Raw genomic sequence first — 72,089 nt, forward strand, 5'->3', positions numbered from 1 at the left:
AAGGTAATTTCTAAATGTTAAGTTCAATTTTTTTCCCCTTTGCATTTAATTTGAGTTAAGTGTGGCTTGTGCATGTATTTTGATTTGAGTGTGGCTTCTTAAGTTTTTCTTTATTCATTATTATTGTTGCTGTTTTAGCTTTGTTGGGTTTGGTTTTGAACTGGGTTTTGATGTATAACTAGGGCACAAATTCATGTAAAATACAGTTGGCATGACAGTGGTGTTCATTATTAGGAAAAATTGCTTTTTAATTCATATAGTTTGAAAGTGTATCAAATCAAACTCTATAATTTCAACAAAAAGTTAAAAAAAAAAAAAATCTAATCTTTACCTAGTTAAGTGGAACTATATTGTATTTGGGCTTTAATATGGATTGTGGGTCTAATTTGTTCTCTTATAGTAGGAGCTTTAAAATATAATTTTTCCAAATACTTATAATAAATTGACTAGAGACTCAATAAAGCTATAGACACATCTTATGGCAGGAAATGTGAATTGTGTCTCAATTACTTTTCTTGATTTCTCTAACCAAAGAAATAGCTAGCTTGAATTTTATAATTTCAAAAATAATATTCATCTTGAAAGCTAGCTAGAGACTTCACTTTCATGATCTGACTTTGTAGATGTTATTGATAATGAGATTACATTTCAGATAGTATGTACTCCACACTCCATCCAAGTTTCTTATTATGAATCTTGAAAATTGGTAGCATTCTCTCAATAAAAAGAGTTAAGGTTCGCATTTTCCTTCTTCACTTGTTGTAAGAGAAAAAAAAAACTAATTATTTAGTTATAAAATTGATGATTTTTTTAATTTTTTTTTATATAACTAATTTGAAGAATAAGAGAAATAGAAAAGATTCATTATCCATAATCTCAAAATTGTTAACTCTTGGACTGTATTCATAAAAATAAATTAAAAAAAAAAAACCCAAAAGAAAAGAAAGCAAAGCTCTTGGACTGTTATGGTCACCAATTCAATATTCATTTGACACATAACTATGCACACACCATCATTTGATGGTATAGGTCTCACAATTGTTTAATCCATTTAATTAAGCTCAATATTAATTTGATTATTATTAGTTGCCTCCAAAACTGTGCTTGTGAGTGAGATGTCCATTACACTACAGTCTCTAATGGCACCTTTACCTATTTCTGTGTTTGTCTCCTCCTTTTTTCTTGAAAAAACACCTCACTAGCCACTAACTTACTATGAACCATTTTCACTTCTTGCTTTATGAAATAAAATTTCTTTTAGAATATGATGTCAAGTATGGAGGTACTTAAAGATTAGGGGAAAAAGTAAAAGGAAAGAACTTTACACTTTGTTTAAAGAAGAGACATTCACTATTGAGGTGTTCAATGATATTATGAAGATTGATGGGTGACAGGCTTGTTTAGGGGTAATTTGGTTAATGTCATTTAAGGCCAAAGAGGTACTGATCCTAATTGGGTACCTTTTAATTTTAGAGCTATGTTTTAGTGTTTTACAATGGTATTTTTTGTGGTGCTTGATTGATTCTTTGATTTGCATTTTGCTATGTTCATTTGTTGGTTTACTTAGTTTGATTTAGACATTGATTCTCACGTTGGTTGGTTAGGTTGCTTATACATTCTGCAACTATGTGTCCTTTTTATTTATGCCTTGCAACCATGAACTTTAGGATCAAGTTAGGCATATATGCTCAGGTTAGCTATTTTATATTTTCCTTGATATGATTAAATGGAATGAAAATCAGTGTATATATAGATGCATGATGTATAATTCAGTTGAGCAATTATATCTTTCCAATTTTCTATCAAATCTCTCTCTCACTTTGTTTCTCTTTCACTCTCTCTCTTTCTCTCTATTTGTTTCTATGAGTTTGTTCTAGAACATTCAATTACCTGCTTGTGTTTACTTGCAGAAGTCAAGCTTTTCTTCACTATTAGACATAGACCTACGTGTCTAAGAATCATGCAAGAGCCTTGTGGGGGTATGGGGAGGCTGGAGATAACTTGCCAAAATTAGTTACCTTCACAGTTATTAAATTGCATCATTACAATATGGTCTTAATTGTAGGAGCTTAAGCAATATTAGATTTCGTAACAATGTCTTATCCTAGTTGTTGATAGATTACTGCCAACACTAATCATGCAAAATTCATTAAAAAGTATATTGAATTAACAAATTTTCTTTTTCTTTTGCGATGTAACAGGTTAGTAAACGTTGTAGGAAAGGAGAAGTGATAGGGAAGGGGGGATCAATGGCATGAATAGTATTTTTTATTTATTTATTTTTTGTGGATTGAATAACTACTTTATAAATTAGAAGAGAATATTTGAGAAAACATACCAACTTTAACCAACTTTCATTAAACTCCATGAAGTGAAGTAATTGTTCATCCAGCTGAGCATAATGGACAATTTGTCCCAGAGTAGTGCCTACACATCAAGGCAATACATTTAATTGAAAAAATAAGAAGTACAACAAAAAATATTAGGAGAAACTGAACAGAGAAAGGAAGAGATTACTGTAATTACAAATATAATTGTTTGATTTAAAGGAGAGTTGAGCAAAGAAGATTAATTTTGAGAAAACTTACCACCCATATCATTTTAACCATATAGATGTGAACTTTTCTTCTATAATCCACTCAGTCTTTGGACTATTCAGTGTTGATGCCCTTAACACATCTTTCCTTGGGACAATTATGAATGGATTGGCACTGTAATAGATGTGAACTTTTATCTTATAGTATGTTGTAATATGTTTTCTTAAAAAGAAAAGAAACAAAAACTAGAATCTTGGAAAGGGTTATGCAACTCTATTTGGTAAATGAGAGTGATTGAATGGGACATAAGGGAGTTACAGAAAAGGAATTTCAGAGCTATTATCTACAACCTTGCTCTGGCTATTACATTTTACTGTTATGTAGTTGTTGCATTATTTGTTTCGGCCGAGAGCATATCAATAATTTTTAGTTTCAGTTTGCTTTCTGCTGTATGTTGTTGTGTACTGTTTTCTTAGGTGCTTTAGCAACCTGTTTGATGTGGCTTTTGTGGTTTGTTCTTGGTTAATGAAGTTATTGCTTGGTCATTAAAAAAAAAAAAATCAAAATCAAAATGAAGTTATTGCTTCACTTTTTTATTTTTTTAATGATGTGTTTTAAAATAAAAGAACACAAAACAAATGGGTTACCAAATCCTTATTGCATTTAATCACTTACAAGAAGCATGTAATGATTTTTCGGTCAATTTTGGATTATTCTAATTGTTATACATTGACACTATACCAATTATTGTCAAATGCTCAGGTCCTCATTTCTTGATAAGCAATCAATTATCTTCAACATATTAACTTGCTATTGCTTGATGATATCTCTAGTTCTCTTATGCTTTCATTTCGCTTAACATGCTTTCACAAGATGTGGTGTTTTTGTGAAGTTGTCTATTTCATGTATATTTTATCACATTATGCACATTTCTGTATGCATCAAAAGAGTTTCGTTAACCCTGGGGTAGCACAGTTGGTTGGGGACCACAGGGTCATTAGTTTGAGTCCCTCCTTTTCCCCTTTCCCCCTTCCTTTGGGACCAAAACTTAATAAAAAAAATAATTCAAAAGCTTTACGTTCCCACCATTTTTTTTTTTAAATATCTTTATCTTTTCAAAAGTTTTTTGTGTCTAAAGCAGCACTTATGATACTTTTATAGTTAGTATGTAATAAGGTTAACTTATATTCATTTTGAAATAAGCTCTATGTTTTTTGCAAGTCCTGCCTGTATTGGAAATTATTAATTTTTATAATTGCAAGTCCTAGCTATATTGTTAATGTCCGCTTGTGGTCAACACACGCCACTGTTTAGAAAAGTCATGTTCACAATTCCGCATATGCTGCTCAACGGCTCACCACTGTTTCACACATTGTCGAGTTATATCATCTTTATTCACGTGAATACTTACCCTTACTTATATTCACATCCACGTGAATACTTGTCCTTGCAAAACTCCTATATAAAGTCCCATTTACATCTACCATTGTAAAATATCTACACATACTAATCTGAAGTCACATTTTCCAATGTCAATGCGCAATTAGATGCTACCTCGTTTTCCATATAACTATAGGAGGGAAAGAGATTCCGATAAGAGGGAATACCATGCTAAATTGTGGCGGGAGTGGGAGTTCCGCATGAATAAGTCCAACGCTCTGCACAATGATCTCATGCGACTCGGAGCGCCTCTCGTTGATTGTATCTTGCTCACACTACCACAGCAAAACATGCACCAATATGAGCGTGCAGTGGCCAAAAAAGAAAAGAAAAAAGAGAACAATATTATGCTACTCCGTAGATGCAGGTATCACATGCTACAACTTGCGGAAGAGTTAGTCGTTGCAACCAATAGGCAACTCACTCCGACGGATCTCATGCGACTTGGAGCGCCTCTCGTTGATTGTATCTCGCTCACACTACCATAGCAAAACATGCACCAATATGAGCGTGCAGTGGCAAAAAAGAAAAGAAAAAAGAGAACAATCTTATGCTACTCTGTAGGTGTAGGTATCACATGCTACAACTTGCGGAAGAGTTGGTCGTTGCAACCAATAGGCAACTTACTCCGACAGAACGTAACAATGTCCTTAACTACGAGGACTCCCTGTCAAAATGAATGCCTATGTGGTGTGTGTATTATGTCTAGGTTTAATTTAATAATGTTAGTATTGTTAGTGTTCGATATGCAGTGCATGCATATTGTTGGCATCGTGTAAGAATATTTAAATTTTCTATATTGTGCGTGTAATAAATTGGTTCGATAGTGTAAGAATATTTAAGTTTTCTGTGTTATGTATGTAATAAATTGGTTCAATATGCAGTGCATGCATATTGTTGGCATTGTGTAAGAATATTTAAGTTTTCTGTGTTATGTGTATAATAAATTGGTTCAATATGCCATAGGTGCATATTGAAAAACATCAAGTGTGGGAATATTTAACTTTTATATGTTATGTCGGAATAATCAAGATTACGAATAACGTGCATGCTTTTTACAATCAATAATAAGGTTTACATAGTACATATGCAACAACAGTGACACACATACATCTAAAACATAGTTAAGATAGTTTTCTAACAAAGTCCAATTACACCATGACACGATTACTCTTCATTTGACATCTCCACTTTTGACTGATAAATGGGAGAAGCAAGAAGTGATTGCATGTATTGTGCTTGCTCGTACAACTTACACTCCATTAACTCTCAAATCTTGACTTGGGTTCGATATCGATTAAGACGTATTTTCATTCGATTATTTTCTTCTCTTATGCGGTTCAATGTTCTACGAAGTTCGTCGATCGTGTCTCTTAGCATCTGCAATGTGAGTCGTTGAGGCATTGACAACTTATAACTGACCAACTCATCATAAAACATTTCCTGTTCACGAAGTAACCAAGCCCACTCCTGTCTCATGGTATTGTGAACCCTTGGATTATTTCACAGATTTGAATCGATTGGATAGCTGAACTCTTCCAATACCCAGAAACAACCCATCGCAGTGAACACATCGCAATGCCTATAGATGAAAGGGTTGCTAGAACCAGATATTGATGCTGAATATAATAACATCAAATGATCAAGTTAACAGTGTGCATTAATTGTTGGTAAATAATGTACTGCTGCATAATATGGTACAGGACAAAGACATTCATAAATTTGTGTACTATTACATGTTAAAAATGAAATACTAACACTTACATTTGACCATAAACATTAGACGTTGTTAATGTCTACACGTTGTGTGCAATATAAAATGTTGTTGATGTCTGACCAATGATGATTATGTACGTTCAACTTTTGCAAATTTAAATATTAACTGTTCATTAGTTTTAGCAAATCTAAAGATTTTCAATTTTTTTTTTCAATAAAATTTACACCACCAAAGACCCAATATAGCCTAATGTACACACATAACACTCATCACCCAAATTAGATTTATTGTACATTTCTTGTAGCAAATTTAAAGATTGTCATTTTTAGTAATTAAAGTTTATGTCACCAAACAACTAATATAACCCTAATGTACTCACATAACACTCATTCAAGAAAGTACCAAAGCACACGTAATACAACCTATCAAATGAAAATTCTTTTCTAACAGAAACATACATTATGGATGATAAACTTTTGTAATATCTAAAACTACTCTTTACCTACACTATAAAATTCTCTATGTACTTCAAAGAAGAAAATGAGTTTCTCACCTGAGATGATAGAGAGATAACACCAACTTCCCGGAGGAAATTTTGAAAATGAGGAGAAGTTGATTTGAAAATGAGGAGATTTTTTTTTTTTCCTGTGTATTGATGAGGTAAATAGCAGCATAACTCAATTATTCCAGAGTCGAGTATGGGTTACTAAACTCGATTTTGCCTTCTTCGGGTTAAGCACACGATAAGAACACTTCACGTGTAAACAGGTAATTTGAATTCCCTTAGTAACTCGATTTCTAAAGGATCGTGTTTCTCTAGTAACTAGGTTTCCCCATTATCGAGTCAAGAGCAGTAACGCTGGAATATTTTATTGCGGAAAAGCCATGGTGGCGATCTAGTGTGGCAACAACCTACCCAAAACTTGGCTTCATAATAGTCGAGTTCCTTAAGTAACTCAGCTTTACGATGATCGAGTATCGAAACAGGATCGAGTTTCTCTAGTAACTCGGTTTCCCCATTGCCGAGTCAAGAATAGTAACGCTGGAATATTTTATTGCGGAAAAGCCTTTGTGGCGATCTAGCGTGGCAATAACCTGCCCAAAACTCGACTTCATAATAGTCAAGTTCCTTAAGTAACTCAGCTTTTCAGTGATCGAGTATCAAAACAGGATCGAGTTTCTTTAGAAACTTGGTTTCCCCTTTGCCGAGTCAAGAACAGTAACGCTAGAATATTTTATTGCGGAAAAGCCATTGTGGCAATCCAGCGTGGCAATAACCTGCCCAAAACTCGGCTTCATAATAGTCGAGTTCCTTAAGTAACTCAGCTTCATAATAGTCGAGTTCCTTAAGTAACTCAGCTTTACGATGATCGAGTATCAAAACAGGGACACGCTCCTAAATAGTTTTGAAACAGGGACATATTGCTTGATTTTTTGCTTAATAGGGGCAAAACCCCATTTTCTCCAAAAGCTGAAGCTAAAGCTTCTTTTGATTGTTTATCCTTGGAGGACACCATTCCTGATTGGTCGATCTACGCTTATATCAGCAACATCCGTTGTCTTTCTGTTAGTTTTAGTTCTGCTAAGTTTAGTTGTGTTCGAAGATTGGGTAATGCAGTATCGCATGAAACTACCAAATTTGCTCTAATCTCCTTTTAGTCTTTTTATTTTGGGCAAGACTTAAGTACAGTATTTAGGTACTGTTCCTTAGGTTCCCTTCTCAAGATTCTGCCATGTGAATTTTTCCTCATGGGATGAAAGTATATTTTTTAGTTAAGTAGCCACATGGCTCAATCTTAAGTGAGGAACCTAAGGAACAACATCTAAGGTATTGTACTTAAGTTTTGTCATTTTGTTTTAATAATGGTAATCTACCTCTTGTTATCGATATCGAGTATGTTTGTAAGGTAGATTACCTTTCTTTTTCTCCTTGTTTGATTTAATGTTATGCAGATTATCAAAAAAAAAGTTATACGTTATGTAATTTTTTTTTTTTTTTTTTTTAATGTTACATCATTCAATAGCATCATGTTGTTGGATTAATATAAGGGATAGAGCCACACTAGGGCCCAAGGGTGCCCTAGGCTCTCTAAGTTGTAATTTTTATTGATAAATATATTAAGACATAATTTGAACGAGTCCAAAAAAAAAAAAAAAAAAAAAACTCAGCCCCCTTTTACAAAATAATTTTACAGATTAGTCCACAAATCATTAGCCCCAAGCTCCAAATCTTCACTCCGTCTTTGATTAATAGTTAGTACATATTAAATTTCGTATTAAATTAAATGTTATTTCATATTTGATCTATAAACTTAACATTTAGGTAAAGTTTTAGAATATAAAAAACATGAAATTTGATCATTTTGAAATTTTGTAAGTAAGAAGAGTAAAAAAAAAAAAAATGTAATCTATATCTATTTGTCAAAATTCACTTGTAATATTATAAAACTGGTTAATGTATCTATAAAAAAATATATCAAATATAATTTCAAAAAGGGGCCCAATTTCCATAAAAAAAAAGGGGCCCAATTAACTTTTCGAAGTTAAGTAAAACACTAAAACCTCAGAAGAAGAAGAGGAAAAATTGAATTGAACTTTTGAATCCTAGTTTGTCATCGACAGGCCTTGTGGGCCACAAATCTTGTACTCTTGGTCCAAGATGCCCAATAGTTTAAATTAATGTCTTAATTGTCTTCCTCAAAAAGAGATCTAGAGAAGGAAAAAAAGCAATCTCTGACTACTATTTCCTCTCATCCAACGGCTCTCCTTTTCTCAACCACCCAAGCAAAGCAAAGCGACTCACTTACGTGCCTTCTCTCAAACTCAAATCTCAAGTCTTATCCATCGTGTGCTTTACACGTGAACCCACGTGTTTTGCTTCCTCCACACGTGCAAACCGTGAAGTTGTTTGTAGCAGCTAGCCAGTTTAGTTTTGGGCTTCACATTACATTCCATGCACACACACACACACACACACACACACACACACACACACACACACACTGACTTTTACTATTTGTTTTCAATGTAAACTCTTCTCACATAGTTTTGTTGATCTTCTCTTTGGAAATCAGTAAATTATGGGACAAAGGGTCTCTTTCACTCTCACTCTTCAACTTGCTCTATTTATTCTTCTCTGTAAGTTGTCTCATTGCTTATTTCCATGTTTCTTTACTGTTTTACACTTTTACTACTACTGCAGCTTAGTGATTTCTGTCAAATTCTTTGTTGGGCTATTTGCTGCATTGTGAATTTTGATGTTGGTACTTCTTTTTGGTCATTGCTTCTCGGTTTATTTTAATAATTTATTTCTTATTGCCCTTATAGCTACTAATCTTTAATTTATATTTTGCCTGTGATTTCTGTCAAAGTCTCATTTGGGTCATCTTGACATTGTTATGTCTAGGAGGGGAAATACTGGGTTTTCTGGTACATACATTGTGTATTAGCACATTGGACTGTGTGTGTGTGTCTTGTTTAAGCCAGAGTTGGTTTGGCTTTTCAATTTTAAGGAGAACCAAAGTGATATACTCCTATTTTGGTCAATTTGGAAAGAGGTCTGGTTTGCAACTTTATTAAAGTTCAAACAATGGAGAAAATATTGTTAGGGTAAGTTCCACTTTTTTGAACAAAAGAAAGCTTTTACAGGACAGAAACTTGGTAGTTTTCTTTCCAGCACTCTTGGCAATAAGAAACACAGCCTTAAAGCTTCATTTTTTTGGAATCATAGAAAATATTTAAGTATATGCACATTGCGCAATTCTGGCTAATGAAGTATTCTTAATGTTAATTGAGTTATTGGAACTACCAACCTGAATGTTGTAACAAAATTTATAGCCCCTAGCTTGGTTGCGTTGACTTGAATTATAGGCCAAAACATGATCTTGTGTCTAAAAGCATATTATCAATGTAGAGAAAGGAGTGGGTTTCAGTTAACTTAAATGGTAAAGTCTTTTGTCATTGAATAAGAAATTTATGTTCAAATCCTTCCTACACCATAAAGAAACCCATTAATATCTTGGCTTGATCGTACAAAACAATTATTATGGAATAGATGCCATAGATTTCAAATTGTATTATATCTATATAATGAAAAATGTAGAGACGAAGACTTAGGGGTTCTGAAGCAAAACACTTTTTCCAAATAGTGCAGCACCAATGAGATGTCTACCATTATAGTCTGACAGCAAAGACTTTTTATTTTGAAGAAGTTGTTGGCATTCATGAATAAGATTTAAGCTGCTAAAGTTGGCAGCAGCGTTTATTCTTCAGAGTTCAGAGCTCTTGTTTTTGTACTGCTAAGTGGCCTGAAAGAAAAGATTTGTAGGTTTCTACTGTTTGGGTCCCTAAGCAGAAATAGAGGAAATCAAGAAAGAGAAGATGACTTAACATATTGATATGTATAGATTCTTTCCTGCTCCTATTGTCAAAGGCCTATATACTACCAGAAGTCTGAACCACATAACAGTTTGTACAAATGGATCATGAGCATCTTTGAGATTTCATGCTCCATTTCAAAATTGGGCTCATTATGATGGCCTTAATATCTTGACCCAAAGATCAGATATTTTTTTTGTCTGATAAACAAAACAAGAGAGTGCATGGCAAACTATTATATGTTTAAAATATACTATTTGACAAATATGTCACATCATGTGAATAATTGAAACTTAATTATGCATTCTCCTCTTCCATATTAATACATTAAATGTCTTCTCACAGATGCACACATAGATTTGGAGTTTGAAGCATATGTGCAGAAATTATAATCTCTGTACTTTATGCCACCATGCTCTATTCTCTCTATGCCTTTCCCTCTCTGTGTATGTGAGTCACTTGCTGAGTAGTACATATACCTCTATGCAGGCCTGTGTGAGTCCTATTGTGCCCCCCTTATTGGTACAAAAGATTCTGATCTTATGGAAATAAAGTCCACTGCATTGGCTCCTGATATCTCTCCAAGTGGGGACACTCAACCCTTTATTCCTCTTTTAGCTCCATCACCGTTGACACCATTCACAAATAACACTGCCGATATTATCAGGTTTGCCTTACCTTCCCTTTATGGCAACTGCAAAGCCTTATAATTTAATTGGCAGCATTATTCTCTGTGATTTCATCTTTAAAGGCTATTGCCACAAACTATTGTGTCATATGAAGTAGTTCTGTCCTCTACGCGTGTTTAAACTAGAACCGTAATTAATATTTGTTTGTCATAATTAAGTAGCAAGTTTTATGCAGCAAAACACTGGTGTAAGTATGGACATGTATGGTTTGTGGACCGAGAGTATAGGGGGATTCTAGAGCTATTATAAGAGAATGGATGTTGGAGATTACATGGTGGTATAGTCTTCATCATTGGCAAGATCAACCACTAAATCAAGTTAACTTCTACAAGGACAATGTGTGGAGAAGGTCAAATGAGATAAATTTTGGAATATAGATTCAAGGATATATTACAGTGTTTTAACCAAATAAATGATAAGGAATAGTTATTCTATTCAAGTTTCTTATTTGCTTGGCAAAATTATTGACTCATCTTTCCTGCATAATCACCATTATAGTGTAACAAACACACATCACACCCCAAATCCATATAATACAAGTTTAAGTACATGATTAACTGGTGGGTTCCACAGTTTTGGGTTCCAAGAGTGCAGAATGGGAGTGACCAACAGGCAGAGACACTGTGGGTGTGGGTGAGGGTACTGAGTAGGAGCAGGAAGCCTAGGAGGCAGCAACACCCTCATGCCCACAAATTGCTCTGAAAGCAATTGGTGGAACACAACGACGGGTCAACATGGTATTCAACAGCGGAGACATTTTCTCCTTCTCGTTTCTATGGGTGGGAAGGGACTAGAGTAGGGATGGTTTTGCCTTTTGGTTTGATACGCAAAACCCTTTATTTATAGTTTCTAGTTTTCTTAGCCTCCAAGGCACATACATGTGTAGTGTAGATGTAGAGTATCATTTGCTGCTCAGAGCACTATAAATGATGCCTATCAATTTGATTAAAGGACCATAGACACTTTGGCATACTGTGTGTGTGTTTGCATGTGTGTGAGTAATTGGATGATACTTTTGAGGAATCAGGTGATCATAAACTAATGCTCCTATAGCATGCCTGATTTCTGGTGGATCAATCAATCAAGAAATCTTATAGAGGACCTAAGTGAAAATTGATCAACTCATTAATGTAACAATACCCTATTCCCCATTAAAATTGAGCATCTTGAGCTCTAATCAAATTAGGAATAAAGTCTGTAAGTTTCCAGAAATCGTGCAAAAAGATCAATAATATTGATTCAATACAAAACGGCACCTAATCAAATCCTATTATGAATAAGGATTCTAATCCTTCTTGGTTTTCTTGAAACTCTTGTGCACAATTTTTGCAGCCTTCTGTTCCTATTTTTTTTTTTTTTGAAAAAATTTAATGGTGATTATATTTGTACCTCTTGAATAGAAATGAATTCCTAGTGAATATCTCAAAACCGTAGATTTTAAGGCTTAGCTTCACAATTTTGGATTAGGTTTTCTTGTTCGCTAAGTTTCTCAACTTCTAAGACTCTAAGTCCCTTCTTGGCAGCCTCCAACGGCCCTCTTTATGCTTAAGAGAGACTAAGGTTTCTTCTTTGTATCAATCCCAAAAACCTAGCTAAACTAGGAATTAATTCTCTCTCTGTCTCTGTCTCTCTCTCTCAATGAGAAATGCTAGAGGTCCACCAATGTTTTTAAAAATTGCTCAGTGACCCTAATTTAAGCTTTATTCAACTATTGATGTTTATTAAAACAAAACAAGTACCCCAAAGTTTGTTTTAATAACTCCAAGGCTCTTGCCAAATTAAATTTCATTCAACTATATTCTTTTCCTAAGTGTTTCATAAATGGTAGGAAAAATAACAATTTAACCCAAATCCAATACCTAAGTTGTTTAGAAAGGATTTTTTTTTTAAAGAAAAAATGTTTAGAAAGAAAAATACTAAATAAGTAAGAAAATGAGGGGGTTTCAAAATGTTCCCTAAATATTAATTTGAAACAATGAATGGATGATGGATCTTTGAATATGAACCAAAGCCTTCAGTAATGATGATGTTTTGTTATAGTTCTTTTGACCAAATTGTAAAAAGGGTAAATTTTAACTATGGTCACTGAAATTTTTGGTAAGTTCCATTTTGGTCCTCTAAATTTAGAAGGTATGGATTTTTCCTCAAAATTTGAGGTTAGTTCGATATTGTTCCATTAAATATGGTGTACGGGGCGCAACTCCCCCTCAGGCCCATTGTTTCTAAAGTTTATCACGCTGGTACCACGTGTACAAGGGTTTGAGCTTGTTGGGCCTTGGGCCTATAGGGGCCTTTTTTACCGTGTTGGGCTGGGCTGCCCCTTTGTGGTTGTAGGCCCAAGTGTTCTGGGTTGCGGGAGTTGAGACCGGTTCAACTAAAACTCAACTTGGCCGGGTTGTGTACAAACTAGGCCTTGTCTGCCAGGAGAATACTTGCGGCAGGCAGAGCTGTTTCAGAGGAGCTTGCGGCAGGCAGACATAATTGACAAAAAATAGAGCAATGTATTCTGGAATGACCAGATAGTTCTTTTAATAGTGAATGACCAAATGATCCATAATCACAATAATATGAACAACTTTAACAAATAAAACAGTAATGGCAAATGGTAATAAAGATTAATCAATGAATAAAAGAAATAAGCCGAGTTCGGTACGTAGGGGCAAGGTCAGGGAGGAAGAACGCCTCTTCTCAACACGATTAACCTTCGAGGAAAAGAATTCCTACTGTGGAAATTAATGGGTTTGAGAGAGACGGACCTGAATGGACAATGCCCAGGACGATTCTATAAGAAAGTAGGGATTTGAGAGGGAGAGAAGGGAAGGGACCTATCGGTGCATGCCACTAACACCTGCTATTTTCTCTTTGTCTCTCTCTTTTCTAGTATTTCCTTAGTGATTTCCACAATTGTAGTTTTTAGTATTGTGCTCTCCTGTTTTTCTAAGTATGTTTCAGAGTCTTTTTCTTTACGTTGTGTTGTATTGCTCTCTTCTTTCCTGTTGTTGTTCCTGTACACGGCAGAGGCTTCCTTCTTCTAGTGCCCACCGCGACCGAATTTTACTATTCTACCCCTTAACCACCTTTATCTGGTTTGGATGTACTTGCCGACCATCACTGTTCTGTCTGCGAGTTCCCTTGTTACAGACAAAGACCGTTTTTTTGTCTGTTAGTCTGCCGCGGCACCTCTTCCTGCCGCGGTGATATTTCTCTCTCTCTATCCCTCATGACATGCACCTATTGGTTCCAACTCAGCCTTACCTCTTTTGGGTGGTATGTCATCCCAGCAGGACGTATCCCCCAAAAGAGCTTGAACAGGAACCTCAAAACAGGTCTTCCCCTCTCCCCACCTCCAAACCATGCCCTCTTACCTCTGACCTAAGACCCCACCACGTCCCGTATTGGCTGGGTACAGGCTGGTGGTGCCTGGGCCTTGCACGTGCATATGTCTGAAATCTGCCTGCTGTTCATGCATTTGCTGTGGACTGGGGACTTTGCTTGCATTGCCTGCCGTTCGTTTCTGGCTTTTCACGAGCTGCTACTTTGATTTCCAGCTCCCATAGGGTCTAGGCTTTACCGCATACTAGGCTTTGCGTTCTCTTCAACCCAATTCTTTAATTGCCTTGGCTTCTTACCGTGTTACTTGGCCTTTCTTGCCACGGTGATTTATTCCTGCTAGGCCTCTTTTCAGGCTTGCCGTTCCTTTCTTTCCCCCAGTGGCTTAATATGGCCACTGGTGTTCTCACTTATGGGCTCCAGTGTCCCTTTCTTTTCACTTGGGCCTATCCGGCCCATTCACTTCCTTTGGACTTCCTCGGTCCATTTACTAACTCCGCATCCCATGGGTATTTACTAACTCAATTGGGCTTCCTTAGCCCAATTTCCTCATTCTCATCCTTGAGGTTCATGGGCTCGCCATTATCCCCTACTTTCTTTGTTTACATTTCTTTGGGCCTGCCACGGCCCATTCTTGTTTTTCCATACCACATATTCCCTATGGGTGCTGTTTTCTCTCTTTCCGGGCCTTTTAGGCCCACTTACTTCCTCAAGACCCTTTTATTTATATTAAGGGCTTGTGATCCATTATTCCTGTCGCTTGAGCCTAATGGTTTTACTTAGTATGCCGCCTTTCTGCTGCTCGTATTTCTGGGTTGGGCCGCCTTCTGCCTATTACAAGAAAAATGACCCTCAACAGGGCCTTAGCACATTGTGTGTGGTTGTGTGTTCTACTGGGCCTACGAACTTGGCCCAGACAAGCCTTGACGCCCATCCAAAGCCCAAAAACTATAATGAAGCCGTTATGACATGAGCGACAAAGGTGAGACCCTGTCGGCCAACTCCGACCTGGTCGAAGTTGGCAGTTTCTTGAGAAGGTGAGTCCCTAGATGCTCAGTATTGCCCTGGGAAGTAGTGTCGCCAGACATATTCTCTAACGTGGGAACCAGTTCCAATACCATTCTTACCACCCTCTATTCACAACTAAACACCCACTTAAGGATAATAACATTGGACCTCATTTCGCACTCACCACAAGAGTAATCATAACCCTTTCATTGACTTTGGGCTATAAATATGAGAAGTTAAGGGAGAAAAAAGGTTGTTGAATGATTCTAGAGGAAACTAAGAATAGAGGAAGCAAGAGAAGAACAGAAGAGTGGTAATAGGGAGAGTAGTAGAATTCATAAGGAGAGGTTGCTTTGTTGGGTCTCTATGTTACGAACTACCCAAAGTAGAAAATCTAAAGCCCACACTACAAATAGATTGTGGGCCCAAGTGAGGACCAACCCATCAACCACATTTTTGGTGCGCACAATTGGCGTTGTCTATGGGAATCTCCTACAAAGCTGTGGTTCGGCTGAGACTTGCGCTTGGGAAATGTCTGGAAGACGTTCAGAGAGTTTTGCTGAAAGTGGTTCGGTGGGATCTTCTCGGTCGTCTACATGGCGAGAATGAAGGCAAAAAAGGCATGAAGATAGAGCTCGTTAGCAAGAGGAAGAGTGGTTTGGTCTCGGGGAGGGATCACATTAAACACACCGGACAATGTTGGGTGCTTCAGTGCACGGGCAATTTGACAAGAGAGATGAGGAATTTGAGCAGTTGCGTAGGCTGGTGAAAGATTTGGAGTTGGAAGCGAGAGATGGGCGTTGGAGGAGAGTCTAAAACAATAGAGAAGAAGGATTTGCTAGTGGGAGAGGTCATTACAGAGCCGGGTCGCATTAGTCCAGCCTCCATTGACACCAAGAACGTTCACGTTCTCGAGAGTACGAAGATCGGGGCTCGGCATCCTTGGAAGAGCGACGGCCCTGGAATGCCGCCATGGACGCTATGAGCCAAGCCTTACACAAAGCTGCTTGGTCACCCTTTTTAGATGACATTGAATGGGCTCCAATGCCAAGCAGATTTACGCACCCACCATTTAACTCTCATGATGGAAAAATGGACCTGGTGGAACACGTCAGCCACTATATCCAGATGATGTCCTTACACAATCACAATAACGGGTTAATGTGTAAGGTATTTCCCTCAAGCCTCGGGCCTACGGCTTTGAGATGGTTCAATGGGTTTCGGAAGGGCTCCATTCATAGTTTCACTGAGTTGATACAAGAATTCGATGTCCGGTTTGTAACTTGTAGCCGAGTCCTTCAACTAGTGGATGAATTACTATCCATGAAAATGAGAGTAAGGGAAACCCTTCGTAGCTATGCCAGTCGATGTTGGGAACTCTACAATGAGATCAGTGGGGGGAACGAGAAAATTGCTGCGAGCACCTTTAGAATGGGGCTGCCCGAGGACTCCGAACTACGTGAGTTACTGACGAGGAAGCCTCTTGAGGATATGAGGCAACTTATGAGGTGCATTGAAGAATACAAAAACTTGGAAGATGACCGGTTACAGAACAAGGGTAAAGCACCGGTGATGGATTGTCCTCAACAAGGCGGTTTTCAGCCAAGGCCCCGAAGGGATCTAAGGATTCAAGAACCAGAAGCACAGATGGGGGAAGTAAGCATAATGTTTAAAGAGCTGGTGCATAGGATCGTAGACCATTACTTTCAACGACGATGATCTAGAAGAAACAATCCAGTCACATGATGATGCGTTGGTGGTGAAGGCCCGAATAAACGGTTTCATAGTAAAGAGGCTGATGGTAGACCAAGGAAGTGGGGCCAATGTGATGTACCCAGACTTGTTCAAAGGGCTTGGACTGAAGAATGAAAACCTCACAAAGTACGACACATCCCTAGTCGGATTTGATGGTTGGGTGGTGATTCCCGATCGGTAAATTTCCCTTCTCGTGAATATGGAAAGGAAGGGAGTAACAGTGGCATTTATAGTGGTCGCCTCATTTTCTCCTTATATGACAATTTTGGGAAGGCCGTGGATCCATGCAATGGGGGCAATACCGTCCACCCTGTACGTGAAGGTTAAGTATCGAACCCAGCAGGGCGTCGCTATAGTAAGGGGAAGCCAGCAGGCGGCCAGACAATGTTTAATGGCTGCGGTTGATTGGAAGCACAAGTGACAGGTAACATTCGAGGAGGTCCCTTTATAGCAATTACAGGAAATCTAAGAGGGAAGGGGGGCTAGTTGTGCCGAAGAATCAATCAGAGTGAGAATACTACCGGATGTTGACAGGTATTTCCAAGTAGGGGCAAGTATGAAGGACGAGGATAGGGTAGAAGCGTTATTATTTCTTATGTAGAATGTGGATTTGTTTGCTTGGAGTCCGTACGAAGTGCCTGGGGTGGATCTCAAATTCATAGTCCATAAGCTTAATATGGATCCATTATTTTCCCAAAAAGCAAAAGCCGAGGAGGTCGACTAAAGAACATGTTGAGGCAGTTAAGAAGGAGGTTAAAAGAGGCAGGGGTGATAAGGGAGGTCTTTTTCCTAGAGTGGCTGGAGAATATCATGGTGGTGAAGAAAAAGAGTAACAAATGGAGAGTTTGCGTAGATTTCACGGATTTGAACTAAGCATGCCCAAAGGACCTATTTCCTATGTCGAAGATCAATCAGATGGTGGATGCCACTTATGGGCACCCGAGGATGAGTTTTTTGGATGCCTTTCAGGGTTATCACCAAATTGCCTTGGCCACCGAGGATCAAGAAAAGATAGCATTTATTTCCCCTAACGCCAACTACCATTATACCATGATACCTTTTGGATTAAAGAATGCCGGGGCCACATATCAGCGGATGATGACGAGAATGTTCAGAGATAAGATCGGACAGACTATGGAGGTGTACATCGACAATATGGTGGTGAAAAGTAAACGAGAGGTATGGCATATCAAGGATCTCCAAGGGGTGTTTGAAGTATTTCGGCAACATAAGTCGCGCTTTAATGCGGAGAAGTGTGCTTTTGGGGTGGAAGCCGGCAAGTTCCTAGGATATTTAATAACCAACCAAGGGATAGAAGTAAACCCCGATCAGATTGAAGCCGTGAAGCGTCTCAAACCACCGAGCAATTCGAAGGAAGTACAAGTACTGACCGGTATGTTAGCTGCCCTTAACCAGTTCATTTCTAAGTTTGCCGATTGCTGCCGTCCATTCTACCAACTTTTGAAGAAATGGAGGGGGTTCCAATGGAATGAGGGATGTGAAAGGCTTTTCAAGATTTGAAGGAATATTTGATGCAAGCACTTATGTTGACAGCTTCAGAGCCCGGGGAGGATTTATTTATGTATCTATCAGTATCAGAACATGCCATAAATGTCGTGCTTTTGAAGGACCAAGGAGTGCAGCAACCCGTGTATTATGTTAGCAAGACCCTAGTTAACGTCAAGAAAAGGTACCTGCCCCTGGAAAATTTGGTGCTAGCGCTAGTACATGCTACAAGGAAGCTGCCCCATTATTTTCAAGCTCACACCATCTACGTGTTGACCGAGTATCCTTTACAGTCACTATTGAAAATGTCTGACTTCATGGGCCGAATCACTAAGTGGGGGACTCGGTTTAGTTCCTTTGATATTAGGTACAAGTCGAGAAGTTCAGAAAAGGCCAAGTCCTTGCTGATTTTGTTGCAGAATTTTCTCTAAGGAGAGAGATAGATGTAATTTGTCACGTGAACTGTCACCCGTGGAAGGTTTTTATGGACGGTGCGTCAAATGTAATGGGGGTTGGAGATAGGATTGTTATTATCACTCCAGAAGGAATAAGGTTGGAACATTCTTTCAAGTTAGGATTCAGGGCCTCTAATAATGAGGTTGAGTATGAAGCCTTACTTGCTGGATTAAGAGCTATCTTGGGTATGGGTGCATGGGACGTAGAGATTCACTTGGATTCTCGGCTGGTGGTTAGTCAGGTGCAGGGCAGTTTTGAGGCCCGAGACCCTCGGATGAAGGAATACTTGAGGGTAGTAAAGCAGGTTATAAGTCAGTTTTTCAAAGCCAAGGTGATCTAAGTTGCTTGGGGTTAGAACAGGCACGCGGACTCTTTGGCTACCTTGGCGTCATCAATGATGGAGGATGTGCCTCGAATGATCAAAGTAGAGCTTATAGTACAACCGAGCATTAACACCACGATAGGTGTTGCAGTGGTTTTGGCATTTGGGCCATGCTAGATGGACCCGATCATCAATTTTTTAGCCGAGGATCAAGTACCAAACGATGTGAATGAGGCCAATAGGGTACGTAGAGTGGCCACTCGGTATTGGTTGTCAGCAGATCGCAAGCTATACCGAAGGTTTTTCGGGGGGTCATATCTCTTATGTTTGCACCCCAAGAAGGTTAATGGACTCTTAGTTGAGCTACACAATGGGGTGTGTGGTAGTCATGTAGGGGGACACTAATTAGCACACTGAGCGATGACTTAGGGATTTCGGTGGCCACAGATGCAGAAGGATGCCACCAAGTATGTACGGAAATGTGAATAGTGCCAGAAGCATGCCTATTGATCCACCAACCAGCTAGTCATCTGAATCCAGTCAGTAGCCCCTGACCTATTGCACAATGGGGGTTGGATACTTTTGGCCTATTTCCCCAGTCCACGAGCAATCGAAGGTTTTTTTGGTGGTTGTTGACTATTTTACCAAATGGGCGGAAGCAGAGACGTTAGCCAATATTCAGGACGTGGACGTTAAAAAGTTTGAATGGAAGAACATAGTCATGTGATTTGGGGTACTGGACTCTCTTATATTTGATAATGGATTGTAGTTCAATAGTAGAGCCTTTTGCGAGTTTTGCAGTGACCTTGGCATCAAGAATAGGTACTCCACCCCGATGTATTCCTAGAGTAATGGCTAAGCTGAAGCCACTAACAAAGCAATTGTGAATGGATTGAAAAAAAGGTTAAATGGCGCAAAGGGTAGGTGGGCCGAGGAGCTACCTAATGTTTTGTGGGCATATCAGACAACTCCTAAGAGGTCCATGGGAGAGACCTTGTTCTCCCTAACATATGGGGCCGAAGTTGTAATACCAGCCGAGGTAAACCTATGTAACGCACGAGTTGCGGAATTTTCCCCAGCCCAGAACGATAGGTTAAGGGTGGAGCGTTTGGATTTGCTAAAAGAGTACCGAGAAACGGCGACTATACGGCTGATCGAGTATCAACAAAAGCTCGCCTGGCGCTATAACCGAAGGGTAAAAATAAGGGAATTCAGCGTTGGGGACCTAGTGCTATGGAAAGCGGTAGGGAATATGCGAGATACAAATTCTGGAAAGTTGGCCCCGACATAGGAATGGCCCTACTGAGTCATTGCCATTATAGGCGCAGGAGTGTACTACTTGGAGGACCTAGACGAGAGACTGCTTCCCCAACAATGGAATGCCCACAATCTGAGGAAGTTCTATCACTGACCATCTGTGCACAAGGGTGTGAATTGAATGTAATCTTATATGTACGTTCTATTAATTAATACAAAGGTGATGCTTATCCATGTAGGAGTATTTAATCTATCATCGTTAACTCATTAGCCCCGGCCAACAATTGCAAGGGAAGTTAGAAGAACTAAGGCAAATTATTCTACTCTAAGGACGGAAGCATGTCCCCGATTTGATTTTTATCACCGGGCAGGTGGAAACCTTATGTTGAATTGTCCAAGGACTGAAGCCTAACCTCGGTTTGATTTTCATTATCGGGCAGTTGGAAACCTTATGTTGAATTGTTCAAGGACTGAAGCCTGACCCCGGTTTGATTTTCATCACCGGGCAGGTGGAAACCTTACATTGAATTATCCAAGGACTAAAGCCTGACCCCGGTTTGATTTTCATCACCGGGCAAGTGGAAACCTTACGTTAAATCATCCAAGGACTGAAGCCTGCCCTCAGTACGATTTTCATCACCAGGCTGGTGGAAACCTTACATTAAATTATCTAAGGATAGAAGCTTGCCCTCGGGTTGATTTACATCCCCGGGCAGGTGAACGCCTTGCGCCAAGTGTTCCTAACCTGCCTATACAACTAAAGTTCCGAACAGTGTAAGATCCCATGCTCGGTGGACCTTGTACTCGGTTTGGCTTCATCATCCAGCCTTCATTTCTCCTAAGTTGGGTAAAGTATTGCAATTACAACTTGTAACTAGTCATTCTTCTAACGTAGGAAATTACCTTAGGCTTGTACCGACCGCTGTAAAGTCAGGGGCGCACCATGACTGGACTGCTCGGCTAATTGAGATGATGATTAAGAAGTAAGCAAAATAATCAATCAGAAAAAGATAGCCTATCAGTGATAAAACAATCATTCATAGAACGCTCGGTCTCCAAAGCCGCATAATAAAGCAATTAAAGCAAACAGAAGTGAATAAAACTAAACTATTGTTCGGTTCCCATAGCCGGGTGACCATAGGAAAATAATTAATTAATTAAAGTTACAGCTATTGTTTCGTCACCATAGCCGGGTGACCTTAGGCAAACCAAAAGTAAAAACAACAAAGTAGAAGCAAACACAGATAAAAAGCTAGTTAAATGTAAGTATTAAGCAACTGGATCGACAGGTAGGAGTTGGGCTGCTTCATTGGCTTGCTGGGTAGGGATGTCCTCGGTTGGTGGCTGCTGGGCTTGTGCATTACCGGCAACATTAAAGTTGTTGGAAACCTCGAGATCAACGGCATCCACGTAGGCGTCAATCGCTTGGACCAGCTCCCTTATATTGGTGGTCTCTTCCTCATCTGCAGCATTGACCTGACTCTAGGCAGAGGGGTGGAGGAGCCGGGTAAGGGATTTGATCTTGGTTTCTCAAAGGGGAGTCCTCGGCCACTCCTATCGGCTGAAGGGCCGCCAACCACCCCTCCCCGAACCCATGGAGCTGCGCCTAATGGACAACAGGTTCCACAGATTTCTTGGCATCCGCGAAGCCCTCATCATACCATTTGTTTTCACAGGCTTCAAGGTCCGCTTTCAGATCAGTTATTTGATCGGCTTAGTCCAAATTAAGGCTTGCTGCCTCTGCTAATTTAAGCTCGATGCACCCCAGCCAGTCCTCCACCTCGGCCAATAGCCAAGCTTTCTTTGAGGTTTGAGCCTTCTTTTCGGCAGCCTCGATAGCCTTGCCCTTTTCCTTCGCTGTGGCATTAGCAACATCCTTCAACACTTTCTCCTAATCAGCATCCTCGGTGAGCTCTTTCAGTCTCTCGCCAAGGACATATGTCATTTACGCAGACTGGTAACACAAAAACAATGGATATAAGGGTAGATGAATTATTCATGCATTAAAATGAACGAAAAAGGAAGGAGAAGAAAATTGCCGCCACAGTGTGCCACTTTAGCCGCTGTACTAACGAATCCTCGTCCCCCTCAGTAAAAAACCAAACATCCTCGAGTAGTAGGAGGCTGTGCACCAAGCTTTGGGCCACCCTTCCCCTTTCGTCCTTATCCCAAACCCTTAGGCTGGTTGTAGCTAGCAGAGGCCCACCGCTGAACTTAAAGGAAGGCTGCCAGTGGACCTTGTGCCGGGAGGAAGATACTACATTAGCACCAGCTTGAGCAGTTGGCTGAGATTTGCCCACTGGCTCCCGGATCAAAATCCCGCCAGACTGCCAAAGAGGGGTGTTGGAAGGGGCATCGCTTGGAACTCGGGGCAGTTGATCGTCAAGACGCTATTTCTTTTTGGCATGGTTGGAAGAGGGGGGGAGAAGGAGTTTAGCCTTTGCCCTGAGGCTGCTGAGATTGGGCGGGAGGATGAGTGCCGGGCAGGAATCGGTCCACCGTCATTTTTCGCCTTGTCACCGTCTTGACGTCTAGTCCAATCTCAGCTATTTCTTGCTCGGCTGGCAGGGCTGGACTTGTCGGTTCTTCAAAGGGTACGTGAACCTTGTGGCTTAGAGACATGCGCTCGGCCGACTCGTCTCTCACTAGGGCTCGGTCTTCCATGGTGATATACATGGGGCCAAGATCCCGAGCTTTACCAGTAGTCAATGAAGGCGGGAGAAAATTTGCATGACGTACATCTATATACGATAGGAGTGGGCTATGTATAAGTAATGCCTAGCTGAATGCTTGCCAGGTCGAGTATACGGGGTTGACGCCGAGTATCAAATAGGATGCTCAGAGCTGTCCGTCCGTATGAACAAAAATTTCTGATCTAAGTACAAAATTAAGATCTCGTACATGTATAACTCAGAGATTTGGTTGGAACCTTTTTGATTATGCAGAAAATCAACAAAAAAGATCGATTAGTTCGACATGTAAGCGACTAAGTAAAAAATGCAAGCTTAAAGCAAATAAGGGTTCTCGGTACCGACCAACATCGCGCAGCGAGAACGAGCAAGGGAGCTCGTCGGTAAACCAATTGCTGCTCACTCGAACAAATTCCCCTACTGAGTTCTCGTCAGAATCGGGAAGGCATGATATCAGCCGTACCCGCATATCTTTAGTTTTTAAGTAATAATCGGACCTAATGTTTCCGTATGGACTATACATAAAGTTAATATCGTGGTGGTTTAACTGCAGACCGAATATGCGGTTTAGCCTACTCACACAACTCACCACTTAGTAATAATTGGGGGGGAGTTGGTCGGGACATAGGCCGTAAAATTTTAGGGTGCCTATAATGAAAGGGTCCACGAGGAATCTGACCCTACCCTCGAGGATGGCCATGAGAGGAAAAAAGACTGTGTTTAGGCTGGTACGCCTATGGAGGTCAATATCGCCCTCATGGCAATAGGCGATATCAACATCCTCAGGGACATTATAAGCAGCCTTAAAACTAGCTAAAGATGCCTTTGAAGATAGAAGGTGGGAGTAACCCATTTCTAAGCTAAGATCCCTGAACTAAGAGTAAGGGAAGACTAAAAGGAGAAAAGAGAGAGCAAAAGGAAAAGCAGAGAGAACTTACTTTGGGCTTTAGGAAGGAATGGTGTTCTAGGCTGGAAGATGAGCGCACGAAAAAGGTATGCTCGGTAGAGAGGTAGTTTGGAGAATGAAGAATGTAAAAATGAAGAAGGGATTCTGAAAGAACTATTTATAAGAGCCAAATGGGGGGATAAATGACATCTAATCAATGAGAAGTGGGAAACTCTACGAATTCCCATCTCAACTGCCACACGTGTGCTGCCTCGGTTCACGAATCATTAGACAATGATGATGGCTACACTAGCTGTCAGATACAACGCGCCTTTTTAGGGCGCACTAATGAGTCTTTTAACCGTCCATTTTCTACCCGTTAGACTTCCCGAGTAGCGCCCATCTCTTGGAGTCCTTGATTCATACCCGAGAGCCGGGCATGAATCAAGGGGGGGCTATTGTACGGGGTGTAACTCCCCCTCAGGCCCATTGTTTATAATGTCCATCACGCTGGTGCCACGTGTACAAGGGTTTGAGCTTGTTGGGCCTTGGGCCTTAGGGCATTATGTGTTCTACTGGGCCTACAAACTTGGCCTAGACAAGCCTTGATGCCCATCCAAAGCCCAACAATTGTAATGAAGCCGTTATGACATGAGCGGTAAAGGTGAGACCCTGCCGGCCAACTTCGACCTGGTCGGAGTCGGTAGTTTCCCAAGGAGGTGAGTCCCTAGATACTCAGTATTGACTTGGGAAGTAGTGTCGTCGGACAGATTCTCTAACGTGGGAACCAGTTCCAATGCCATTCTTACCACCCTTTACTCCCAACTAAACACCTACTTAAGGATAATAACATTGGACCTCCTTTCCCACTCACCACAAGAGTAATCATAACCCCTCCACTGATTTTGGGCTATAAATATGAGAAGTTAAGGGAGAAAAAAGGTTGTTGAATGATTCTAGAGGAAACTAAGAATAGAGGAAGCAAACGAACAAAAGAAAAGTGGTAATAGGGAGAGTAGCAGAATTCATAAGGAGAGGTTGCTTTGTTGGGTCTCTATGTTCCAGACTACCCAAAGTAAGAAATCCAAAGCCCACACTACAAATAGATTGTGAGCCCAAGTAAAGCGTAGCATTTACTGTTGTTACGCTTTTGTTGAGCCATATCAGAAGCCACGTTATTCATTTATTTTTTTATATTTTCTTTTCTCTATTTAAAATTTTCTTCCCCCTATTTTCAAAAAAGAAAAAAAAAAAAGAAAAAATTCTTTTCCTTATTAGTTCATACACCTACTGTTACACTTTTTCCAACATTTCCCTTTCATTTTTGCCTTTTTATCTTTCCACTACTTTACCGTTGTACTTCCTTATTTATTTATTTATAATTTGCCTCTTCTACCTTTACACCTACTGTTACACTTTTTCCAATCTCTCTTTCCTTTTTGCCTCTTTATCTACCCACAACTTTACCGTTATACTTCCATTCTTTTTTTTATAATTTGCCTCTTCTTCTATCCATTTTATTTTATATAACTTTGATATCGTTTTCCCATTCAATCCATATTTTTTCCACACAAAATTGTAAGTACTCTCTCTACTTTCTTTCGGTGAATTTTTATTCTTTCTTATAACTCTAATTAAGGTTGATGGTTGGTTTTTTTTTTATTATTTTTTTTATTTTTTATTTTTATTTTTTAAAATATCCCATCTGAAAGTCTTCTCTTTCCCTTTTATAGCTTTGGTTGAATTTTAGTTTGGGTTAATACTTAGTTTTTTGGGAAACATGAATTTGAATATGCCTACCAATTGTTTGAGTAATAAATTATTATAAAGCCTATTATTTATTCTTTTAGTTTCATTTTAATTTTGGTTAAGATAACATTGTAATTTTGTAATGAGTTTTTATTATTATAATATTTTCCTTATTCATTAAGAGATAAGAAATTTGAATAATAAATTTGAAACTTATAAAATTTAATTGTATTTTAATAAAATATAATACACTTCAATAGAAATCAGAAGAACATGGTTCACCTTAAAAAAAATATTAATCAAACATAAAAATAAAATAAAATGATATATTTGTAGAGATAAAAAGATTAAAAAAAATACTTGTAGAAATCTTTTTTTTTTTATTTTTTTAAATAGACAATACTTAAAGTAATGGTTTATTTATTTATTTATTATATATTACACCTTATTACATAATATTTATATTCCCACGTATCGCGTGGGTTTGTGGCTAGTTCTATGTAAAAGTTGAACCAGTTCATTTTTATTCATTGGATGCTTTTGGAGTGAAGATCATAATGAAAATCCTTTCAGATCTCTTCCATCCAAATGTTTTAACTAGTTTCTACTGGTTATCTTTCAGGACTCTGTACATTAAATTTTTCAGCTGCTGAAAGTGTGATAAGCATAACGCAACCGACTGCTGGGCTTCTTTTGCACCATATTTGGCTAATGTTGTATGTTGTCCTCAATTTGATGCCACACTAGTGATTATTATAGGACAGTCCTGTAAATACTCTGGGATCCTTCCTTTGAGCAGGACTCATTCTAAGCATTGCCTCTCAGACGTTGAGAAGATCCTTGTGAGTCAAGGAGCAAATGATAATCTCCAAAATATATGTTCGTTCAACCCAGAGAACCTCACAAACGCCTCTTGCCCCATCACTGATGTTGATGAATTTGAGAGGATTGTGGACTCTTCTGGACTTTTGGCTGCTTGTGGAAGGATTGATCCTGTCAATGAGTGTTGTAACCAAGTTTGCCAAATTGCTATACTAGATGCTGCTAGAAAAATTGCGTTAAATGGTATGTCAAATACGGATGGGGCCTCTATCTGACCTCATCTCTCAAGAAGGATTGATGATTGCACAAATCTTGTCCTCCGATATCTGGCCAGTAGACTTGATCCTTCTTCAGCAAATAGTGTTCTAAGAGGACTTTCAAATTGCAATGTAAATAAAGGTTAGCATGAAAAATGAAAATAATAAATAAAAAGAAAATAAAGAACTCGTACATCTTGGAAATTTAGAATATGACAAAAACCATATGAGATGCTTTTTCAATATGATTTGGACCAATCTGTTCTACGTATGACTTTCTGATCTTCAAGTTTGTTTTACTATCTGGTTCAGTCTGTCCACTGGTTTTTCCCAACATGACAGATGTTGCGAAAGAATGTGGAAGTGTTATAAGTAACCAGACTTCTTGCTGCAAATCCATGGAGGGTTATGTGTCCCAATTGCAACAGCAGAGTTTCCTCACCAACTTGCAAGCCTTGAATTGTGCTGCATCACTTGGCATGAGGTTACAGAAAGCCAATATCTCCTACGATGTTTATAATCTTTGTCATATAAACCTCAAAGATTTCTCTCTTCAAGGTCAGTTTTATTATATGCCCCCCAAATGAGCGAATGCATTCCTATTTCAACCTTGTAGGAAGAATTGATAATGATATATGTTTTTCTTTATGATTCATTTGTTCGTGATGGTGAAATTAACAAATGCAATACACCAGTTGGATCACAAGGTAATGCTTTTATTTTGAAAATACTGCTATGTAGCTTTTTAAACTCCGTAATCTTGGAGGTTTCAGTTTTGATGTTCCTTGTAGTTAACACTTGTGCACCTCTAGTCTTCTAATTGGTGATTTAATATATATATATATATATATATATAGGAGAGGCTTTATTTAACTTGTTGGCTGTTACCTTTGCTCTTTGTGCCTCCTGATCTTTTAGGATGCAAGTCTTTTAGTAAATTTCATCACCTTAGAAGATTGGTTTTCTAATAGTCGACATAAAAAATAGTGTCTTTGAGATCTGTTGAAATTTAGATGATAAGAAGGATGGAAGTATTTCAAGATGAGTCATCAAGTCAGGCAGAGAGGCAGAGTATTGAAGCAGAGCATTTGTGGTTGAATTTTCTATTTTCACTAAACGGCTTCTACATCAAATACGACCTGTAGCTTTTATCTTAGAATAGTTAGTTAGCATATATGGACACGTGTAATGTGATGATCAATGGTGGATAGTTGGGTGTCCTATCCATCAATTCTTCCCATGTCATCATAAAGCATTTGGGTAGGTCATAGATCAGGTTAGATGGGTCTTCTTTACTTTCCTCTTCGGTCACTAGGCAATTAATCCTTGGTCCTCTCCCAAAATTGTGATTAGGTAAGGGATTATTAGTGATGCTAGGCCTTGTAGGCAGCGCAATCACCTTGTTGTCTATTAGGTTTTGAATTGCATGACAAAGGCCAAAAAAATTGTCAGTATCATGGCCAGGGTCTTGATGGTAGGCACATCTCTTATTCACATCAAACCTTGAGGGTAGCGGGTTTGGAACTAGTCTTAGGTCTAAGGGTTTCAATAACCCTTTTGCTTTTAGCTTGTTAAACACTTGGCTGATAGGCATATACAACTCATGAAACACCCTCTTCGCCCTAGGCCCTTATGATACTTGTACGGGTGCAATGGGTTCATGTCCTCCCTCAAATGGATCTGACTAGCTACCATGGTGTTGAGTAACTCTTGAGTGTTCATGGGTTCTTTGGTGTTCGGATGTTTTCCCTCTTCTGCCATAGTGTTAGGAGCTTCAAACTTCTTATGGCTTGAACTGTCTTGTAGGTCGAATATACAATTGTGATGTTGTAACAGTGGAGTATCTTCTATGCTTACGGGCTTCAGTATCGTAATGGGAGTGATGAGCTTGGAACTAGAGCTACTACTGGCTCGAGTGTCAGCCTTAGGCTCTTTTTGCAGCCTTCCTAAATATCTTGACTAAATTCTCCCTTAATGACAGGCCTGGTCGAGTTAATCAAAGCTAGGTCCCTATCCACATCAATCAATCAACCAAACAAACACACACAATATGCAATGCAATTTTAACATGAACCAGCCTAAGGGTAGGTTCTAAGTCATTATGTTGTAGGATGAGTTTGTTGTTTCATTGTTTCCTATAGCTAGGACTTTACATCTCCCAACTTGTAATGTAATGAACATTGCATTGGTCCAAACGGCATGGTCTGTCCTTTATAGTCAACAAGAAATGATCTAGTGACTTTAGGCTATGAGTTGGTGAGTTCGCCAGTGGGTACTCAAATCTAAAGAAGACCGGTGATCCATGGTTACTACCACCACAATGTTGTTGAGAGGGGTGCATACATATTTGTTATTTGGATGGCACACACCATGACAATTAAGGAAAGCTTTTAACAATACATACAACAAAATATCATACAATATCTCAAAAAACATAAATAAACAAACAAACAATAATATCATGCAAGACCATGCAAAAACAAGGGTACACATTTGGTCACTTAAGTCTAATACGAAACTTAGCCCTCGACATCTCCAGCGAAGTCGCCACTGTGAGAGATCGCCAAAATTAGGGCTGCTCTCAAAAAGGAAATTTTTTTAGTGCTTTTAAGGGCACCTCTTTTTTTGGGTAAGTGGTGTGAAGTTGCGACTTATTTTTTGTACAAAAAAATAAGAAAAATTAAATACAACTTTACATGACTAAATTGTTCCATTCTCATTGATTGAGTAAAAAAGTACAAATTTGATAAATTGAATATTACATGGCTTTGGGTCCTAGTTACAATCTACCAAAGATACATGGCCTTTTGTCCTAGTTACAATCTACCAAAAAAAAAAAAAATATATATATATATATATATATATATAAAGCTTACCAAAGATACATGGCCTTTTGTCCTAGTTACAATCTACCAAAAAAAAAAAAAAATATATATATATATATATATAAAGCCTAGGTCTAACTATCCAAAGACACTAAATTTGGAGGCTAAGTTACGGAATGGGAAGGTGTTAGGCACCCATTCCGCCCAGATAGAGTTTGGTCTTCTAGACTCTCATGACCGATGTACCCCTTTTATGCATGACATGGATGATATGTTGCATACATGACAAACTTAATTCTAAACTAAGTCACATAAATCTGTTTATGAATGTGTCCTCTTCTTTTAAGAAAAATTCAGATCTGTTTTTTGTGAATAAAAAATTTGATTTGGTTTAGAAAAATCAGGTCTATTTTTGTACATGTAAAAAAAAAAAGTTTTTGGCATAGAAAAGTCAGATCTGTGTTTATTAAATAAAACAAAGTCTTTTGGTTTAAAAAAAAAATATCAAATCTGTTTTTGAGAACTAGAAAAATTGGTTTTTGGTTTGTATTAAAAAAATCAGATCTATTTTATAACAAAAAAATTTAGATTTGTAGAGAGCTAGAAAAAATCAAATTTGTGTTTTTCTGTAAAATAAAATAAGAAAACGATATTTTAGAAGAGAACTAATATTCATGAAATAAACCTATGCTGCATGCATTAGACAAAACAAACAAAACTATTCATGACCTCTTTTTTTATTTCAAAATCTGCTATGTTAACAAAAATTCAAATCTATATCTAAAGAAGATGTAGATCAGCTTTTGGATTTAAAAAATTTAGATTTGTATCTAAGGAAGATTCAAATCAATTTTTTGATTGAAAAAAATTCAGATCTGCATCTAATGAAGATGCAAATCAGTTTTTTTGATTGAAAATGATTCAGATTTGCATCTAATGAAGATGCAAATCTTTTTTTCTTTTTAATATATTTTTTTTATAAAAAAAGATTCAGATATGCATCTAATAAAGATGCAAATCAATTTTTTGATTGAAAGAAGATGTGAGAACAAGCAGATTTTTGAAAAAAAAAAAAAAAAAGATCTTGACAGCAAAACATCAAAATCATATTCCAATAGAGAAAATATCGACAACGCATGATATGAGCATTTAAAAAAAATCAAAACTAAACAAACATTTATTTATGCATCACCAAATTAAAATAGATAGAAGAAGAAAAAGTAAAGAAAAACTAACTCTTGCATGGACGTATTCTTTTTCTTGAGAGAATATTTTAGGGTTCAAAGAAATTCATGCAATTATCTTTGAAACCTAAAATTCCTTGCTTACAAAAAAGAAATTCTTAAGACTAAAGCTTCTAGAACTTCTTTAATGTGAGAGAGAAAATACCAGAAAGGAGAGTCAGAAAGAGGGGAAATCTGAGGGCATGAAAAAGTGTCATGAATTTTGAGATCCAATCTCTATTTATAGAGGCTGGAAGGCTCGACAAAATAGCTTAGACGATCAGCATACGAACTGGGACACGTCCATATCACTAAAAAATTGAAAAGGATGTGTTTTAACGTAATCCCAATGCCCTCGGGTCGAGGCCTAAATGTGTTCCATTCGGCACTTGAAAAGTGCTGTTTGGCACTTTTGGGTGCCAATCCCACTTTCGAGTTTTAGTCCATTTTGGACTCCTTTTTTTGAGATTTTTTAGACACGTTTTTAATCCGTATTCTAAAAATTAAACTATTTTCTAGATAATTCAAGTCTTTTCAGCAACAATTATCTTGTAGATAAATACTAAAAAAAAAAAAAAAAATTCTTGATAAAGTCTAGGTTATCCACAATTTTATTTTTATCCTATTATCCCCTTTATTCCCATGCAAGCAAGCCTATTTTGACACTAACTAACAACCAATCACAAAATAATTTAATTAATTTTAATTATTTAACCAATCAGAATTAATTTAAATTAATCATGCGTGGTTGATTCTACCTAGACACAATGCATGCTGGACGTGCAAACTTGATCATGCGATATCTTTCGATTCGATGGTTCGATCTGGAAACCAGGCATACTATCACAACTATTAGAATCTCAATATCATTTTTATGGTATGCAATGAACAAATTTAATGCATGTAATGCAATTGTGATTTTTGGGTACATGAATGGTCAATCTAGTCATCTTCCTCGATTAAATCATGGGTGCAAAATCAAGTGTCTACAGTTGTATTGCATGTTTTTATATATCGAATACTATATAACATCTTATTTGTACAAAATTTGACATGCGTGTTAAAATTTAAACATTTTAAATGATAATGCAGTTATTGATTTTTAATCTTTTGAAAATTTTACACACATGAAGGACATAAAAAGAAAATGTAATTCATTGGTAGATTTATCAAAATTTCGTATCCAATAAAAAAAATATTGAGTAGAGTGTAGCCACTAGTTATAACCAAGTTTGTAGCAAAACTTTATTAAAAGAAAATTATATAATTTTGAGGGAAAACAATATATGATGATGATGAGAAGGAGGAGGAGGAGGAGGAGGAGGAGGAGGATGAAAAATAAAGAGTGAAGTTTGAAGGGTAAAAGAAAAAACTCACCTTCTTGAAGACAAGACTAGTTTGATTGGCATTTGTAAGGCATGTGTTGCTCCTTAAGTGAGAAATTTAAGATAGAGTTTCTATTTGAAGAAGTATGAAACCATGTATTAAAAAAATGTATGTCATACAATGCTAATCAGGGACGGAGCCACCATTTGACTAGTATTAAAAAAGTATTAGTATATATATGTGGAGATGAGTTCAAGTTATACTTGGTGTAAATTTAAAGAGTTACATATTTTTAAACTATTGGATTTAAGTAAATCAAACGGTAAAAAAAGACACTTATTAATGCAAATATTCTGATTAGGATCTCATTAATTATCTCTTATTTATTGTAGTCCATACCTATCTCTAAACCTTAAACAAAAGTAATACTCTCTCTCTAATTTTTTTTCCCATTGTTTCTCATATATGTGTACTAATAGTAATTTTAGTAATTTTTTTCTATGAAATTATATATATTTTTTCTCTTAAAACAATACCGTTGATTATTTTAAGAGTAATGTTATACTTACAAACTTTTTTACAACATTTTTACAAATTGTTTTGATAGCAAATTTTTATTGGTTTGCATATGGGCCCACCACTCATATCATTTTTTTACTTACCACTTATCACATCAGTATTTTATAAAAAAGTTTGTAACTCTAGTATTTTCCTAATTTATTAATCATAAAAAAAATTTATAGATCTAAAATTTAAAACAAAATATACAAGCAAAAAAAGAAAAGAAAAGAAAAGCTCAACAACAAAAATTACCAATAGTAAAACCATAAAAAATTAAGCTTAATTAACCAATTTTATCCAAAATAAACAACTCCGCCTTTTAAAAAATTCTAAACAAATTTTGTTCTTACCTATACATAAAAAATAAAAAAAAATCCTCAACAGCTAAGTAGTAGCAGAGTCAAAGGTTGAAACCCCTTTACATAGCCAACAGCGAAACTGCCCTCTCAACTCAAAGTTCTGGCTCCGTCCCTGATGCTAATATCATTCATATAAGAGTGTTGATTACATACAAACTTAATGTAGTTATTTAACATATGAATATCTATTTTACTATGATAGTTTCTTAGAATCTATTTGCTAAATGCAATATTCACTCACTAAAAAGATTCTAAGAATGATAACAAATAGGTTATCAAAAAGAAAAAAGAAAAAAAAAGAATGACAACCAATGTCACAATATTTTCACAATACATTTATTTTTAGTTGTGGTGGGTCTCGATTTGATAGTTTATTATTTTATTTTTGACCTATAAAAAACTTATACGTGAAAAATATTGTGAAAACAACAAAATGTCACAATATTTTCACAATATGTTTATTTTTAGTTGTGATGAGTCCTAGTCTAATAATTTTTTATTTTATTTGTTTTGACCTATAAAGAACTTACTCTCAACAATTTTGGAATTATTGTGATAACAACAAAATGCCCAATTTTCACAATACCTTTAATTTAAGTTGTGGTGGTTCATGTTATGACATTTTAATTTTTTAATTTATTTTATTTTGATCTATAAGCTACGCACACTTAGCAATTGTTAAAATATTGTGACAACAACAAAACCAGCATTCACTCTCTTTCTTCATCCTCGACAAAATACAAAGAAATAATAAAAACTGAAATGCACAACAACAATGTTTGTGTATATTTGCATAAGAACTATAGGTAAAATGAATTTTGCACAATAGATGCACGAGCTAATGTAGGTGACTTTTGGGATTGGTAGGGCAAAATTTGGTCTTGTTCCATTTTGTATGAGCTAATGTGAATGCTTTAAGAAACTTATACCTCATTATTTCGAAAATATTATGATAACATTTTAACAATACATTTATTTTAAGTTGTGGTATGTCCTTATATGATAGTATTTCCTATCTTTATTGTATTTTATCTATATACAATTGACATCATAGAAATTGTAAGAATACCAAAAATGTTATAACATTTTCACAAGAGCTTTATTTTAAATTGTGGTTGGTTTTGGTCTTATCGTTTATTATTTTATTTTGTCTTATAAGGAAGTGATACCTCATCAATTATGAAAATATTATGACAATTTGTTGCGTAGGTAATCATGTATAACAACTCTAGAACAAAAACACTATATCTTTAAAAAATAAAAAGGGAAATAAGCTCAAATCATGATTTAAACATAACTACATATAGATGTTAAAAAAAAAAAAAAAAAAACTGTTGTAAAAATAGCCATAGACACTTTTTATATAGATAGTAGATAGAACTTAGAAGTAGCCGTAGGAAGAGTAGAAAAACCAGTGAAGGGTAGGTTAGAAGTCATTTGTCATCCATGATGAGGTGGGTTTGATATTAATAGGAGAAAGTTTCTCTGCAATCTGAATTGGAGGAAGTCTCTCCAAACTGTGACATGTCATTATCAAAGAGTGACACCTGCTCCACCCCACTAAGACTCAAATTCAAGAAATAACTCCTATTAACTCAAACGTTAGCCACTCTCCCATTCAAATTATTCGCCTTTCATAGCAACCAAACAAACCACACAATAGCCATTTTGTGGTTCATTTGACAGACTCAAAAGCTTATTAAACAAAAATTCCAACAGAGAACCAAAAGGGCAAGAGTACTCCAAATGAAACAAAAATTCAATACATCAAAATTTAGAAAATTGTTTATTATTTCTACTTTCAGACAAACACTTCCATTGGCACCCAAACAGAGGACAACAAACACATAACTTTCAAAAGTTTCAAATTTCACACTTTCTTTTTCCCTCATTTTCTCAACAACCAAACACAACATATCAAAAAAAAAGGGGGGGGGGGGGACAAAGAAAAAGGAGCAACTTTGAGTTTCCACTGTAATTTAAGTGATGTAGGTTTTCTCAAAAAAAAAAAAAAAAAAGAAAAAAAAAAAAAAGAGGAGTGATGTAGGTCACTACTAGGTACTCACTAGCGGGTAAAATTCCTGCACACCGATTGTTTGAAAGAATGCCAAAGAGCCTTTCAATAAGTTCTTCTTACACGTATAACAATCTAGCCATACGTGGAAGGTAGTAAGACACTGTTTGGTATCGGTTTTGAACAACCAAGGGCTCATTTTGGTAATGTTGTTATTGTAACGTTATTTTTATTTTTTGAAAATACGTGTGAGTAAAAAAATATGTGAAAATACGTGTAGTGGTGTTTAAACACTGAAAATCGTTGTTTAAAAGGGTAATTAACGGGCTCCAAATTTTCTAAATACGAGAACTTGGCTTGTGTTAATATAATGTGTAAAAAATGTCAAATGTTTGGTCCATATCCTATTTAAATTGCACTATAGTATTGGGTGAAAGTTTTTTCCTATAGGTTAAAACCAAAGGGTTAGGCTTATGTCCAGCGCATGTAATGTACTAATCCGTTAAGATGGTGATATGTGTTTAAAAGTGGACACATGTTATAATCTCAATGGGTCTAGTATAACTAAACACTGGACCCAAACTTCACCCAAAACCAAAAATTGATTGCCCTACAATTGCCTTTTTATAGCATGTGGGTCTTATAAATACATGGAACTCATGTGCTGTGAGACACTTGTTATATATAATCGGTGCAAGAAATATGCATCCCAAAAATTTCATTTGGCACCTTATCTTCAAAAAATTGTTTCAAGGGAGGGAAGAACAAATGCAAAAGTACCATAACAAACATATGTTAAAAAGATGTGGTTAAATGATTAAATTTATCATATTCTAATAACTTAAACTTTTGGGATAATCCATAGTTTAACATGGTATTAGAGCATGAAATCCTGAGTGAAATCCTTGTCTCTTCTACTTTACCTCTCATTTAAATTCCTACGTGTTAGGTCTCACTTATTAATTAAAAGGTAGTTTTGACCCACATGTGAGGAAGAGTGTTAAAAATATGTGATTAAATGATTAAATTTATCATATTCTAATAGTTTATATCTTTGGGGTAATCGGTAATTTAATAATGAATAGATGTTTTCGGATTCTTGATTCCAAAAACAAGTGAAATTCACGTAGAATAAGACCAATGACACTAGGGGCTTAATACATTCTTAGCCAAATTTGGTCTCACACCCTCATCCCTTTTTCTATTTTAGCTACTCTACTATTTACAAAAAGCTCTATCAACTTTAGTATTCTATATCTATTAAATATTATTTCTTTATTCATTTTTATAAAGGTTGTATTTTAAAGAGGCTCATGTTTTCTAACGCCCCAAGAGTCATATTTTAAGGGTTGTATTTTAACGGTCATATTCTCTTATTTTAAATAAAACTATTTCCTTTCAAAAATTTGAGTCCTCCTCAACGTAATCACTTTCTTTCTATCATTCTTTGTTTTCTCTCAGCCCAAAATTATCTTTCATTCATTCTTTGTTTTCAACATAATTGCTAATGAATTTTCATCCTTCGACGATAATGAATTGGAGATAATTATACGATTTGCTATAGAAGAACAATTAAGCTCACATTGTTCTTCTATTCAAAGTTGTTGATGGTCATTTTGAAAGCCAAAAAGAAAGAGGAAGCCTAGCAGCACAGGTCAAAAATAAGTTGGCAAATAGAGAGAAAAAAGAACCATTAAGCCTAAGCGGCAGGAATAATGGATCACATGTCCATAAAATAAGTAAATGAGTCTTGAGGAAGCAAATGGGCTCAAAGGAGCTCGGAAAGAGAGAAATGACAAATAGCAAACCCATAGGCAGTGTATGATGTAGAAAAATGAGAATGGACCGCGGCAGGCCCAAAGCAATGCAAGCAAAAAGAGTAAGGGGTTGATGATAGGCTCACGAACCCCAAGGATGAGTATGAGATAATTGGACCGAGGAAGCCCAATGAAGTTAGTAAAAGCCTATGAGAACACAGAGTTAGGAAATGGGGCGAGGAAGTCCAAGAAAAGTAAATGGGCCAAGGATGCCTAAGAGAAAACAAAAGGGACACAGGAGCCCATAAGTAAGAAAACCCATGGCCATGCTAAGCCACTGGGAAAAGAATAAACAGCAGGCCTAAAGAGGCCCAGCAGGATTAAGTCATTGCAGCAGGAATGATAGAGTGATATGACAGGAAATGATGGATCAAATAATAGACTGAAAGAAGGCAAAGCCCAACATCAAGCAAAGCCCAGCACCTAAGGGGAGCGGAAAATCATAAAGCAACCCACATAAAAGGTCAAAGAAGGACGACAGACTGTGCAGACAAGCCTCCAGACTGCGGCGAACGCATGAGCAGTAGACAGATTTTGGACATACATGAAAAGGAGACATGTGTAAGGCCCAGGCATTACCAGCCTGTACCTAGCCAATATGGGACATGGTGGGGTTATAGGTCAAAGGTAAGAGGGCATGGTTTGATGGTGGAGAGAGGGGAAAAACTTATTCTGCGATTCCTGCTCAAGCTCTTTTGGGGGCTACGTCATGTTGTGATGACATACCACCCAAAAGAAGTAAGGCTGAGTTGGAATCGTTAGGTGCATGCCATGAGGGATAGAGAGAGAGAGATAGCACCCATACTGTGGCAGGAAAGGGTGCCACGGTAGACTAATAAATAAAATAGCTCTCCCTTGTTTGGAAATGGGGAGTGGCACATAGACGGACCAGTGGTGGTTGGCAAGTACACCCAGACCAGACAAAGGTGGTTAAGGGCTAAAATAGTAAAATTTGGTAACGGTAGGCACTATATAAGGAGACCTTTGTTGTGCCTAGAAGAGGGAGGTGGCAAGAATCTGGAGAGAGAGGGGAATCACAAAATAAAAAATGAGTGTAAAAGAAAAGAAAGAAAAGATAAGAGGAAAACTAAAAACAAAGAAAGAAGAAAGGAAAAAATAGAGTTAGACCGGCAGGCATGCACCAGTAGATCGATTTCCCTTTCTCCTTCTCAAAATCCTGCTCTTTGCCAAAAGCAAGAAAAAGGGGGTTCTCCTCCGAGCACCAACCATTCAGATCCGCTTCCCTCAAAATAATTAACTTCCATGGCAGGATTTTCCTTGGGAGGTTGATTGCGTTGAGAAGAAGCGTTCTTTCCTCTCTTGCCTTGGTCCTGCGGACTGGATTTGCTTTGATTTCATTCTTCTCTTGATTAACCCATGAGTTGACCATTTATTAACTTACTGTCTTTATTAAAAATAACTATCATTATTGTGATTATCTCTTTTAAATTAAAGGCGAAAATCACATTTTCGTCCCTACATTTTCACGCGATTCCCACTTTAGTCCCTAACTTTTATTTTCACCGCTTTTAGTCCCTATCCTGAAAAACGCCTCTCGTTTTGGTCCCTGCCGTTACATCAGAGACGGAAAATGCACACGTGACAAACGGAGTGCACTATTGGCACACTAAAAGCTGATGTGGCCATTAAAATAATAATAAAAAATATTATTTGGCATTAAAAAATGCCACGTTGGCATCTAAATTTAAAAAATTAATTTATTAATTTTAACTATATAAAAAAAAAAAATCAAAACAGAAGTAAAAATCAAAATTCACATGAATTAAGATCTAAAAGTATGTTGAACAAGAACACCAAGAACACCAACCCAGAAACACAAACACAAACCCAAAATCACAAACACAAACCCAAAATTGAAAACCAAAAGTCACAAACCCAGAAACACAAACACAAACACAAACCCAGCAACAGATCAACCAAACCAAACACAAAAGCAACAAACACAAACCCAGACTTCAAGAAATACTGAACTAAACTGAAAATTATGCAGCTGGAGCAGAATTCAAGCCCACAGCTAATTCCAACATCACAAAATCCACAAACCCCAATGGAGAAAAATAAAATCCACAATCAAACAAAGGAATTCAAGTCATAATCCAATTCACATAGATTGAGTCAACCCACAATTCGTAAGATCTCATTTAAAATTATTTTAAATATTTTAATTATATTCATTATGACATCACCGGATGGTTTATCTCAGTTCAATCTGGTCCAACCAAAGAATCGAAAATTTAATGTCTTTTTTTTTTCCCATTTGACCATACCGGTTTTAAAACCATGATTTTGATACAACGTCTAGTGCTAGTGCTTTTATTATGTTGTTTATAATCTAGTCAAGACGTTATGTTTAGTTCCTTGAAAATGAATGGTTTTAAAATCCGGTCACTAGTCTGATTTTTTAAACCCACAAAACCGGAAATTTTATTTTTGCTAGAAACCGTTCCAACCGCGGTCAAACCGTCTGGTTGTCGGAACCGTGCACGAGTTTGCCGGTTTCTTTCCCAAAATTTTTTTTTTCCTAAAAATGCAATGGTTGTCGGGACTAAAAAGCCGAGGTTACCTCTTCTTCACCGGATCTGTTTGTTTGGGGAGAGACTGACGAGTTGGCCTGAAATAGATTAGAGCCTTTTCCAGATCTGCTTGTTTGGAGGGTGAATAAGTGAAGTAAGAGAGATTGAGGCTAGCCTGGGTTCTGATCGTGAAGTGAGGCAGAGGTGGAAAGAGAGAGAGATGATTGAGAAGTGAGAGCTGAGAGGAAGCGAAAGAGACAGAGAGGGAGGGTCAGTGAGAGACAGGTAAAGTGGAGTACTTTTTTGGGAAGAGAGGCAAAACGTACTGGTGGTAGTGGGATTATTTTATTCTAAAACTTAAAAAGTCATGTTGACTATACAACAAATAGGAAAGAACCATGCGGAATACTGTGGAATGTTCTTTTCCATTTGTCTTAAATGATTTTTAAATAAATTAGTTTATTAAACCTTTTGAGATATTATCTAGCTTGTACAAATTTGTTAAAAATTAATAAGAGAAATTCTACTTAGTCTTTACTTTTTATTATTTATATATATTAAATCTTTTTAAACATTATATTATTTTAATCAATATTGCTAAATTTTGTACATTTAATTTATTTATTTTTATATTATTAATTATTAAAAGGCGAAAATCACATTTTCGTCCCTACATTTTCACGCGATTCCCACTTTAGTCCCTAACTTTTATTTTCACCGCTTTTAGTCCCTATCCTGAAAAACGCCTCTCGTTTTGGTCCCTGCCGTTACATCAGAGACGGAAAATGCACACGTGGCAAACGGAGTGCACTATTGGCACACTAAAAGCTGATGTGGCCATTAAAATAATAATAAAAAATATTATTTGGCATTAAAAAATGCCACCTTGGCATCTAAATTTAAAAAATTAATTTATTAATTTTAACTATATAAAAAAAAAAAATCAAAACAGAAGTAAAAATCAAAATTCACATGAATTAAGATCTAAAAGTATGTTGAACAAGAACACCAAGAACACCAACCCAGAAACACAAACACAAACCCAAAATCACAAACACAAACCCAAAATTGAAAACCAAAAGTCACAAACCCAGAAACACAAACACAAACACAAACCCAGCAACAGATCAACCAAACCAAACACAAAAGCAACAAACACAAACCCAGACTTCAAGAAATACTGAACTAAACTGAAAATTATGCAGCTGGAGCAGAATTCAAGCCCACAGCTAATTCCAACATCACAAAATCCACAAACCCCAATGGAGAAAAATAAAATCCACAATCAAACAAAGGAATTCAAGTCATAATCCAATTCACATAGATTGAGTCAACCCACAATTCGTAAGATCTCAAAATTCCCAATCCAATTCGACAGAGTCATACATAAACAACATCATATATCAGCAAAGCCGAGAGTCAGAAATTATCAATCAATCATCACACAGATCGCACCAAATCGAAACCCCATATATATATATATATATTTGTTAATCTTTCTATAATAGAAGCGTGCGTAGGTACAAGTACAAGCCATATTGAAAGAGAAGAAATGAAACCCAGTAGAAAGAAACAATGAACAAACCCAGTAGAAGAGAGAATCATGTGCGAGGGAGCTAATTGGAAACGGCAGCGACGATGGGGTTGGGTTTAGGATTGGGGTTGTGTCTGTGGCTGTTGTTGGAGAAGATGAGAGGGAGATCGTGGGACTCGTCGGCGGCGTCGATGTCGTCGAGGTCGATGGTGCTGAGGTTGATGCAGGAACAGCGTTCCAAAGAGGCGAAGAAGGCGAAGAAGGCCTAGCGGCGGGAAACGGAGGAAGAAGGTTCGCAACAACGGCGTAAGTAACCATCGCAATCAACACGACGAACATCACATGAACCAGAAACACCAGATCCAGAATAGCCACAGCTCGCAACCTCGAGTCCTCGAGCTCGCAGTTGGCTTGGAGATCGAAGGTCTGGACGGTGGCGGCGGTGGAGGAGATGGAGTATTGCAAGAAGAAAACGGCTGAGCCGAGTGCGAAGAAGAGATTGGGAGGGAGAGGGAGGAGGGAGGAAGGGGAGTCGGAGGTTTGTGTTTGGTTTGGTTGATCTGTTGCTGGGTTTGTGTTTGTGTTTTTGGGTTTGTGACTTTTGGTTTTCACTTTTGGGTTTGTGTTTGTGATTCTGGGTTTGTGTTTGTGTTTCTGGGTTGGTGTTCTTGGTGTTCTTGTTCAACATACTTTTAGATCTTAATTCATGTGAATTTTTATTTTTATTTTTGTTTTGATTTTTTTTTATTTAGTTAAAATTAATAAATTAATTTTTTAAATTTAGATGCTGACGTGGCATTTTTTAATGCCAAATAATATTTTTTATTATTATTTTAATGGCCACATCAGCTTTTAGTGTGCCAACAGTGCACTCCGTTTGTCACGTGTGTATTTTCCGTCTCTGATGTAACGGCAGGGACCAAAACGAAAGGTGTTTTTCAGAATAGGGACTAAAAGCGGTGAAAATAAAAGTTAGGGACTAAAGTGGGAATCGCGTGAAAATATAGGGACGAAAATGTGATTTTCGCCTAAATTAAATTAAAGATTAATTGTTTACTTTAGTTGAGAAGCCGAAGTATTCATTTTTTGTTTTATTATCATGTCTACCTACCATAATTCATCTAAAATAGCTCTGCCTACCATAAGCATGTTCCTAGCAGACAAGGCATAATTTGTGCACAAGCCGGATCAAGTTAAGTTGCAGTTGGACTGGTCTCAACTACCTTACTCAGAACATTTGGGCCTAATACCGCAGGAGGTAACCCAGCCCAACATAACAAAAAAGGCCCCTACAAACGTCATCATTCATCAAGCATGATTCTTTGCAAGGCAATCAAAACCCTTTTCTCAACTACTCTGCTGAAGCACCCATATATCCCCTAAATGTATTTCGAAAGGGTTTAGATCAAGTAACACTTTTTTACTTCACATTGTATCTGAGCTAAAAGTGATCAAGCCATACTTTGTCCAATGAAGAAATAATGTTGGAAGGCTCTAGTTGTCTTCCCTTCAAAAGATGATTGCCACACAAAGAATGCACCCCTTTGGAGTAATGATTGATTTACGTGATGAATATGTGAGGATTGGAGAACGAATCACAATTAAGAGTCAATAAAAAGTTGTTAACACAATGGTTTTAATTTACTAAAGAGTATTTATGGTCACAAAACAACAATGACATTGCCATCTTGCTAGCAATAGGCCAAAGCCGTGGATATCTGGGGATGTTAATGAGCATTAGTTGCATGCATTGGAAATGAAAGAATTGTTCTACTACATGTATAGGTCGGTATACTAGTTATATTCATCATTCAACAATTATTTTGGAACATGTGGCATCATATATTCTTAGAATATAGCACATATTTTTTTGGACAACCAAGGTCTTATAATGACATCAATATGTTAGGACGATCTTTTGAATTTATCAAGCTTGTTGATGGGTGTACTCCTTTGATCAATTACTCAGTCAATGATAATAATTATACAATTGGGAGAGGGTTTTTTTTTTTTTTTTTTTTCCTGCCGCAGTTGTTGACTTTGGGGGGACAAAAGTTACTGTGCGTGCACTGTGCACACACTGTTCACGCAATATTTAATATTAAAAGTGGGTCCCACAACACTATTTACACATTTAAAAATTATTTTACTACAGTGTTTTCAGCAACAATCAGTTTTTATCAACTTTCAGCAACAATAAGTGCTATCCAAACGGACCCCATATAAACCTATAATTACTTGTACTTTAAAACCAATCTCACTAAATTTTATCCTAGGTTGTTAAAACATCTCAATCATTGACAATCTTTTCGCTGACTTGTAAGCATAAAATCCATTTTAACTTTTATTTTTTGTTGAGAAAACACATGAAGCTTTATTAACGAAAGCCGGCTATATCAGCCTAAAGTACATGATAAAACTGTGGTGGAATATCTTCTATCCAAACAGTACAATCTAAAACATTGAGAGAATTCTTAACCAAACAATAGATAAGTTTATTGTGTTCTCTCATTGAAACCCGCTTTAACTTAAGGCACAAATATTAAAGCACCTGCCTAGACTGCTTTTAAATGTGATTTTCATTTATACATCAATTGGCATTTTGCATTGCACTCGAATGATAGCTCTGCATGCATTTTTTTGTTTGTTAAACATAGCCCAACATTCATTAATTGCCCACAAACTGAACTCGTTTAAATAAGCATATGGTCCCGCAAATGGATTAGTCCTATGTCTATTGAATTTTTCCATATCTCAATTCTGCAGTCTAATTATGATGCGGCCCCTACAGCATTTAGTATCACGATCAAAAAAAAAAAAAATCACACTACCTTGTATTTACAGTTTCATATGTCTAATTTTTGTCAATTAGCCAAACGCCATATAGTTGATTATTATTATTATTATTATTTTGAATGGGATGCTATTTGCATTTGCAGCACAACAGTATCTGGATGGGTTTTCATGATCTCAGTTGGCTTCAATGCAGCTGCAAGGTCAGTCAGTCTTGTCACTTTCTTCTAGCTAGGAATTTATTATTATTTTTATTCTATATGAATAATAAAATTAATTTAGATACCACACATTAATTTCAATTGAGTGTCTTAGATTTGTTAAGCATAAGCAACATAAGACACAATAGGTGTTGATTTAGCCTTCCAATCATAGCCACAGAGCAATACAGTCGTTTAAGAGATGAAGCTAACACGTACGGTCCTATTTATTAGTAGTCCGTTGTTATATCAAATCACATGTGTCAATTAATATACAAGCACATGTTTTACATTGTAATTATTCATTAGTGGAAATAGATTGATTAGACTCTCTCTTCCTCTGAAATTAATTATAATTGATATACAAATATGTTCATGATGATGAGAAATTGCAGTGTGAGAGTGAGCAATGAGCTTGGAGCTGGAAATCCAAAGTCAGCATCATTTTCTGTAACGGTTGTGACATTGATCTCCTTCATCATCTCTGTGATCTCAGCATTGGTTGTGCTTGCTTTACGCGATGTCATAAGCTATGCATTCACTCAAGGTGAAACCGTGGCCGCTGCTGTCTCGGATCTCTGCCCACTTCTCGCCCTCACCCTCCTCCTCAATGGAATTCAACCTGTCTTGTCCGGTAAAATTAATATCAATTAATATTAATGCACAAATAATTATTGGTGTTCATTAACATTCATGTCTTATATTTATTAAACAAGCTAGCTCTGATCTAATGTGATAGTCCATGATGTTAATTTGAAGGGGTGGCTGTTGGGTGTGGATGGCAAGCTTTCGTTGCATACGTAAATATTGCATGTTACTACGGGGTTGGAATACCATTGGGTGTGCTTCTCGGCTTTTATTTCAAACTTGGTGCCAAGGTACTTCACTTTTTGGTTTCAATATATATACATAGTGAGATTTCAATCTAAAATATTAACGTTTTGACAAATGGAAATGATGAAAGATGTGGTAATAATTCATTGTGATGCATGTATTACATTGTTATATATATATATATATATATATATAGGGGATATGGTTGGGAATGCTCGGTGGCACATTGGCGCAAACCATCATTTTGATTTGGGTTACGTTTCGGACGGATTGGAAAAAAGAGGTAAGTACCTTCAAATCCTAAGTTCTCGTGTATAAATAAGTAAACATCACAATCTGGGTTTTCATTCTACAATTTATATGCAAATTTTACAAGTATTAATTAATGGAAAATGTTAACAAATGCCTTAAGAGCATTGATTTATAAATTATTATTAGAAATATTTTTATGGGAAAATGATAAAGCAATTAATATTGTTGACAACTTTTTATATTTTTCATAAAAAGTTGTGTTAAAACTTTCTTGATATAGTTTATCAACAATTGCCCAAGGGCTAAGAGTACCCGTTAATATGACCTATAATTAATTATTGCATGTTTTTGTAAAAAAATAAATACTAGTATTGGTTTTGGTCTAAGCCCACTTAAGATATGACCCACCAATTAGACCTGCCATTTGTATCTAATGTTGAACCTGTATATGAAAGTTGAATGTTGTGCCAGATTGGGTTAGGGTATTGCTGGCTATGCCGTACTAGAATAGCCAACCCAAAAGAAGGAGCAGGTGGACCACCATTGTCCAAGAAATACATGCAACTTCTTAAAAATGATTTGAAAATTAAAAGCAATATATGCCAAATTACTAATCCTATATGTGAGTCTGTGACAACAGATTGCTATTAATTATGAGCCATTTCTAGTTTATGTCAAATCAAATTCTATGTTAAATTACAGGTGGAAGAAGCTACCAAAAGGTTGAACAAATGGGAGGATAAAATGGAATCACTTGCGATGAACTGAAACTAGTTTTAAAAAATGATCTCGATTAGTGCATTTGAATTGCACAAGTGACTGTCTGACTTTGCAAATTGGGAGAGCCTGAGGTACGGCATTTGGGTAAAATTATGACAAATTAAACAAAACTTTCTGAGTTAAAATTCTTCTTTCACTGTATACCATTCCATATTATTGAAGAACAGAGAAAACGTGATAGACATTGGTATGTAATGTAATGTCATTTTTTCTTTCTTTCTTTTTCTCTCTCAGCAATTTTTCTTTTATTTTTTATTTTTTAGTAATTTCTATCTTCAATAAAGTTTATGAACTTTGGACAATCATGAGTTATGATCATATATAGATAAAATGACATGGTAATTAATCTAATATAGAACGTTCTTTGTATCGCTTCAACATAGCTTGTGACAATGAAAGATCAGTGTTTAAGTATTAAAAAGCACTCAAATCCTCAATTGTCATCCCAATATTTGCATTTTTTTTTGCTTCCCTGACGTAGCCAAACTCAGATAAGGGCTTCAATAAGTGATTCAACATATTTGTCACAATGGATAAGGTCTCATAATAAATTATCTCATTATAAAATGGTTGTTTATAATAAAATTTTGGACGAAAAAAGAGAGGATAAGACTTCTGTCTTAATTTCTACATATTGCCAAAATACATTGTTAAGGAGATATTAGCTTCTAACACATTATTTCAAGAAGATTCTTCCCAACGTATAACGAACTCCACACATGAAAGCATAACTCAAATAACAATTAGACAGTTATCTCAACATTCAAAAAAAAAAAAAAAAAGGTTATCTAAATATTACATTGTTCTTTGTTCTTGCTTTGTAGACTTGTAGTAGCTTAAAGGCTACGTCCTGTGGTCCTTGGCATGAGATGGTTTCGAAGACATCAGCTGACTTCATATTTCAAGATATTTAAAATAAGTTTTCTTATCTTATCAATATTTTTTTAAGGTTTAAAAAGTTATAAAAGGAAAAACAACAACAGGAAAAAAATAAACTTGAGGAGAAAAAAAAATACCAAAAAAAATTTATTGTTACCATTCAAGAGTGTTATACTAATGTTTAAATTATTTATATAATGATTTATAATTTATCATAAAAAATGTGTAAGTTATAAAATTTGAAAATAAATAACTATACAATAAATTCCATAATTTGACCTTATTTTCAAGTTAAATTAGAATTTTGTGTGTGTGTGTGTTTGTTCGTGGAGAAAAGTTAAATTAGAAAGGTTTGGATGCGCGCAATAGTTGTTAGTTGTCACTATGCCTGGTTTATAATTGTTATAATTTAATCATTATACTAGTTTAACAATAAGTAATAAAAGTGGTACTTGATGTTTATCTATTACTTAAAAACACTTCTAAATGAAAATTTCACTATGAAACATTCACAACATGACTGATATTTTATCTTTTTGGGTTCTAATATTACGAGGGAGAATATGTTATCTTTTTTGGGTTCTAATATTAAAATATCGTTTAGTATTTATATGAGTGACATTTTATTGTCTAAATTTATGGAGAAAATTGCTTTTTGCCCCTTTCTGAAAAAAAAAATCCAGCATTTTGCCATCTTTCTCAAACTAATTAGAGAAATGCCCCTCTTTTGAAAATCGAGTTTCTGAAAATCGATTTAGGCCCTATAGCGGCGTTTTTAAAGACTTTATAATGACGTTTTAAGGACCTATAGTGACGTTTTGTAACTCGATTTTCATAAAGTCGAGTTACATGCAATTTTTTTTCTTTTTTTTACCTATAACTTGACTTTATGAAAATCGAGTTACAAAACGTCACTATAGGTCCTTAAAACGTCACTATAGGGTCCTTAAAAATGCCGCTATAGGGCTTAAATCGATTTTCAGAAACTCGATTTTCAAAAGAGAGGCATTTTCCTAATTAGTTTGAGAAAGAGGGCAAAATGCTGGATTTTTTTTCAGAAAGGGGCAAAAAGCAATTTTGCCCCTAAATTTATTTCAGATAGTAGTATAAATAACTAGAATAAAATAACATTCAAAGTGTACATAGAACTATAGAAGTTGATTTATAATAAAACACTATCCGAAGGTTTACTTACCAATAGGATCACCTAATAGCTAGCTAGGCTGATAGTCTCAACCTGCAAAAAGTTTAAAAAAAAATCCATGCATAAAATACCCATCAACCCAAATCACTTATGAAGACCAATCTAAAACAGGTCTAAATATTACGAGATTACCTATAAAACTTTCTCAAAAAGGAAATTTATGAGTTTACATGAATATACCAAGTAAAGTATACATTGTAGGTAAAATAATTATACACTTTCTTTCAAAATGACAAATATTAGCCACATTTTTCCTTACAATGTAGACTTTACATGGTACTTTAGTAAAATCAATTAAACATGTTATAGACAGGAGCATAGCTATAAATTTTTGTTTGGGGGGCCCAACTTATGATACTAATTTATTAGCTTATATATACAAACTTTCATAAACATACGTCATAAATTTTCATAAAATGTTAAATATTTATACCCACTCATACATGTAGCTCCGCCCCTTGTCATAGACATATGTTTAGTGTTTCCTAGTAAAAAATTACATGTAATATAATTTATTCAATCAAGAAAAAAAAATTGAGCTTAAGTTAGTGAAAATAATTAAATATTTGACAATTTATTCAAGAAATAGGGTTTTGCATTTCTTCTATTTTTAATTACATGTAATATAATTGAAGTTGATTCTACAAATTTTATAACACAAAATAAGAATAATTTATGGGCTATAAGATAATTAATTTTTGGAAAAATATTTCACAATACATTGCATGTCACGCGTCAAAACATGGGTTAGTGTGGACAAAATCCTAAGGAATGTCTATTTAGTTAAAAATAAGTTATTCTCTATAATTGTTTCTCAAAAAAGAAAAAAATAAGTTTTTTTTTTTTTTTTTTAAAAAAAAAAAAAAAAAGGTTATCTAAATATTACATTGTTCTTTGTTCTTGCTTTGTAGACTTGTAGTAGCTTAAAGGCTACGTCCTGTGGTCCTTGGCATGAGATGGTTTCGAAGACATCAGCTGACTTCATATTTCAAGATATTTAAAATAAGTTTTCTTATCTTATCAATATTTTTTTAAGGTTTAAAAAGTTATAAAAGGAAAAACAACAACAGGAAAAAAATAAACTTGAGGAGAAAAAAAAATACCAAAAAAAATTTATTGTTACCATTCAAGAGTGTTATACTAATGTTTAAATTATTTATATAATGATTTATAATTTATCATAAAAAATGTGTAAGTTATAAAATTTGAAAATAAATAACTATACAATAAATTCCATAATTTGACCTTATTTTCAAGTTAAATTAGAATTTTGTGTGTGTGTGTGTTTGTTCGTGGAGAAAAGTTAAATTAGAAAGGTTTGGATGCGCGCAATAGTTGTTAGTTGTCACTATGCCTGGTTTATAATTGTTATAATTTAATCATTATACTAGTTTAACAATAAGTAATAAAAGTGGTACTTGATGTTTATCTATTACTTAAAAACACTTCTAAATGAAAATTTCACTATGAAACATTCACAACATGACTGATATTTTATCTTTTTGGGTTCTAATATTACGAGGGAGAATATGTTATCTTTTTTGGGTTCTAATATTAAAATATCGTTTAGTATTTATATGAGTGACATTTTATTGTCTAAATTTATGGAGAAAATTGCTTTTTGCCCCTTTCTGAAAAAAAAAATCCAGCATTTTGCCATCTTTCTCAAACTAATTAGAGAAATGCCCCTCTTTTGAAAATCGAGTTTCTGAAAATCGATTTAGGCCCTATAGCGGCGTTTTTAAAGACTTTATAATGACGTTTTAAGGACCTATAGTGACGTTTTGTAACTCGATTTTCATAAAGTCGAGTTACATGCAATTTTTTTTCTTTTTTTTACCTATAACTTGACTTTATGAAAATCGAGTTACAAAACGTCACTATAGGTCCTTAAAACGTCACTATAGGGTCCTTAAAAATGCCGCTATAGGGCTTAAATCGATTTTCAGAAACTCGATTTTCAAAAGAGAGGCATTTTCCTAATTAGTTTGAGAAAGAGGGCAAAATGCTGGATTTTTTTTCAGAAAGGGGCAAAAAGCAATTTTGCCCCTAAATTTATTTCAGATAGTAGTATAAATAACTAGAATAAAATAACATTCAAAGTGTACATAGAACTATAGAAGTTGATTTATAATAAAACACTATCCGAAGGTTTACTTACCAATAGGATCACCTAATAGCTAGCTAGGCTGATAGTCTCAACCTGCAAAAAGTTTAAAAAAAAATCCATGCATAAAATACCCATCAACCCAAATCACTTATGAAGACCAATCTAAAACAGGTCTAAATATTACGAGATTACCTATAAAACTTTCTCAAAAAGGAAATTTATGAGTTTACATGAATATACCAAGTAAAGTATACATTGTAGGTAAAATAATTATACACTTTCTTTCAAAATGACAAATATTAGCCACATTTTTCCTTACAATGTAGACTTTACATGGTACTTTAGTAAAATCAATTAAACATGTTATAGACAGGAGCATAGCTATAAATTTTTGTTTGGGGGGCCCAACTTATGATACTAATTTATTAGCTTATATATACAAACTTTCATAAACATACGTCATAAATTTTCATAAAATGTTAAATATTTATACCCACTCATACATGTAGCTCCGCCCCTTGTCATAGACATATGTTTAGTGTTTCCTAGTAAAAAATTACATGTAATATAATTTATTCAATCAAGAAAAAAAAATTGAGCTTAAGTTAGTGAAAATAATTAAATATTTGACAATTTATTCAAGAAATAGGGTTTTGCATTTCTTCTATTTTTAATTACATGTAATATAATTGAAGTTGATTCTACAAATTTTATAACACAAAATAAGAATAATTTATGGGCTATAAGATAATTAATTTTTGGAAAAATATTTCACAATACATTGCATGTCACGCGTCAAAACATGGGTTAGTGTGGACAAAATCCTAAGGAATGTCTATTTAGTTAAAAATAAGTTATTCTCTATAATTGTTTCTCAAAAAAGAAAAAAATAAGTTTTTTTTTTTTTTTTTGGTGAAAAGGAAAGTAAAATTATAACTAGGCAGCCAGAATGGCTAAGTTAGCAACAACTTGTCTACAAAAACTTTCCCCAATCCCATCTGCATACACAACAGTAGAAACATCATCAGATGGGGGACTATCAAAAATAACAAATTCCTCATGAGCATGACATCCTTTCCTAGTTAAAGCATCTGCACATTTATTTGCTTCCCGAAACACATGCTTCACCCTGGTGTGAGGAATCATTTCCAGTAATAATTCTCTATAGCCAATTATGATATGTACAGGACTAGGAATTGGATGACATACGTGTATGATGATCTCATTTGAATTAAAATATTTATGAAACTAACCCCAAATATAATGGATAAAAATTATTTCTTTGCTAGATATATATAATTTTATTTTTTAAAAATTACATTTTAAACCTATAGTTTAAGGGTTTAATAAATTAAATAATATAATTTCAATAGTGACAAAATTAACTTTAGGGTTTTAAAAGTAATAAATTTTTTTACATAATTTCAAAAGTAATAAATTAAATCATGAAGTTTCAAAATGCATTTTTTTCTATACAGGTTGAAGTTAAATTTGTTACCTTTGGAAACTGTATATAGGACTTAGTGTGTAATACCCCTAAAACCATAGGATCTCATTTGAATTAAAATATTTATGAAACTAACCCCAAATGTAATGGATAAAAACTATTTCTTTGCTAGATATATATAATTTCATTTTTTAAAAATTACATTTTAAACCTATAGTTTAAGGGTGTAATAAATTAAATAATATAATTTCAATAGTGACAAAATTAACTTTAGGGTTTTAAAAGTAATAAAAAATTTTATATAATTTCAAAAGTAATAAATTAAATCATGAAGTTTCAAAATGCATTTTTTTCTATACAGGTTGAAGTTAAATTTGTTACCTTTGGAAACTTTATATAGGACTTAGTGTGTAATACCCCTCAAACCATAGGATCTACAATGTAATGACAAATAAAAGGTTAAAATAATAAAATTTCCCAAATTTTCCATAAAATTCAAGCTAGCCAGAAGTCTAAAATGGAATTTTAAGTGCACCTACAAACAGTGTTATATGCCTCCACACACACACTCACTCTCAAAAAAAGAAGAAGGAAAACACATGAAAGCACAAGTATGAATTTGATAAAAACAGATAAATAAGATAGAAAGAGAAGCTTTAGGGTTAGGGTAGGGGTGTCAATTTTTACCCATATCCATGAACCCACCCATTACCCACCTTATTTGGATAAGTCTTAACCCAACCCATTTGAATATTTGGGTTAAATGGGTAAAGACCCATTTGGTTATTTAATTAGATAGGTCTAAATGGATATATCCACTAATACCCACTAAACCCATCTAAATTTCTAGAACATGATCAAAATACTCTTGAAACCTAATAAATGACCAAAATACTCCAAAAATCCAAAAAATTACCAAAATACCTCCAAAACCCAAAAAATGAGCAAAATACCCCCCAAAACCTAAAAAAATTACCAAAATACCCTAAAAACCTAAAAATTACCAAAATACCTCCAAAACCAAAAAAATAACCAAAATACCCCTGAAACCCAAAAAATAACCAAAATACCCTAAAAACCCAACAAATGACCAAAATACCCCCAAAACCTAAAAATTACCAACATATCCCCAAAACCCAAAAAATGACCAAAATACCCCCAAAACTTAAAAATTACTAAAAAATGATCAAAATATCCCCGAAACCTAAAAATGACTAAAATACCCTCAAAACCCAAAAAATTACCAAAATGCCCTCGAAACCCAAAAAATGACCAAAATACCCCCAAAACCTAAAAAATGAACAAAATACCCCAAAAACCTTAAAATTACCAAAATACCCCAAAACCCCAAAAAATGACCAAAATACCCCAAAAACCTAAAAATTACCAACATACCCCCAAAACCCAAAAAATGACCAAAATACACCCAAAACCTTAAAATTACGAAAAAAAAAATGACCAAAATACCACTGAAACTTAAAAATGACCAAAATACTCTCAAAACCCAAAAAATGACCAAAATGCCCCCGAAACCCAAAAAATGACCAAAATACCCCCGAAACCCAAAAAATACCAAAATACCTCTAAAATCTATAAAATAACTAAAATATCCCCAAAACTTAAAAAATGACCAAAATACCTCCAAAACCTAAAAATTACCAAAATACCCCCAAAACCTAAAAATGACCAAAAAAGGACCACAATACCCCCGAAACCAAAAAATGACCAAAATACCCCCGAAACCTAAAAAATACCAAAATACCTCTAAAACCTATAAAATGACTAAAATACCCCCGAAACCTGAAAAAATTACCAAATTACCCCGTAACCTAAAAAATGACTAAAATACCTCCGAAACCCATAAAATTACCAAAATACCCCCTAAACTTAAAAAATAACTGAAATACCCTGAAACCTAAAAAAATGACTAAAATCTCCCCCTTGAAACCTAAAAAATGACCAAAATACCCCCAAAACCTAAAAAAAGACCGAAATACGCTCGAAACCTAAGAATTACCAAAATTCACCCTAAACCTAAAAAATTACCAAAATGCCCCCTAAACCTAAAAAATGATTGAAATACCCTTGAAACCTAAAAAATTACTAAAATACCCTGAAACCTAAAAATGATCGAAATACCCCAAGACCTAAAAAATGACTAAAATAACCCCAAAACCTAAAACAATGACCAAAATACCCCAAAAACCTAAAAAAATGATCGAAATACCCCCAAAACCTAACAATTACCAAAATACACCATAAACCTAAAAAAGTACCAAAATACTCCCTAAACCTAAAAATTGACTGAAATACCTCCAAAACCTAAAAAATAACTGAAATACCCTCGAAACCTAAAAAAATGACCAAAATACCTTGAAACCTAAAAAATTATCGAAATACCCCAAAAACCTAAAAAAAATTACCAAAATAACCCCAAAAGCTAAAAAAAAAAATGATCGATAAAAACACCTGAAACCCAAATTATGACCAAAATACCACTAAACATGTAAGATGACCAAAATACACCAGAAACATCTGAAATTACCGAAATAGAGGTTTAGGGTATTTTGGATGTTTCGAGGATATTTCGATCATTTTTTAGATTTCAAAGGTATTTTGATCATTTTTAGATTTCAAGGGTATCTTGATCATTTTTAGGTTTCAAGGGTATTTTGGTCATTTTTGGGTTTTGGGGGTATTTTGGTCAAAAAGGGTATTTTGGTCATTCTTGGGTTTCGCGGGTATTTTGGTCATTTTTTGAGTTTCAGCAGTATTTTGGTCATTCTTGGATTTTGGGGGTATTTTGGTCATTTTTTGAGTTTGGGGGGTATTTTAGTCATTTTTTGGGTTTCAGGGGGTATTTTGGTCATTTTATGGGTTTCGAAAATATTTTAGTCATTTTTAGGTTTCGGGGGTATTTTGGTCATTTTATGGGTCTCAAAAATATTTTGATCATTTTTAGGTTTCGGGGGTATTTTGGTCATTTTTTGAGTTTTGAGGTATTTTAGTCATTTTTTAGGTTTCGGGGGGTATTTTGGTCATTTTATGGGTTTCGAAAATATTTTGGTCATTTTTAGGTTTCGGGGGTATTTTGGTCATTTTTTGGGTTTTGGAAGTATTTTGGTCATTTTTAGGTTTCGGGGGTATTTTGGCCATTTTTTAGGTTTCAGGAGTATTTTGGTCATTTTTTAGGTTTTGGAAGTATTTTGGCCATTTTTTGGGTTTTGGAAGTATTTTGGCCATTTTTACGTTTCGAGGGTATTTTGGTCATTTTTTGGGTTTTGGAAGTATTTTGGTCATTTTTTAGATTTCGGGAGTATTTTGGTTATTATTTGGGTTTCGGGGTTATTTTGGTCATTTTTTGGGTTTTGGAAGTATTTTGGTTATTTTTGGGTTTCGAGGGGCATTTTGGTCATTTTTAGGTTTCAGGGGTATTTTGGTCATTTTTTGAGTTTCGGGGGTATTTTGGTCATTTTTTGAGTTTCGTGGGTATTTTGGTCATTTTTTGGGTTTTGGAAGTATTTTGGTCATTTTTAGATTTCGGGGGTATTTTGGTCATTTTTTAGGTTTCGAGAGTATTTTGGTCATTTTTTGGGTTTTGGAAGTATTTTGGTCATTTTTAGGTCTCAGGAGTATTTTTGTCATTTTTTAGGTTTCGGGAGTATTTTGGTAATTTTAGAAATTTTGGAGGTATTTTGGTCATTTTAGTGGGTTTTAGGCATATATGGTGATTTTAGAGATATCGGGAGTATTTTGGTCATTTTAGAGGTTTCATGAGTATTTTGCTCATTTTAGAGATTTTGGGGATAATTTTGGATGTCCAAGGGTTGTTGAGGGTCATTTCTGTAAAGATAAACCCAACACAGCAAAACAGGCAATAAAGGTGGCAAGCAGGAAATAAGACTGTTAGGCCCAAGCAGCAGGAAAGGTAGGACACGGGCCCATAACATTAATAAATGGGTCTTGAGAAAGCAAGCGGGCCCGATGGGCCCGGAAAGTAAGAAAAGACACCCATGGGCAACGTATGTAATGAAAAAGTAAGAATGGGTCGCAGTAGGCCCAAAGCAATGTAAACAAAGAAAGCAGGAGATAATGGCAAGCCCATGAACCCCAAGGATGAGAACGAGGAAATCGGGCCGAGGAAGCCCAATTGAGTTATTAAATGCCCATGGGATACAATATTAGTAAATGGACCAAAGGAGTCTAAAAGAAGTAAGAGGGCCAAATAAGCCCAAGTAAAAAGAGAGGGACGCTGGAGCCCACGAGCAAGGACACCAGTGGCCATATTAAGCCACTGGGGGAAAGAAAGGAACGGCAGGCCTGAAAAGAGGCCTAGCAGGAACAAATTGTCACGGCAGGAAAGGCCAAACAACACGGTGGGAAAAGAATTGGGTTGAAAAGGAACACAAGGCCCAGCACACGGCAAAGCCCAGGCCTTATGGGGATAAGAAATCAGAGCAACAACTCGCGGGAAGCCAGAAGCGGACAGCAGGAAAACGCAGGCAATATCTCCAGCCCACGGCAGATGCATGAACAGCAGGCAGCCTTCAGACGTAAACCACGCGCAAGGCCCAGACGCCACCAGCCTGTACCCAGCCAATACAGGGTATGGTGGGGTCATGAGTCAGAGGTAAGAGGGCATGGTTTGGAGGTGGGGAGAGGGGAAGACCTGTTTCGAGGTCCCTACTCAGACTCTTTTGGGGAGTACGTCCTGCTGGGATGGCATATCACCCAAAAGAGGCAAGGTTGAGTGGGGACCAATGGGTGCATGCCATGAGGGATAGGAGAGAGAAACTTCATCACGGCAGGACAAGGTGCCGCGACACACTAACAGACAAATCGTTGTCTGAGTCTGTGGCAGAGGGGCTCGCAGACAGCAGTAAGGGTTTGCGAGTGCGCCCAGACGAAACGAAAAACGGTTAGAGGGTAGAATAGTAAAGAATCGACCTCGGCAGGCTCTATAAAAGGGCGCCTCTGCCATGAGAAAAAGGGGCTAGAAGGGTCAAGAGAGCAATACTGGGCAACTTAAAAAAAAAAAAAAGGAATACTTTGTAACTTGTTTAGAAAAATAGAGGACGATAACGCTAAAAACCATGAAAGTGGAAAATCACTAAAAAGGACTAGGAAAGAAAGAGCGAAAGAGAAAAAAAACGGAGTGAGTGAGAGTGGCATGCACCGATAGGCCCCTTCCCTTCTCTCCCTCTCGAATCACTGCTCTCTTCTACAACTATTTTGAGAAGTCCCCATTCAGGCCCGCCTCTCTCAAACCTATTAACTTCCACGGCAGGAATCCCGTTTTCCTTTCCTCGGAGGTTAATCGCGTTGAGAAGGGGCGTTCTTCCTCTTTGGCCTTACTCCTGCGGGCAAAAAAAAAACTAAATTTATTTACATAAACTGTGGATTAAATCTTCATTACTATTTCCCCTTATTGTTCATTTGTTAAAGGTTGTTGAATGTTATTGTAGTTTGGTCATTTCTTGTTAAAAGAACTATCTGGTCATTCCAGAACATATGATTTTGTTTTGTTTATTGTATCTGCCTGTCACAAGCTTTTCTCTGAAACAGCTCAGTCTGCGGTAAGTACTCTTCTGGCAAACGAGGCATTAGTTCGCGCACAAACCAGCCAAGTTGAGTTCCAGTTGGCCCGGTCTCGACTCCTGCAACCCAGAACACTTGGGCCTACATTTACAAAGAACCAGCCCGACCCAACATAGCAAAAAAGGTCCCTACATTAAATTGGCGACTCCACTGGGGATTTGAGAAATAGTTCAGGGATAATAGCCCTCGCAAGCAGATGCCTCCAAAGTCCAGAACTACGCGCAACATGAGTGCTGTACCCTCACAAGCAGAGTCCAGGCCTACAATGCCCCAGCCTAATTAGGCAGGAGGTGCTAACGAGATGGAGGCTGGACCCCAACCTCCTCCAAGGATCCCCGTAGACAACCCCAACACCTTCATTGAAGTATTGCAGGCCTTACAGCACTCGCAACAGCAAATGATGGAAGAAATTCGTCAACTAAAGACGGATAGGACAAAAGAAAAAGGAAGTCAGCATGATCCAGAACACGGGGCAGAAGAGACACTAGTAGGTGGTGCCCCACAGAATCCGGATCAACGTTTTATTACTATGGCAGAAGTAGCAACTCTCCTAGAGCAAGAGAGAGCCAGAGGGCCAAAAGAGAGATTCTACACACGTAGACCCCCCTACCCTCTAAGGGTGCTCGGCAAACCATATCCCGAGAGGTATGAACTGCGAGTATTCGCACAATATGGCGGCAGGAAGGGAAGTGCTGTTGAGCACGTAAGCAAGTTCATTGACACGCTCAGCCCTTATGCCGCAGACGAGGACTTGTGTCTTCGAGAGTTTTCTAAGTCATTGTGTGATCGGGCCTATACCTGGTACATCGGCTTGAAGCCAGGATTGATCCCGACATGGGATGATATGGTGAATGTATTTTGCACCAAGTACTTTCACGGAGAAGAAACGGTGACGCTTGCAACGTTGCAAGTGACTAAACAAAGAAATGGTGAAGACTTGATGGAGTACATCAAGAGATTTAGAGACATAGCACTCGACTGCTATGACCACTGTGAGGAAAGGACGCTGGTAGAGATGTGCATGACGAATATGATCAGGGAATAGAGGGCAGTCCTTGAAAACCTTGAAATCTCTCAGTTCGCACAGCTGTTACAAAAGGCAAGAAAAATTGCCCAGTCCGTAAAGCTAACCACAGACAAAAGAAGTGCCCCGCAAGCCATGACGGTATCCACCAGTGAACGGAGAAGGAAAACTGAAGGGAAAGAATACGATACTCCCCCGCCAATACCATGCACCGCGAAGGAGCTAGACGTATTGCTGGACAAGTGGATAGCGGATGGCGTTTTCAAACCTAACCAGGTCGCTAGGGAGCCCATCGAAGAAGAAAGAAGGGACCCACGCTTTTGTCGATTACACAATTATGTCCAACATGCCACCGCAGAGTGTTGGGCACTTCGCAGACTGGTGCACCGCAGGATAAAGGAAGGAACTCTAGAATTGTCCCAACAGGAAGTCCAAAGAAACCCACTCCCGAACCATAAAAGGAAGGGTGTGGCAGCAGTAGTAATTTGTGCTGACCCAGGAGAAGATGAAGAAGAAAATATGGCTTTGCCTGCGACGGCCATTACCACTCTACAACAGAGTCCCAAGTTCAGAAATTTGTTTGATCAACTGGGACTCTCAACAAAGGAAAGAAAGGTAGCCACAGAGACCCTGGTGAGCATCGCCTCTGGTGCAGGAGTAGAATGCCTGTCGGCAGAAGTATCAGAGGAAAGGGCTCTCTTGCAAGAGTCAACCAAGATCACCTTCAGTGATGAAGATATGGAAGTGGGGTATCCAGACCACAGGAGACCTTTATACTTGGCGGCATCCATAAATCAAATCCCCATAAAAAGAGCCTTAGTAGATACAGGTGCTTTAGTGAACCTCATTCCGTTGAGTACTCTGCAGGCAGTAGGAATTTCAGAAAGGAAGATCCAAGGGTGTCCAATGGAAGTGACAGGATTCGGTGGAAGAGGAGAGTACACCGCAGGCCATATCCAGTTATGGTTGAAAGTGGGGCCCATAGCCTCTCTAGCTCGGTTCCACGTGGTAAAAACGGAGGTATCATACCACGTGCTCTTGGGACGACCATGGTTACATAAACACAGATTAGTTCCATCTACCTATCACCAATGTGTGAAAGGACGAATGAATGGCAGGATGGTGCGCATAGCAGCGAATCACTCACCATTTGAGCAGGCAGAAGCTCACCTAGTAGAAACCATGTTCTACGATCAATGGGCACCGTCCGGGGAAAATTCAGTGTCAAGGCCACGAGGCACCTTCGTGCCTAAATGGAGAGATATCCAGGACGACCCCGAGCCAGACCTACGGGAGCTGCTGGCCCAAAAGAGGAAGAGGAAGGAAGCACCAACCGCGAACTCAGAGGATACACCTCACTGCGTCAGGATCCAAGGTCCTGACGGCAGGATTGTGTATAAGTTATGAAGGGGCGCGGGGCCTACGAGTAAAATGCAAAAGGGCCCCACCCTTGAACGGCAGCACGAGGATTTGGGGTGTTGCATGGCTCAAGAGAAACCAGAAGAAGAAAGCATTGAAAAAGAGAATGAGAGAGTTGTGACGGAAAAAGAAGCACAGGTTACAGCAGAAGAAGAAATGGAGGAGGTTGACTTGGGATCTGTTTCACAGGGACCAAGACCTATCTTAATTAGCGCAAACCTGGCAGAGAAGGAAAAAATAGAGCTGGTGTTGCTCCTGAAAGAATTCAGGGACGTCTTTGCATGGGAATACAGTGAAATGCCGGGGTTAGACCCCGGGCTAGTTGCGCACACATTGAATGTAGACCCAGAGGCCAGGCCAATAGCCCAGCCTACCAGGACATTCCACATGGAAATAGAAGGGCAAATAATCGAAGAAGTGCAGAAATTGCTCGTCGCAGGATTCATCAAACCTATCCAACACCCTCGATGGCTGTCCAACATCGTGCCCGTGAAGAAGAAGAACAGCCAGATAAGGTGTTGTGTAGATTTCAGGAACCTCAACAAGGCCTGTCTAAAGGATGAATTTCCTTTGCCAAACATGGACTTGCTAATAGATTCTACGGCAGGCAGTGCCATGTTTTCGTTTATGGATGGTTTCAGCGGGTATAACCAAATTAGAATGGCTCCAAAAGATACAGAGAAAACCGCTTTCAGAACTCCTATGGGCAACTTTTATTACACTGTAATGCCTTTCGGGTTAAAAAATGCGGGTGCTACTTATCAGAGGGCAATGACGGCCATATTTCATGACATGATGCATCGTGAGCTAGAGGATTACGTAGATGACATAGTAGTAAAGTCAAGGAAAAGAGAAGAACACTTCCAAGTATTAAGAAGAGTATTTGAGAGGTGCTGAGCCTTCAAACTAAGGATGAACCCTCTCAAATGCGCATTTGGAGTGTCCTCTGGGAAGTTCCTAGGCTTCTTAGTTCATAGCAGGGGAATAAATGTGGATTCAGCCAAAGCCACGGCCATTGCGACCATGAAACCTCCTAGAACAGTAAAGGAGTTGAAAAGCTTTTTGGGGAAAGTCTCGTACATCCGAAGATTTATCCCCGGGTTGGCATCAATCACCTCCGCTTTCACCAAGTTGCTCAGAAAGGGGCAGGAATTCGAGTGGGGGGAATTGCAGCAGACAGCCTTCAAAAGACTACGATGGATCATGATGAACCTCCCCACGGTGCAAGCCCCAATCCATAAGAAACCACTGTTGCTCTACTTGGCTAACAATTCGTATGCCATTGGCGCGTTAATCACCCAAGAGGACGGAGATGGCACTGAACAGCTAGTATACTATATCAGTTGCGCCTTGAAAGATGCAGAAACTCGTTACCCGAGGGCAGAGGGGGCATGTCTAGCCATAGTATATGCTTCACAGAGGTTGCGCCATTATTTCTTGGCCTACGAAGTATGGCTGATGACCAAGTCCCATGCCATCAAAGCTCTGCTGCAGCAGCCGATCCTTTCTGGCAAGATATCCCAATGGTTGCTACAATTGTCACAATATGATTTAAGGATAGGGACGCCCAGGGCGGTAAAAAGCCAGGCCATAGCGGACTTATTGGCACAATTTCCAGGCGAGGAGGACTTCCCACTAGATGACGAGGTTCCGGGGGAGGTAGCCATGGTAGAGGAAGTCAGAGAGCAATGGGTGATGAAATTTAATGGGTCTTCTACCGCCCAATCTGGAGGGGTGGGGGTAGTTTTGTACCACGAAGAAGAAAAGACAGTGGCATTATCTTTCAAACTAGAATTCCCCTGTTCAAACAACACCGCAGAATATGAGGCCTACCTAACCAGACTGGCCACGGCTCTCGAAATGGGAGTCAAGCACTTGAAGGTATTAGGCGACTCAAATTTGGTGGTCTGCCAGGCTAACGGGAGTTTCTCCGTGAAAGAACCTAGCCTAGCCCCATACAGAGCAATGGCCCAGAAAATGGAGGAAAAATTCTCAACCTTTGAAATAGAGCATGCTCCTAGGAATGAAAATCGATTTGCAGACGCGTTAGCCGCGCTAGGCTCTCAGATAATGTTCGAAGGAGATGCTACCAGGGTAGAGGTCAGCAAAAGGAGGGAATCTATAATTGATACGTTGAGGGAAAAATTCCAAGAGGAACAGTGCGACGAAGACTGGCGGATTCCCATAAAGAAAGCCTTGATGAATGAGGATGATGCCGCATGACTGAAAGTAATAAAAGACTACGCGCTAGTAAAAGGGGAATTGTACCGCAGGATGCCAGGTGGGGTCTTGACCAGATGTATGAGACCAGAGGAGGCCCAGAGAAAGTTGAAAGAAGTACACGACAAGACTTGCGGATCCTGCGGAGAGGTCAGCCTTTACCGCAGACTCCAAAGGGCAGGCTTTTATTGGCCAAACATGGGCAAAGATGCGGATCAAGCCCAAACTCAGTGTGGGGCCTGCCAACTCGCGGCAGACAGAGAAGAAAGTTATGTTGTGTTCACCTGCGAAGACTGGAGAAGCCCATTTATCCAGTACTTGACAGAAGGCATCTTGCCACAGAAGCACAACGAGAAATATAAACTCAAGAGGTTGGCAACACGCTACTTCATGCATGATATGGTCCTCTTTAAGAAAGGGTATGATAGGGACCCCTTAAGGTGCCTGGGTCCTGAAGAAGCAGAAAAAACGGTGAAAGAAGTGCACTCCGGAGAATGCGGGGAGCACCAGGGGAAGAAAAGGCTTTACAGGTGCCTACTACAAATGGGCTATTACTGGCCTACCATGAAGAGGGATACGGCAGAATTTGTAAAGAAGTGCCACAGTTGCCAAGTGCAAGCTAACTTAATTCACACCCATCCGCAGAATTTGCACAGCATGGTAACCCCATGGCCCTTCCACACTTGGAGGCTCGATTTAGTAGGACCGGTTAACCCACCGTCACAAGGATATATATGGATATTGGTGGCTACGGAGTATTTTACTAAATGGGCAGAGGCAGTACCACTTCGCAAAGCCACCGGAGGAGCGGTGGCAAATTTTATTAAAGAAAACATAATTGTGAGGTTCGGGGTACCCCACAGAATTATCAGTGACAATGGCACACCCTTTGTCAACAAAGAAGTAAGGAAGATGTTAGAGTTCTACCAAGTTAAGCATCACCGGTCAACACCTTACAATCCCTAAGGGAATGGGCAAGTAGAGGCAACAAACAAAACCCTTATAAAAATTATAAGTAAGATGAGTCAGGAGTATACGGGAGGATGGGCGATGCACCTGCCAGACGCCCTTTGGGCTTACAGAAATTCGCCTAAGTCAGCCACAGGTTTTTCACCTTTTTCCTTGGTCTACGGGACTAAAGTGGTAAGCCCAGCGGAGATAATGACCCCATCCCTAAAGGTCATGAAGATGCAAGAGAAAGGAAGAGAAGAAGGAGTCTTCGCGGCAGAAAGGTGTGAAGACCTAGAGGGACTTGACGAAAAAAGAGAACAGGCCCAGGAACGCAGTCGTAGATACAGGCAAAAGATGATTGAAGCTTACGGCAGAATGACTAGAGAAAGAGTGTTCGCGGAAGGACAGCTGGTCCTAAAAGTGGCAGACTATGTTAAAAAAGGCTTGGCAGGACCGTCCAAATTTGCACCAAAGTGGGAAGGACCCCTTGTGGTAAGGGAAGCACACCCAAGCGGGTACTACCGTTTGGCTCAAATGGATGGCAAAGACTTAATGGATCTCATCAACGGAAAGTGGTTGAAGCAATATCATGCCTGAGGAGAAGAAAAAAGAAAACTTATATGATTGTTTTTTTTTTCCTTCTTTGTTCTGTTTAGAAGAAAGACAAAACCTTTATGTTTCTTTCTTTTTTGTCATTTTTTTCCAAGTGACTGTGTCACAGCATGAAATTGTAACTTGCTTTAGGCAAGATGTAGCGAAATACACCAAGTATTATTATCATATGTCATAGCAAAACATAAAGTAAAGCACCACAAAGTTAAGTTACAAACCCAAGTTATGACAAACCAGCCAAATAGGCACTACAACAACACGTAACATACTAAATAGAGTCATAAGGAAAAGAGAACGACAACACAAAAAAAAAAAAAAAAAAACTGCATCAGCGGAAACCAGAAATAAGAGACTGATCTCCAAAACGATCGGACCCACCAATACTGGAAAGAAGACGCTCACGATGGCCTTCTAAGTCTGCCACCTCCTTTCTCAGGATCTCGAGACGCGAGTCAATAGCATCAACAGTAGGTCGGACTCTCCTCATAAAAATAGCACGGGCAATCTCCAGGAGGTAATCCAAGATAAAGTCCACAGCAAAACCTACGTTGATAAGCTCCTGCACCGCAGCCCTCCACTGTAGGATCCTCTCGGTAGAAACAGTGTCAATGAAGTTATGCTCTACGTCATTCAAAACACTCCCCAACATCTTCAAAAAATGCTCTCTAACAGATCGGCCGAGTCGAAAGCCCTGCATGAAGTCACCGCGATTGTTATAGATCATCTCCAAATGAGCAACGCAGTCCTCAGGGACTCTAAAGCCATGAAAGTCCACGTAAGGAGGTCCCGAGCCCCAGAAAGCCGCAGGATCAAGGTCATTGACTTCAGGCTGGTCAAAACGAGTAAAAAAGGCAACAGCCTCGCTCACAGGATCTGGAAGGGTAGCATAACTGCTGCCCGCTTCAAACAGAGGTGGGGCTATAGGAAGGGGTCCTGCCAAGGGAAACACAAGGCATGAGATGAGAGACTGAGAGAGAAAACAGGAAGGAAACAAACCCAAGGAGAGCAAACAAGAATAGACAAGGGAAAGAAAAGCTTACCAGAACTGGTAACACTGGGGGCTGCAGGAAGAACTGAAGCAGGCACTGAAGGAGTGGCAGACACTGCTGCCGTAAATATAGCAGAAATCGGTGCAGAAGGCACGGCAGGAATGGCTACAGCAGGCACACTCACACTTGGTGCAACGCCTAGCCCTTCAAAAGTCTCTGCAAACAAAGGAATAGACAAGCGAATAAAAAATGAGGAAAGGCATGAAACTTAACAGAGAAAGAAGAAGAAAGTGAAGAAAGAAAATGCATACGCATTGCCTCGGGCAAAACAATATCCTCTTCCTCAGATTCAGAAATCCTCCTACCCAAAACAGGCTCATCCTCAGGATCCTCAAAGACCTCCTCAGACCCCTCAGACGACAATTCAGCACGAGACCCGCGTGTGGCAGAAACGGGTATAGAAGAGGGAGTAACTACCAAGGAGGAAACGCCCTGCACTGCTTGAGAGAGAGCAGCAAAAGGGTCACCAGTAGAAATGACGAGAGATGTAGCAGGAGTAGCCTCGACCTCAGTAATCGCAGGAGGGGTGGTTCCCCCTTGAACAGAAGATGTCATGGCACGAGAAGGAATGGCCTCACTAGCCTCCCTAATATGAGTACCCTCATCCATGGGTACCGGTTCAGTAGGAGAGGTAGCGGCTGCAGAAGGAGCAAGTGCTGCAAATTCGACCCCACCAAAAGCGCCCTCTGCAGGAATGCCCATAAAGGCAGAAAGCTCCTCGACAGTAGGGTGATAAATGGAAAGAGGCTTAGGCTCATCCTAAAGGACAAAACAAAAGAAATGGTGTAAAGATCGGGTTATTTTTCTGGGCAAATGAACACATGCAGGAGCAAAAAGAGATGTACCTCCGATTCGGGTTCCTCAAGCACAAGGGGATGAGCGGCTGACGTGTCCTCCTTCTGGTTAGATTGCAAAAAGCAAAAGGGATGAGAAAAGGAGTCAAGGAAAAGTCAGGCAGATTCAGAGTAGGTTAGAAAAGAAGAAGAAAGTGTATACCTATACATGTACTTAGAAGACAAAGCAAGAAAAGGTGTTTAGGAACTTACTCTTCGCTGAGCAGCAGATACAGGATGGGGAGTCGTCTTCCTTTTGCTGCCTCGTGTTCTGCTAGCAGGAGTAGCACTCACAGGAGGCTGAAGAGCGGCAGACTTGGACTTGCTTATAGATTTAAGTTTGGCAGGAGTTTTCTTGGCCGGCACAGGAATGTTGACCACTTTAACCTTCTTTTCCCAACCTGAAGGGTAATCACCGGTGTGCCAATACCATCCACTCTTCTCTTCGTCCCACTCAAAGATAGCAGATCGGTTCTGTTTCTGGGCATAGGCCAACACGGACTTAGAAGGAAGGAGTAACCTAGGATTGGGGGAGATAACCATACTGAATCCCTCAGGAGGTATAAGAGAGAAACCACGACTACCAGCCAACTCTGCATCAAACGAGTTCATAACAAGCTGCCAATAGAGGTGCATAGCAGCGGTGCAAAGACCTTCTCTCGAAGAACCAGCAATTGTGACTGCACTAAAACGCTCCCTCCAAAAATCGAAAGCAGTGTGTCGCAGAAAGGGCCTAGTCGAAGTAGGAGACTCTGCGAGGAAGGAGAGGTCATCAAGGATATCCTGGTCCAGGCCAAACTGTCTCCTCACTCGGTTGGCAGGGTAATGAACGAACCTGACACCCTCATCTGCTAGATAGGGTAGCCATCCAGGATTAGTGGCAGCCAAATATGTGATGCCCATCTCATCGAAGCCAGTCAGCGGGGTAGTAGTACCAATGGTGTCAACAAACAGACCCATTACCGAATCAGCACAAGTATAACCAGGACGCAACTGTTTATAAGCTCTCCAGGAAAAACCAACACCCTCATCAAAGGACTTAACGACAGGATAATCGATGGGCTTCAAACCAGACCAACGTAAAGCCAAAGGAAAATCGAGCTCAAACCTGCCGCAAAAGTAAGTAATGGCCCGCGGACAAGATTGGTACTTCTCTTTAGCAAATCTGATGGGCCTACACTTTGCCAAATATTGAGCACAACGCTCAAACAACAACTGCTGCAGAATAGTGCTGTGTACAGAGGAAGCAACTATGTGGCAGGAACCGGCCTGACTCTCATCACTCCGCAGGATATTTAGTTGCACATATAAATGCCCCAAGAACATTGGGGCTAGCGGCAGACTCACCCCAGCAGATATTTTAATGGCCAAACGAAAATACAACGACTTTATGGCGTAATGGGGATGGGACCTAAAGACAAACTTACAAAGCCAAAAAGCAATAAAAGCAGCACGATGAGCAACAGCAGAAAACTTAGAAGAAGAACTAACCCAATAAGACAGCTTAGCGTTTTCGGTCATCCTCTTCTTTAACTCCACTTCAATATCTTTTTCTTCTGGGGAAAGCTCAATAGCGGCAGGATCAGCATCCCCGAGAATAGGCAAAAGAAGCTGATTGGCTACGTCCTCGAGAGTAACTGTAACTTCGCCGCAAGAGAAGAAAAATGTATGAGTGGTGGAACACCATCGGCGAACTAAATGGCGAAGATTGTAGAGGTCTCGGAAGTTGGAAAGGCTTCTGGAAAGAACAACGGCCTTTAGAACACCGGCCCGTTGAAGCAAACCCATGAATTGCATATCCGATAACTCACTGTCAACCCACTCTTTCCAACCCAAGGCGGTGCCAGACCCAAACTCAAAATGAATAGGCACAGGAAGGGCGACGCCTTGACGGATGACCAAATCGGAGATGAAGGAAGACACCGGAGCCCAAGAAACGTCGGGGTTTCGTCGGCAAAGAACGAGCCACACACGGCCCGGCGGCGGCGGTACATAATCACCAGGAGCCCGAGGAAAGTGAGGGCTAGGACGGTACCAAGGGTCAATAAGAGGGGCGCACTCGCTGTTTGGGTCGCGCCGCACTTCCTCCTCTTCGGAATGGTCCGAATCGGAGCGCACATCCTCCTCTTCTACTTCTGGTTCCACCGGAGGATCTGCGTTGACACTTTTCCCTTTACGGCGGGAAGAAGCCGGAGTTTTCGCTGGCGCCATGGTATAAGGATTTGAACGGAGCAAGGGAGAGAGGGGTGTTCGAGAAGAAGATGATGATGAGGAAAGGAAAATATTTTGAAATAAAAGGAGTTTGTGTCTGCGTTGGGAAGGGATTCTTCTCTTAAATACCTGAGTTATTAAGGCCGACGCGAAGAGAGGCGACGGGTTGGCCATTGAGAAAAGAACGAAATTAATGAGGCAGCAGTTATGTTTTAAAGCAACTACCATTTTGGGAAATTCGAAGAGTTATCACTGTTCATGGCAAGAGAGAAAAAAAAAATATATATATATATATATATCTCTGCAGGAAGGAGTTTGTGGTTTCAAAAAGCCCGCGAAGGAAAAGAAAAAATGAGAAAAGACAAAAGGGTCCTTCATTCACATATGAACCGCAAGAACGCTCCATATGTTCAGGGGGCTAAATGTTGAGGGTCATTTATGTAAAGACAAACCCAACCCAGCAAAATAGGCAATAAAGGTGGCAAACAAGAAATAAGACTGTTAGGCCCAAGCAGCAGGAAAGGTAGAACACGGGCCTATAACATTAATAAATGGGTCTTGAGAAAGCAAGCGGGCTCGATGGGCCCGAAAAGTAAGAAAAGACACCCATGGGTAACGTATGTAATGAAAAAGTAAGAATGAACCGCAGCAGGCCCAAAGCAATGTAAACAAAGAAAGCAGGGGATAATGGCAAGCCCATGAACCCCAAGGATGAGAACGAGGAAATCGGGCCGAGGAAGCCCAATTGAGTTATTAAATGCCCATGGGATACAAAATTAGTAAATGGACCAAAGGAGTCTAAAAGAAGTAAGAGGGCCAGATAAGCCCAAGTAAAAAGAGAGGGACGATGGAGCCCACGAGCAAGGACACCAGTGGCCATATTAAGCCACTGGGGGAAAGAAAGGAACGGCAGGCCTGAAAAGAGGCCTAGCAGGAACAAATTGTCACGGCAGGAAAGGCCAAACAACACGGTGGGAAAAGAATTGGGTTGAAAAGGAACACAAGGCCCAGCACACGGCAAAGCCCAGGCCTTATGGGGATAAGAAATCAGAGCAGCAACTCGCGGGAAGCCAGAAGCGGACAGCAGGAAAACGCAGGCAATATCTCCAGCCCACGGCAGATGCATGAACAGCAGGCAGCCTTCAGACGTAAACCACGCGCAAGGCCCAGACGCCACCAGCCTGTACCCAGCCAATACAAGGCATGGTGGGGTCATGAGTCAGAGGTAAGAGGGCATGGTTTGGAGGTGGGGAGAGGGGAAGACCTGTTTCGAGGTCCCTACTTAGACTCTTTTGGGGAGTACGTCCTGCCGGGATGGCATATCACACAAAAGAGGCAAGGCTGAGTGGGGACCAATGGGTGCATACCATGAGGGATAGGAGAGAGAAACTTCATCGCGGCAGGACAAGGTGCCGCGGCACACTAACAGACAAATCGTTGTCTGAGTCTGTGGCAGAGGGGCTCGCAGACAGCAGTAAGGGTCTGCGAGTGCTCCCAGACAAGACGAAAACGGTTAGAGGGTAGAATAGTAAAGAATCGACCTCAGCAGGCTCTATAAAAGGGCGCCTCTGCCATGAGAAAAAGGGGCTAGAAGGGTCAAGAGAGCAATACTGGGCAACTTTAACAAAAAAAGGAATACTCTGTAACTTGTTTAGAAAAACAGAGGAAGATAACGCTAAAAACCATGAAAGTGGAAAATCACTAAAAAGGACTAGGAAAGAAAGAGCGAAAGAGAAAAAAAACGGAGTGAGTGAGAGTGGCATGCACCGATAGGCCCCTTCCCTTCTCTCCCTCTCGAATCACTGCTCTCTTCTACAGCTATTTTGAGAAGTTCCCATTCAGGCCCGCCTCTCTCAAACCTATTAACTTCCACGGCAGGAATCCCGTTTTCCTTTCCTCAGAGGTTAATCGCGGTGAGAAGGGGCGTTCTTCCTCTTTGGCCTTACTCCTGCGGGCAAAAAAAAAACTAAATTTATTTACATAAACTGTGGATTAAATCTTCATTACTATTTCCCCTTATTGTTCATTTGTCAAAGGTTGTTGAATGTTATTGTAATTTGGTCATTTCTTGTTAAAAGAACTATCTGGTCATTCCAGAACATATGATTTTGTTTTGTCTATTGTATCTGCCTGTCACAAGCTTTTCTCTGAAACAGCTCAGTCTGCGTAAGTACTCTTCTGGCAGACGAGGCATTAGTTCGCGCACAAACCAGCCAAGTTGAGTTCCAGTTGGCCCGGTCTCGACTCCTGCAACCCAGAACACTTGGGCCTACATTTACAAAGGACCAGCCCGGCCCAACATAGCAAAAAAGGCCCCTACAAGGGTATATTGGTAATTTTGGAAGTGCAGGGGTATTTGTATTATTTTAGGTATTTAAGGGTATTTTGGTAATTTTGGAGGACAAGAGGGTATTCAAGTAGTTTTAGAGGTATTTGAGTCATATTGGGTTAAATGGGTGGGTTACTAATTAAATGGGTTGGGTTGGTAATGGATAATTAATTTATATATAAACGGGTCATAAATGGATAAATGGGTAATTACACACCTAACCCATTTATGACCCAACCCGCCTACTTGTCACCCCTAGGTTAGGGTTCTGACCTAGTTTGAAAAGAGGAGGTGATTGAGGAAGCCATACACACACACACATATATATATATATATATATATATATTAAGAGCTACATAGCATCAGCCTTGTGTTATCGTGAAGAAAATGGAGACGTTGCTATCCCAATAAACGGTGTTATGTTTATGCATCCACTGTTAGCAGTTTATAAAATGATATAAATACATGTTCTTCATGAGAGAAGGGAAATATATATTATCTCTCGCAATATGTTGGTTAGGATGTACAAGATGTCATTTCCTATCTAACAAAAGGATTTTTTTTCTTTTTTTTTCTTTTCTTTTATCAATGGAAAAAAGGTATTGATGCTTAGTGAGTGGACAAAAGGATTATTTGCCTTTCATTGAGTCACGTTCAAATATGCTTTACTTACATTATTCTCAGTCGATGGCGTACAAGTAATTTCTGGAAATTTAATATCATCAATGACTAAAACAAAGCAAAACTTTTTGTTCACTTTCCATTCAAAATAATGCTGAGTGGGTGTTCCATTAAAAGTATACTCTGTGATGTGATCTTTTTACATTTTAGAGAGTGCCTAGATTCGTTATCATGTGCATCTAACAATTGAACCTTGCTCTCATTTTTGTGGACACCAATGTATGGACAATGCTTTCAGAGAAATTTGTTTTCACTTTTTGTGTGTGTGTGTGTGTGGATAAGTTCAAGTTCTTCTTTGCAAAACTTTATTTCGTTTTCTAAAATCTAGGTTTAATCAAATTTTGGGATAAGTCTTAACTTTTAATCAAATAGTTCTGAAGTGGCATAATATATATATATATATATAGATTCTCTCTGCCTCAGATTGTTAATTATCTATTTTATTTTAAAATGTTCCAAAATATAGTCATTTTTAAAAACTCAATATATATAATAGAGATAAATTTTCTAACTTACCTCTATACAAGCATATTATTCTGCACTCAAATTTTAAGTAACATTACTACAATGATAATAGATGAGGATCTAATTTGTAATATTACTACAATGATAATAGAATTCACTTGTAAGCATTTTACGATTTTCAATGATTATCATAATATTAGAACTTATAACTGACTTTTTCAATGGTTTGTTATTTTGTTGTATTTACAATGCAAAAAAATTGGTCAAACCTATCTAATGTGTAATCCTTTGACCAAACAATGTGTTACTTTTCCTTATCATGCATGGTAGACAATCTGGTATGCTTTGCTATGGGTTGCTTGTCAACACATCCAGCATTTGTTACCTTAAATAATAAATATAAGAGCCCATTTGGTACACTGTAATAAACCCTGTAATGAAATAGCTTTTCACGGGAAATAGGTATTCAGTTGTTTGGTTACAGTGGAGGTTCCAGAATTTTTGTTCAGGGGTCAATAAGTAACATAAAATATACAAAATCTATTAAAAAAACATTATAAGTTCATTTGACGTATTTTTTTCTAATACAATAACATATTAATTATTGTTGCAAGTGAACTTTAATTTATTAGTTTTTTTTTTTACTCTTTACCAATTTTTTATGAATTTGCAAGACATTTTGATAAATTATTTTAAAATTTCTTTACAACTCTTCATTTAAGGTACTGACCCCCCCATGTAGCAACAATCACTCCCACACACTTCGGTCAAAGACTCAAAAAATCACTACCACACACTTTGGTCAAAGACTCAAAAAAGCAAAAGACAAAACTCATAACACAATACTACAAAAACTTAATAGTACAGACACTACAAACACTACAAAACTCAAAGATAGAGAAGGAGACGGCCAACTAGTCAAAGACTCAAAACTCAAAGATAAACCATCAAAACACTATAACCCCACACACACACACACACACACACACACACACACCGTGATTCAGTGAAAGAAGTCTATCAAAACACTATAAACACACACTCTCACAATGAATGAAAGAGAGATGAAAATACCAGATCAAGCAGCAGCGGTGGCAGATCAGAGACAGTCCAAGCGTTGGCAATGCGGCGGCAAATCTGAGTAAGATGGCAGCGATTGTTTGTGGGTGAAGTGGCTACCTTTTTTCTTTGGGTTTGAAGAGTAAAG

At 37.9% G+C, this 72,089-nt stretch overlaps 2 protein-coding genes, 1 long non-coding RNA gene and 1 pseudogene across 3 annotated transcripts; all 4 read left to right on the plus strand.

Moving 5' to 3' along the window:
• Positions 1-8,488: 8,488 nt before the first annotated feature.
• LOC112034856 (uncharacterized) lies at positions 8,489-11,727 on the plus strand. The gene is made up of 3 exons (XR_010630134.1): positions 8,489-8,832; positions 10,561-10,738; positions 11,334-11,727. It is a non-coding gene; the product is annotated as an uncharacterized LOC112034856 (long non-coding RNA).
• Positions 11,728-16,070: 4,343 nt separating this feature from the next.
• Positions 16,071-16,817, plus strand: LOC136068811 (uncharacterized). Its single transcript, XM_065776524.1, has one exon. The coding sequence runs from the start codon at positions 16,071-16,073 to the stop codon at positions 16,815-16,817; it is 747 nt and encodes a 248-aa protein (XP_065632596.1).
• Positions 16,818-18,864: 2,047 nt separating this feature from the next.
• LOC136061260 (uncharacterized GPI-anchored protein At1g61900-like) lies at positions 18,865-27,657 on the plus strand (annotated as a pseudogene).
• On the plus strand, positions 27,134-46,066 carry LOC112034864 (protein DETOXIFICATION 40). Its single transcript, XM_065776525.1, has 6 exons — positions 27,134-27,356; positions 43,864-43,987; positions 44,380-44,618; positions 44,744-44,862; positions 45,015-45,101; positions 45,773-46,066. Exons 1-6 carry the CDS (start codon positions 27,134-27,136, stop codon positions 45,836-45,838), a joined length of 858 nt encoding a protein of 285 aa, XP_065632597.1. The 3' UTR covers positions 45,839-46,066.
• Positions 46,067-72,089: the final 26,023 nt, after the last annotated feature.

Source organism: Quercus suber, unplaced genomic scaffold (assembly GCF_002906115.3).
Source record: "Quercus suber isolate HL8 unplaced genomic scaffold, Cork oak 2.0 scaffold_135, whole genome shotgun sequence".
Classification (NCBI taxonomy): domain Eukaryota; kingdom Viridiplantae; phylum Streptophyta; class Magnoliopsida; order Fagales; family Fagaceae; genus Quercus; species Quercus suber.

Bases quoted from the DNA above. Each gene is read 5' to 3' on its own strand.
- LOC136068811 (XM_065776524.1), top strand. From the start codon at position 16,071: ATGGACGCTATGAGCCAAGCCTTACACAAAGCTGCTTGGTCACCCTTT.
- LOC112034864 (XM_065776525.1), top strand. From the start codon at position 27,134: ATGACAGATGTTGCGAAAGAATGTGGAAGTGTTATAAGTAACCAGACT. The intron at 27,357-43,863 runs GTCAGTTTTATT...TTTGTCAATTAG, and splicing joins CAAAGATTTCTCTCTTCAAG to CCAAACGCCATATAGTTGAT. The intron at 43,988-44,379 runs GTCAGTCAGTCT...GAGAAATTGCAG, and splicing joins GGCTTCAATGCAGCTGCAAG to TGTGAGAGTGAGCAATGAGC.